This window comes from Hyperolius riggenbachi, chromosome 5 (genome assembly GCF_040937935.1).
Source record: "Hyperolius riggenbachi isolate aHypRig1 chromosome 5, aHypRig1.pri, whole genome shotgun sequence".
NCBI lineage: Eukaryota > Metazoa > Chordata > Amphibia > Anura > Hyperoliidae > Hyperolius > Hyperolius riggenbachi.
The window spans coordinates 113,967,403-114,039,491 of record NC_090650.1 but is presented as its reverse complement, the minus strand read 5'-3'; the positions used below and the strand labels follow the sequence as shown (position 1 = coordinate 114,039,491).

Below are 72,089 nucleotides of genomic sequence, written 5' to 3'. Positions count from 1 at the left end.
TTTCTAACATTGGCCGCTGCGCTGCGGCCACTTCGCACATTGGCCGGCCAGAACCCGAAGTGGCTGGCCAGAACGCGAAGTGGCCACACTTCGGGTTCTGACCGTAACATATATAAAAACATAAAATCTAATAAATATATGGTAGCTTTTTAGCCTGTGCATATACACATACATTTCATCCAAACAATACGTATACAAATATACAAAAGACTTGGCCAATTAACAAGGAGACATGTCTAAATGCCACTCCTATTTCCATCCCCCAGCTGCCTATGGGAGGAGTTCCTCTCCGCCAAGTGTTGCTCCCCATTAGTATATATTTTTTGCAGCCTTGTCTTTCATGTCCAGTTGTCCCCTTCGGCTGCAGCTGCCCAGCACTCAGGCCTTTGTGGCCTTTGCAGAAATTGGTTCCTGACTGTGTTTGCTGAGATAAAAGCTTTCTCCTCAGTGTTCCTTGTAACTCTAATCACAAGACTCACTGTAATTTTTTGCTGTGATATTTGCTTATCTTTATGGTTAGTATGAAATTTAGAGCACCGGGGAAGGGTGGGTGGTTTACATTTTTTAAATGTCTACATTTACTTATAATGATTTATTTGTATATTCATAAGAACTAAGTAATAAGCATAATTCATAAATTGTAAGAATGCTTTTATATATCACTGTCTGCTATTTATGTAAATGTCTGGTTGCTTTTTCCAAGGCAATCTGAGCTTTCAGAACATCCTTGACTATATAATCTATATATTATTCCATTTGGTTTACTGTGTGTAGGATGTACTGCGCAGCATACTATGCACTTCTTTCATTTAACTTAACTTAGAGGTTTACATTCCCCTGGTAATCATTCTTTGAAATGTCGCCATTTATTTGTGTTAAACACGAAGCACTGAAGTCCAAGAATACAGGTTGGTCTGTTAAAAAAGGCCATCTCTGCTCCCATCTGTAAAGTCTGTGTGGTGAAGAATATCTCTGTGGACATCAGCTCAGTTTGGAGTGGTGATGTCTAGCATATCGACCTGCTCAGCTCTTTACACTTCATATGACAACTCTAATGCCTCATACGCAGCACTTACCAGGACTTTTGCCCAGGAGGAATTGGGACTTGACCCCTCAGGCCAAGGCTGTACAGAGGCGTAGCTAGCCTCCAGTCTTGTGACATGTTCTGTTGCTATGAAGGGGTGGGGGGGGGGGGCAAAGGAGCAGTGCACGAGGAGCATTGCAAGGTGCATGAAGAGAACAATGCTCTCAGCCAAAACTGGGCTAATGCGCCGGTGAGGTCTGTGGCCGCTGCACACATGCTGGATTCAGACAGAGGTGATCATCATTGGCTGCCTTGGCCCAGTGTCATCTTGCATCTGTACATAGCTTTTGATAGGCTGATTTCAAATTGGATACTCTGGAACCTGACGCGTACAATAAACACGAGGAGCCTGTTTTTGCCATAGGTCTCCTGTGGCAGGATTAAAATCATCTCAAGTGTCTAGAGGAGACTGGGTGCTTCAACAATGAAATCTCCTTCACCTTTCCCTGCCAAAAATGTACCTATAGGTAATGAGAAAAACAAAAAGTCACACTTTTGAAGATAGCTGGAGAACTAGTGATAGAGAACACCTGGAGTGGATTTTTTTTTTTTTAATTTCTCAGATAGCAAAAGTTTGCAAGTGTCAACCTTGTTAGAAGGGTAACATCAGTTCACTTCAGTAAAACTGCTGTAAGTTACAGTGCTTTACAAATATGTACACTGTCCAACACAGGCACATTTCTTATCTGGCTGAGACCACACCCCCTGATATTTAGCCTCACCTCTCCTGACTGAGACCACACCCTCATTCTCCTCAGAATCAGGTGAAATATGAATTAAGGAGGAGCAGCTGGGGAGAGGTGTGACACCATTAACTGAAAGACTAGAGGGGATAAAGCTAATGAAAGTGTTACTAATGCCAGGGTGGAACAAAAAAGGAAGTCAGAGAGCAGATCAGTTAGACAGGAGTCTGAACCGACCACCCGGCATTTCGCCCCCAAATGCTTTTCTTCAAGCATGCAGAGATGCAGAGATGGCCACATCGGGACACGAAGGTGCAGTGTTTAGCGATCCTGAATCCTTATGTCAGGAACCGGCCCTGCAGATATGGTTCCCGACTGCGGGTTTGACCAGATCAAGCGGGGAGCAGCCTTATTCAAGCTAAAACAAGGCTGTGACCCCTCAGAACACTTCTCACTGCCACCACTAGCTGCCGCTAGACCCACTCCTCACTCTGATGTGAGGCTAACGTATGACAAACGCCCCCCACACACGCACAATTGCAATCTTACACTGTAGTGAAGCAAAACCACTAACAGTCGTTCCGAACGATACTGTTAGCCACTCCGAGACTTCCCACTCTGCTGTCGAGCGCGGAAGTGGCCCATACACATAATGCAATTACAATCTTATACGGTAGTGTTGCTCAATCATACAATCAGGCATGGACTTATACACAGTTACACTTCAGTCTCTTCTGGGCTATGAGTGTTAGCTTAGTACAGCAGAAGTCAAACTTATTAAATAACGATTTAATATTCCAGGAAAAAAAGGTGGAACAATGCAGAAAATAATATATACAAAAGATTTACAAAAACAAAGTAAAAAGTTACAAAATAAAAGTTACAAGGATACACAGCAAAACAAGTTGCAAAAATAAAAGGGAAATGAAAAACGTTACCAGCGTAGGTTAGAACGTGGTTGGCGGGAGAACGCCATTTCCGATTCGATCGGGATCATCCCTAGCTATGCGCTACCTCCAAGAGAAGATTATCTGTGACTGTCCTAGCTGCTGTTTTATAGTAAAATTTGTGCCCCAGGGCCACCCCAATGTCCAGGTCCAGAAATAATCCAATTTCCTGTTTAACGTGTGCAACTTCAAAGCGCTCCTGTTTTAGCTTGTGAAGTTTGGGGTAAAACTATAGTCTAGTACATACATCAAAAGATTGTGGAGTGAGGCTTCCTCCTGTCATATGTAAATTCCAAGGCTTTTCCTGTCCACTTTGAAATTGGCAGGCTCAATTAGTCAGATTGTATTTTGGCCAACAGGCAGCTGTTTACATGAATACAAAGATCAAAAGCCATGCAGACCAGCCTATTCTTCCTCAAGTGGCTGCTAATTAGCAGTTCCCTGCTACCCCAGGAACTTAATGTAAACGTAGGTTCATTGACATATGGACAATCACCTTAACAGCTTCCTTGAGCCAGGTGACAATACCTTCACAACCCAGCTGCCCTACTGGCCTCTTAAAGAGAACCCGAGGTGTGTTTAAAGAATGTTATCTGCATACAGAGGCTGGATCTGCCTATACAGCCCAGCCTCTGTTGCTATTCCAAACCCCACTAAGGTCCCCCTGCACTCTGCAATCCCTCATAAATCACAGCCATGCTGTGAGGCTGTGTTTACATCTGTAGTGTCAGTCTCAGCTGCTCCCCCGCCTCCTGCATAGCTCCGGTCCCTGCCCCCGTCCCTTCCCTCCAATCAGCAGGGAGGGAAGGGATGCAGGCGGGGACTGGAGTTCTGCAGAAGGCGGGGAGAGCAGCAGACTGACACTAGAGAGATAAACACAGCCAGCTCTGACAAGCTGTTTGTCAGCAGCGTGGCTGTGATTTATGAGGGATTGCAGAGTGCAGGGGGACCTTAGGGGGGTTTGGGATAGCAACAGAGGCTGGGCTGTATAGGCAGATCCAGCCTCTGTATGCAGATAATATTCTTCAAACCCACCTCGGGTTCTCTTTAACATGCATACGCATCTGAGGTAGTACCCAGTAGACAGAAAAATGAAAGAAATATGTTCCTGTATTATCCTTAACATCATAAATAGCTGCGATATCATGACACTGGACACAGCATGTTACTTCCAGAATCATCTGAAAGTACAAGGAAAATAAGGATCAGAATGTGATGTTCGCGGAAAACAATGGTTATTGATCCTACTGGCACTGTCCATCCATTTGAATGGACAATACTTAACCTTTCCTGGACTGACGCAGTACGAACCTAAGTCCAGCAGGTGGTGCTGCGGCCCTAAGTAGATGTCAACTCTACGTCGCATTGACAGCACGTCCCCGCTGTTACCGCCGATCTCGCCGCTCTGTCCCCGCCGCAATTCACTCGCCCTGCCGTCTCTATGACGGCAGAGCACTGTGAGCAGGTCAGGAGCCGTTTTCATCGGCTCCTGGCCCTGTCATTACTGTAAGCCAATCCCACTGGCTTACATAGATTGACAGGGTCAGGAGCCAATAAAAGCGGCTCCTGACTGGTGCACAGCGCTCTTCTGTCATAGAGACAGTGGCGAGAGGAACAGAATATCAGGAAGTGCAGATTTTTGCGGCGATTCATCGGGAAGCAGTGTTTTACTGTTCCAGCAGCCTCTGGTCCTTAAAGGGAACCAGAGAGGAAGCTAGGTAAAAAATAGAGAAAGCTTTTATACATACCTGGGGCTTCCTCCAGCCCCATAAACCTGGATCGCTCCCACGCCGCCGTCCTACGCTTCCTGTATCGCCGGTACCGGGTCCCGTCACTTCCGGCGGATGCGGCCAATTTTCCGCATTAACAGGGGCTCCCTCCATATCCTTACGCATGGCACGCATAAGGCTAAGGAGGGAGCCCCTGTGATGCGGAATATTGGTCGCTTCTGCCCGCCAACTGGCCAACTGGCGGAAGTGACGGGACCCAGTACCGGCGGACAGAGGAAGCGGAGGACGGCGGCGTGGGAGCGATCCAGGCTTATGGGGCTGGAGGAAGCCCCAGGTATGTATAAAACCTTTTCCTCCCAACGTCTCTGATTCCCTTTAAGGGGGCAGAGGCTGCTGGTACCAAAGTGGTTAAACAACAAGCACCACATCCGTTGTTTAGCACCCGTGTGAACCGGCCCTAAAAAAGCTTTGCTGCCTGAGTGAATAAGAGAAAATATGGAGGGAGAGCTGTGTGCTGAAGGGTTCAAAAGCAGTGAAAGAGTGGCATAGTGAAAGATGAGAGAGCCACGATCAGAGAAAGAAAGGATCAGATAATTTGTGATAAAAAACATAAGCTGATCAGAGACAGTTGTGAGAGAAAGGGAAAGAGTAGTGACGCAACTGTATAAAGGAACCAGAGGTAACGCAGCTAAATAAAGGGATGGTGAAAGGAATATTGCAAACTGCTGAGGTGTGACACTGACAGAGCACTGCATCCGTCATTAACAGACGAATCGAAGATTTGAGTTCTTTCATAAAGGACAAAAATCTATAACCAGGTGTTATAAAACTACAATGTACAAATAATGAAAAACAAGAAAAACAGTGCCAGCAACTTAAAATGTATTTATAAAGTGAATAAAAAAGACAAAAGGTCCAGTAATGCATTAAAAACAATGCATACAGGTCTCCAAATAATTTAGACATATTCGTGATATAAAAATGGCCCTTGGTCAATTCACCATTTCAGTCTTTTTATAGGTGATACTTTCAAGCATGATCATTATAATGCCTTTTAAGCAACCAGCAAGCAAGAATATACCCAGAATAATATTGACAGTACTTTTTTTTTACCTACGTTTTCAATTGCAGAGCAGTTACAAGTTATTTTACACAGAGGCCTATATGCAATTAACTTTTTCTCCTGAGTTTACTCCTAGGTGATATTTTTAAACTTGTCAATAAAATACCTTTTAAAGAGAACCCGAGGTGGGTTTGAAGAATATTATCTGCATACAGAGGCTGGATCTGCCTATACTGCCCAGCCTCTGTTGCTATCCCAAACCCCCCTAAGGTCCCCCTGCACTCTGCAATCCCTCATAAATCACAGCCACGCTGCTGACAAACAGCTTGTCAGAGCTGGCTGTGTTTATCTCTATAGTGTCAGTCTGCTGCTCTCCCCGTCTCCTGCAGAACTCCGGTCCCCGCCTGCATCCCTTCCCTCCCTGCTGATTGGAGGGAAGGGACGGGGGCAGGGACCGGAGCTATGCAGGAGGCGGGGGAGCAGCTGAGACTGACACTACAGATGTAAACACAGCCTCACAGCACGGCTGTGATTTATGAGGGATTGCAGAGTGCAGGGGGACCTTAGTGGGGTTTGGGATAGCAACAGAGGCTGGGCTGTATAGGCAGATCCAGCCTCTGTATGCAGATCACGTTCTTTAAACACACCTCGGGTTCTCTTTAAGCCACCAGAAATTAAGAAAATACTCAAAATAATTGTAATAGTACTTTTTTAATTTACTTTTTGGTTCTTTTTTAGTTGAAAAGTGCGGGAAAGTTATTTTAAGTAGAAGATGAAAAATTAGCTGCTAGGAGAAAACTCAGGTGAAAAAGTACATTTCATATGATCCAGAAGTTGAAAAAGAATTTCCTAGATGAAAACGTAGGAGAAAATGGGCCATATGCAATTCACTTTTCCTAGGAGATCATTTTCATTTTGTCTTTTGTCATTTTGTCGTAGTCCCTTACACACTCCAATGAGTTCTGGGTCACCATGAGCTTGCTGGTTAGTCTGTACCTCTCGGTTTACAAGCCCTACTCCATAGAGCCAAATTAATCCATGCCATGCACTGATGAGGATCAAACAATCCGAAACAGTCTGTATGCATGTTGGATTATTATGGCTCTGTACAATTTAACAAGCTGACACATCATTGCATTCCAGCGGTTCTGGAGGTGTGTTTAGCTTCTAAGGGTACAATGGTTAATTTGCATATATTCAGCAGTGGTGCTCTGGGAGACATCTCGAGCTCACTCCAACCTGAATTATCGCAAATTCTTTCTGTTTTAGGAAAGCAAATTTTTGTTTTTCTTAACATCTTAGTAAGGGGGCTTTTAGGACCATTGTAGTCCCTTACACACTCCAATGAGTTCTGGGTCACCATGAGCTTGCTGGTTAGTCTGTACCTCTCGGTTTACAAGCCCTACTCCATAGAGCCAAATTAATCCATGCCATGCACTGATGAGGATCAAACAATCCGAAACAGTCTGTATGCATGTTGGATTATTATGGCTCTGTACAATTTAACAAGCTGACACATCATTGCAATCCAGCGGTTCTGGAGGTGTGTTTAGCTTCTAAGGGTACAATGGTTAATTTGCATATATTCAGCAGTGGTGCTCTGGGAGACATCTCGAGCTCACTCCAACCTGAATTATCGCAAATTCTTTCTGTTTTAGGAAAGCAAATTTTTGTTTTTCATTTTGTCTTTAAACTACATTTTCAGCATTTTACAATTGAAAAAGTACTCAAAAGTTGTTGAAAAAGTACTATCAAATTTATTTTGAGCATTTCCTTGCTTGCTGGTGATGTAAAAGGGCCTGTTTCCACTACTCGCAGAATGGATGCAGAAAAACTGATTCCAATGAATGCCTATGGGAAAATCTGCATCAGAAAAATCGCGTTTAGTGGAAACAGGCCCATAGGCATTGATTGGCGTCAGTTTTTCTGCATCTATTCTGCACCCAATCTGCGTGTAGTGGAAACAGGCCCAAAGGCATTTTATGACAAGCTGTGAAAATATCACCTAGGAGAAACTCAGGAAAAAAAGTGAATTGCATGTGGGTCCATGACAAATAAATCAGCCTAAAACAGAGGTGATACCACCCTCAAGTTTTGCAAAAGTGTAGTAAAATCCAGGACTGCACCAACAAGAGGGTGTTTGACAACACACAAATATGGCTCACAAGGAGGCGGGTGTAAAAATCCCCCCCCCCCCCATACACTTAAGCACTGTGTTGTGATGTGATATCCCCAGTATTATGTAGTTCCCAGTACAGGTAGCCAGAGGACCCCTGCAGTAAAGGCAGCCAGGTGACCCCCACAGTGTAAATAGCTTGATGACCTCAGCATTATAGGCAGCCAGATGACCCTGTAGTGTAGGCAGTCAGAGCCGCCCATTATGCAGCCACATGATCCCTAGTGTAGGCAGTCAGAGCCACCCATTATGCAGCCACATGATCCCTAGTGTAGGTAGTCAGAGCCCCCCCATTATGCAGCCAGATTACCTTGTAGTGTAGGCAGCCAGCCCCTCCCCCCATTGTGCAGCCCCTCACTCCATAATATAGCTTTACTAGTGTCTAGTGGTTCTATCCTCCTTTCCTTTCCTCTGCCCCCTCCTGTCACTGTGCTCCCCTATATGCTGAGTTACGGGCGCAGCGGACATTTAAGCTACACGCTTACCTCCCCAGGCTCCAGAAGACGATAATGTCCACTCTGTCTCCTCTGCACTGCCGCTTGCACTACTTCCTAATTCAGTGCGATCGGCAGAGGAAGGGAGGTGAGCCGTGCCCCCATGCCCCCCACATTCTACAACCCTTTGGTCTGACCCCTCCCTTTGTGCCAATACTCATCCCTGCAGCACTGCACCCCAGGCATAGAAACAGGACTGAATATAGCTCCCATATAAAGTTCCACAATTCCAGAGAAAAATCATTCTGCTCTCAGTGCCTTGAATATTAAAACATAAAAACGATCCCTCCAGGACTCTGAGATCTTTGATGTCCTCTACTGCCTGGCTGGTAGAGTAGTCAGATCCTTCCCAGGAGCTTATATTTATTTATTTATTTATTTATTGTATTTATAAAGCGCCAACATATTACGCAGCGCTGAACATTAGTTAAGGTTACAGATAATATTTAGGGGTGACATACAGCAATATGACAATACTGTACAGGAATACAAGAAAAACCAGATCACACAGCACAGTATGAGTACAAGGTAATGCTTAGTCAGTCACTGGATGGGAGCATGAAGTTTAGGCAAGTTGAGTTCACTCAGATGCATAGCATGGCTGCACAGTAAGGGAGGTGTGTGATCAGGTAGGACACAAAAGGAGGAGGACCCTGCCGAAGGCTTACAATCTAGAGGGAGAAGTAGGGTTGTGAAAGGTAGGGGACCAGAGTTCAGCTGCGGGTTTAGAGCACTTGTGAGGGGTGGTAGGCCAGAGTGAAAAGGTGAGTTTTGAGGGCCTTCTTGAAGATGTTGAAGCAGGGGGCTTCCCTAATGGGTGGAGGTAGGAAGTTCCATAGTGTTGGAGCATCTCTTGAGAAGTCCTGGAGGTGTGCATGGTACTGGGTGATGCGGGGGGCAGTCAGGCGAAGTTCATTGGAGGAACGGAGTGAGCGGCTAGGTGTGTACCTCTGAGTAAGATAAAAAAAAATGTAGGTTGGACAGGTTTGGTGGACAGATTTATAGGTCAGACACAGTATCTTGAATCTGATTCTGGACTGGATAGGAAGCCGGTGGAGGGATTCACAGAGGGGAGCTGCCGTGGTGGAGTGATGGGAGGAGTGGATAATTCTGGCTCCTGCATTCATGATGGACTGCAGCAGGGCAATTTGGGTCATAGGGAGACCAGACAGAAGGGCATTGCAGTAGTCAAGGCAGAAAATTATGAGGGCATGGATGAGGAGTTTGGTGGTGGCAGAGGTCAGGAAAGGGTGGATCTTGCAGATGTTACGAAGGTGGAAGTTGCAGGAGGTTATGAGGTTATCAGGTTTTGGATGTGTTGGGTGGGGGTGTTGGTGTGTTGTACCAGGCCAAAAGAGTTGGCTATGGTGAGTAGCCGGGTCACGACAGAGTTGTTGGGTTCATCGATGGGAATATTGAAATCCCAGAGGATGATTGTGGGGAGGTCAGAGGAGAGGATGTGTGGGAGCCAGGAGGCAAGGTTGTCGAGAAATTGTGGTGTGGAGCTCGACGGAGGGCGGTATAAGACCGCAACAATGGCTGGGAGGTGATTGTAGAGGCGGATAGTGTGGGTCTCGAATGATGTGAATTGTAGTGAGGGAGGTGGAGTGAGGACACGGAAGGTGCAGGATGGGGAGAGGAGCAGACCCACCCCTCCCCCGGTCCTGTTGTCTGGTCTGGGGGTGTGACTGAGGTGAAGTTCACCATAGGAGAGGGCAGCCTCTGCGGCAAAGTCAGAGGGGGTGAGCCATGTCTCAGTGAGTGCGAGGATGGTGAGGGTTTTGGAGAGGAAGAGGTCGTGGACCGCTGTAAGTTTATTGCGGATGGATGAATGAATATGGAGTGTGGTACATTAGGAGGATGCATGTAGGAATGCAGTTTGTAGATGTTTCATTTCAGACAGGCAGAACATAAGAAAAAGTGCAGTAAACATGGTAAGTGTGTATAATTATAACGAGAGAATTTCCAACTACTAAACAGTTTATATGAGTATGCAGGTAGTGCAAGCAAACCTGTGTAAATAAAGAAGCAGATTCTACATGGCTGTGCAACATATATCCAGCAGTGGCATTTTTAGCAACAGCATTGGAGGCAGTTCTGGATGCAGAGTAGTAGTTTCCAGCAGAGTCCTGCGGCTGTTGAATTCCTGGGTGAATTCTTAGTAAATTCTTGGTAAGTTGTAAAGCACTTAGAAATTAAATGGCACAAAGCTTATATGGATGGTGTATTTATTGTACAGCCTACAAGACAAAAATCCATGTCCTGGGCCAAAAATAATGCACCACTCTATGGACTCCTTGTACTAGCTAATGGCCCATGCATCGTGCTCTAGCCAGCCCTTGTTCCAGGCCCAAACGGTTGTTTTGCCATGAGCTAGAATGATAGAAAGAGTTCAGCTACAGTTCATTTTCATCTCTCAACTGTTCTTCTTTGCTGAGAATTTTTATTATTGGCCATAACGTTGCTATCAAAGATTTTTCCTACACATCTCACTAATAATCTAAGCAGTCCCTAATCCACCTTGTTATTGATTTGGAGCTCTATCTATGCTCAGAGGTGACCAATTTTGTTTCAGCTTTTAAAAAAAGAGACACATATTTTAGTGAAATAATGTGCTGTTTGGTTCTACCATTTCACCCTTCCACAGCTCTTAAACACCTTTGGTGAAATGCATGTTGCATAACTTTACAATCAGTAATTAGTTTGAAGACATTCAACTGCATGTTATGCCAGACTGCAGTTTTGCTTTAACCTTTTAGCAGCCCTGTCCAAGTTGTCTCGCTACAGATAATTGTGGGCAGGGCAGAGGCATCCAGATGAACTCAGGCTGCCTAATGCAGCCCGATGCAGAATGGGCACAGGGAGCACTTCATATTTACCTGTTCTGGACCCTGAATATCCTCTTCCTCTCCTCTTCCTCCACCCACGTTGCTTCAATGCCAACATCCTGTTCTGGGTCCTGATCACATTATGACATGTAATCGAGACCCAGAGGATGCTGTCAGTGGGGTGATGGAAAAATGGGGCACTGCAGCACACAGTTTGCTAATGTGGCTGCTAAAGGGTATATATGATCTGGTAGCACAGGGATAGGGAGATTATAGACGTATTGCCTTAGGGAAACAAAACACAATTTATCTAAACGTAAAATATTTGTATTATTATTGAGATTACTAATCATTTTTCTCTGCTCCAAATGAGCGAAATCTAAAAAAAATATATAAATGAGAATCTGCATGTTCAGAAGGGTGATGATTCTGTGATTCACTTGGTAAGTTTTTAAATCAGGTTACAGTCATTGGAAAAATGTGGGCAATCTGTGGGATAATCTTGGATCACTATGGGATATTGTGGTTAGGAACATATGGTGCTTATACAATTCACGGCTTTTGAATTTCATAACTCCCCCCCCCCCCCCCCTAGTATTTTGTAGTTAAAAGGCAAAAGAAAATGTTTGGAAAGCATGAATACACTATTAAAGCCTAAGTTTAGCCTTCCATAACAGTAAATTGAATTAATTAGCAATTCTCAGTTGTCAGTTTTAGGCTTTTTGCATTTCTTGTCTGCACTTTTTGCAATAAATATGCAGTATGGACATGTCCTGCTTGGCAAAACCCAGTAACTCCTTATTGCCAGTGGTATTTCCCTCCCCACCATACAGCAAGTTACTTGTTTCAACCCTCCTCCTCTCACTGCAGCACTACAGTTCTTCCTTGATTAATGAGTAATTTAACCCATTTCACATCCTCCCAGTGTTTTTATAAAAGCCACGTGTGCCTCTCATCACAACATAATGCCGGTAAAAAGAACCCATTTCTCTGATGTTTCTATCTAAAATTTTTGAAAAACAAAATCAACACACTGGAGAAGGTTGTAGAGTAAATGTTTTTCTACACATTGGGCAGGAAAAAAAATAATTGATTATTGAGAATCTGCTCTATATACAGAGGTGGCCACAAATATTTTTTTTTAGTAGCAGCACAGAAGTGAGCAGGGTCAGCCTAGTGTTCACAGTAAAAGGCTAGTTTATGCCTCCTTCCCGCTCCTCCCTGACTACCTTAAAGTGGATCCGAGATGAACTTATTCTTTGCATAATTGTGTTCCTTTCCTATTGTTTATAGGGCATTCCTCAAGCCAAATACTTTTTTGTTTTTGTTTTAATACTCAAATTCCCTATAAACTAAACAAGCCATGCCCACAGCTTTTCAGAGAGCCTTGGCATTTTCAGACAGTAGCAAGGGCTCACGGTAGCTCAGTTTGGGCAGGAGGAGGGGGAGGTATTACTAGCCAGAGATTTCAGGGGCAGAGGGGAGGAGGGAGGAGGAGGGTGATTAGGTTTTTTTCACAGACTAAGTGATGAAGATGCAAATAAGCTTGCCTGTGAGTAATGTTTACAAACAACATGGCTGCTCTCATTGTATCACAGGAAGAAATAATCATAGTATATTGAAGCGGTTTGCAGCTAGATTTGCTGTGTAAACTATCTAAACTTCAGATAAGATATATAGACAAGTTCCTTGTTATAGTTAATTTTACATCTCGGATCCACTTTAAAGGGAAGGTTCAGGGAGGGTGGGTAAAAAATAAAAATCAATTTCCACTTACCTGGGGCTTCCTCCAGCCCGTGGCAGGCAGGAGGTGCCCTCGCCGCCGTTCCGCAGGCTCCCGGTGGTCTCCGGTGGCCGACCCGACCTGGCCAGGCCGGCTGCCAGGTCGGGCTCTTCTGCGCTCCAAGGCCCGGAACTTCTGCGTCCCACGCCTGCGCAGCACAGCCCGGCGGACGTCCGATGACGTCAGCGCGCCGGCGTGGGACGCAGAAGTTCCGGGCCTTGGAGCGCAGAAGAGCCCGACCTGGCAGCCGGCCTGGCCAGGTCGGGTCGGCCACCGGAGACCACCGGGAGGGCACCTCCTGCCTGCCACGGGCTGGAGGAAGCCCCAGGTAAGTGGAAATTGATTTTTATTTTTTACCCACCCTCCCTGAACCTTCCCTTTAAGTGGGTGGTGATGATACAGCCGAGAGGAGTTCAAATACTGAATATTTTACATTTAGATTTTCAGCTTAACCAGTCTGCATTTGACATTTATACAGGATATCAGGTTTGCTAATCCTGCCAATAAAGTACTGGTAATAAAACATGAATAATGAAAAAAAAAAAAAAAAGGTTAATGTGGAATGTACAGAACTTTGTGCATTGCAAATACATAAAAAACTACAAGCCTGAACCATGACTTTAAGCAATACAACAAAAAGAAATAATAAAACCTATAAAAATAGTAAATACAGTGGGATGCTAATCGTCATGATTTTCCTATATACCGGTAAATCGTTTGTTGTTACGATTAAAAAATGTCAGTTAAATATATCATATAGGAGACACACACTGTGATATTTGAGAAGTGAAATGAAGTTTATTGGATTTACAGAAAGTGCGCAATAATTGTTTAAATAAAATTAGGCAGGTGTATAAATTTGGACACTGTTGTCATTTTATTGATTCCAAAACCTTTAGAACTAATTATTGGAACTCAAATTGGCTTGCTAAGCTCAGTGACCCCTGACCAACATACACAGGTCAATCCAATTATGAGAAAGATAATTTAAGGGGGTCAATTGTAAGTTTTCCGCCTCTTTTAATTTTGCTTGAAGAGTTGTAACATGGGGTTCTCAAAACCAGGGGCGTCTCTTTACCGATTTTGTCACTCCAGGCGGGAAAACCTGAGGGCCCCCCGTGTGGTGCCCCCTGATGAAAATAATCATTACGCAGCAATGTTTCACCGTAAAACAATCGTAACGCAGCAATGTTTCAACATAAGATAAAAGTAATGCGGCAATCTTTCACCAGAAAATAATCATAACGCAGAAATGATTCACTTAAAATAATCGTAATGTGGCAATCTTTCACCAGAAAATAACCATAACGCAGAAATGATTCACCATAAAATAATTATAACGCAGCAATGATTCACCATAAAATAATTGTAATGTGGGCAGCGTTCACCAGAAAATAATTGTAATGTGGCCAGTGTTCACCAGAAAATAATCGTGATGTGGCCAGCGTCCACCAGAAAATAATCATATTGTGGCCAGCGTTCACCAGGAATTAATCGTAATGTGACCAGCGTTCACTAGAAAATAATCATAATGTGGCCAGCGTTCACCAGAAAATAATCATAATGTGGCCAGCGTTCACCAGAAAATAATCAATGTGGCCAGCATTCACCAGGAAATAATCATAATGTGGCCAGCTTTCACCAGAAAATAATTGTAATGTGTCCAGCGTTCAGAAAATAATCGTAATGTGGCCAGCGTTCACCAGAAAATAATCGTAATGTGGCCAGCATTCACTAGAAAAAAATCATAATGTGGCCAGCGTTCACCAGGCAATAATCGTAATGTGGCCATCGTTCACCAGAAAATAATCGTAATGTGGCCAGCGTTCACCAGGAAATAATTGTAATGTGGTCAGCGTTCACCAGAAAATAATTGTAATGTGGCCAGCGTTCACCAGAAAATAATCGTAATGTGGCCAGCGATCACCAGGAAATAATCGTAATGTGGCCAGCGTTCACCAGAAAATAATCCTAATGCGGGCAGCGTTTCACTAAAAATGTATAATTACCTGTAAAAAGAAAAGCATTTACTCACCTGCAGAAGACTCCTCTCCCTGGGCGCAGCTCCCCCGACCATCTTCCTGCAGCCAGCCTCCGAAAGTCCCACATTGACAGGCAGGGTAGGGCTACAGTGACCTGAAGACTAAGATTGTTCACCAACATGGTGTAGGAACATATTGAGGAAATGGAAGACCACAGGCTCAGTTCAAGTTAAGGCTCGAAGTGGCAGACCAAGAAAAATCCTGGATAAACAGAAGCGATGAATGGTGAGAACAGTCAGAGTCAACCCACAGACCAGCACCAAAGACCTACAACATCATTTTGCTGCAGATGGAGTCACTGTACATCGTTCAACCATTCAGCGCACTTTACACAAGGAGATGCTGTATGCTAGAGTGATGCAGAGGAAGCCTTTTCTCCGCCCACAGCACAAACAGAGCCGCTTGAGGTATGCTAAAGCACATTTGGACAAGCCAGCTTCATTTTGGAATATGGTGCTGTGGACTGATGAAACTAAAATTGAGTTATTTGGGTATAACAAGGGGCGTTATGCATGGAGGAAAAACAACACAGCATTCCAAGAAAAACACCTGCTACCGACAGTAAAATATGGTGGTGGTGCCATCATGCTGTGGGACTGTGTGGCTAGTGCAGGGACTGGGAATCTTGTCAAAGTTGAGGAACGCATGGATTCCACTCAGTATCAGCAGATTCTAGAGACCAATGCCCAAGAATCAGTGACAAAGCTGAAGCTGCGCCGGGGCTGGATCTTTCAACAAGACAACGACCCTAAACACTGCTCATAATCCACTAAGGCATTCATGCAGAGGAACAAGTACAATGTTCTAGAATGGCCATCTCAGTCCCCAGATCTGAATATAATTGAAAATCTGTGAGTTAAAGGGACCCTGAGCTCTAAAAATAAATGAAATTGGTACTTACCTGGGGTTTTCTCCAGCCCACCGTAGGTCAGGAAGTCCCCCGACGTCATCCTGGTTCCTCTCCAGGCCCCTTTGCCGCATACCGCACCGACGACACCCGGATGATGAAGAACGGAGACGTTCTTCATCATCACGTGGAAACACACAGGCAAAGAAAGCCTGGAAAGCCAACTCCTCCATAGGCGCCGCGCACTGACAGCCTGCAGTACCGCTACAGGACATCAAGTGACATCACGCGGTGGTGATGTGATGATGACTTGACATATGACGCAGGCAGTCTAGGAGGAGTCAAGGAAGGTGATCAAGCTGGTAATCTTCTTCCATTTGGCTGCAGTGTGCGTCACCAGCTCCCTAGCGGTTATGTCCTTCTACCTGCATCCCCTTCTTCTACTTACCTGTCTGCGCCCAGGGCAGTCGCTCTGCCCAAGAAATAGTTTTTACTTGCTATGCATACAGGTTTATCTTCTACTGCTCCTAATTATTGTGCAGACTTCCATAAGGGCCTGTTTCTACTACACGCAGATTGGATGCAGAAAAACGGACTCCAGTGAATGCCTATGGGCCTGTTTCCACTAAACGTGATTGTTCTGATGCAGATTTTCCCATAGGCATTCATTGGAGTCAGTTTTTTTCTGCATCCAATCTGCGTGTAGTGAAAACAGACCTTAATAGGTTGCAGTTTATAAATAAGAGATAACTTTTTTGGTCTGAGATCTGCACTAAGATCATAATGAATCAAGATATAGGCGTTCAGCTGGGTTCCAAAGTAAGGTGTGTTTCATGTGCAATATCGTATTTGCATTAAGCAATCACAATCCCTGCAGGCTGATAAACAAGACAGCTACAGGTTCATTGTGTCTGTGATCCTTTACAGTAACTTGCTTACTAACCTCAAGCATTGTAAGAGTGACATCTTGTGGTCATAAGTAATATTACAGACATTTTAAGCAGGGTGATAGATACCTCAGTGAATTTGTAAAATCAGAAGAAGACTGAGTACTGAACTTGATAGTTTTTTTTTTATTGCAGTTGCAAACTATTACAGCGTTAGCTTTGAAGATTCACTCTCTCCATCAGTTCTTCAGAAACTGATTTCTCATGTGGCTGTATGTAGAATCCTACAACCTGAAGTGCTGGATGGTGTAATGGTTAAGCGCTCTGCCTCTGACACAGGAGACCTGGGTTCGAATCTCAGCTCTGCCTGTTCAGTAAGCCAGCACCTATTCAGTAGGAGACCTTTGGCAAGTCTCAATAACACTGCTACTGCCTATAGAGCGCGCCCTAGTGGCTGCTGCTCTGGCACTTTGAGTCCACCAGGAGAGAAGCGCAATATAAATTTTGTTTGTCTAAATAAGCTGACTGTAGCTGAGTCAGTGCCAGGGGAGTAACTAGAAATCACTGGGCCCCATCCCATGCAAACCCAATAACCGAACCAATGTTATTCAATTGGCCAGTGCACACTTCAATGTGTTTTCCCCTTGCAGATAAAAATGACAACAGGGAAGCACTGCAGGCATTTTCTCTATTAATTATATTAGCTTCTGTGATAAAACGTGCATATTTTCACACATACAGACACACATTGGCCTTGATTCACTAAACCGTGATAACTCATAGCACAGCCGCACTAGTGTTTTCGCGCAATTGCAAATTATCGTGTGCAATGGCGAATTTTAATGCACAATTGGATGTGAAAATTTGCGATTGCGCACGAAACCCGCAAAAACGGTACCCCGGCCGAGCTATGAGTTATCACGGTTTAGTGAATCAAGCCCATGGTGTGCAGAAAACGCATACAGATAACTGACAGACGAGTATACTCCCAGCCTCAGCTTATTACACTTACTCAGTCCATCTCTGATGGGGCAGAAACTGGTTCTGCAGATTCCTCCAGCATCACTACAGTACAGAGCGCTTGGGGAGGGGGTGCAGAGGCTGGGGTAGATCACTGTACACAAGACCCTGCTGCACACTGAATAGGGACTGTCTACAAATCTTTATCTACACAACTTTGTATGATTCCTTATCAGTGGCTGAGCACATGCAGTCATTAGAACAATTGTGCAGAGAGCAGAAAGTAGTTTTTTTTTCTCTCTCCTTGCCCTTAGTTGTCAGTCTTTTAGTACATAGCCACCTGTTGCTTCTGGGCCCCCCTGCGGCTGTATCCCTTGCAGGGTCTATTGTTGTCCCTGGTCAGTGCACGGTTGGGGTTATAAAAGCAAAGACAACATGGAATACCAGCTCGCTATTTTTGTTTTCTAGTCATTTATGTGAAAACCAAAATGATAATTTGATCGTGAACAAAAAGCAGTAATAATAATCATCATCATCATAATAATAATAATAGTGTTCATTTATTATACAAACATTTTCATATGAGGCTCATGGACACATGTAAACTTTAATATGATTCCATAAAATGGTAATAAGTAAGGTAGCACTAGAGAGATGAATTGGTTTGGACCAGTACTTTATTATTATTATTATTATTTAGTATTTATATAGCGCCAACATCTTACACAGCACTATACAGGGTATATATTATGTTATCACTAACTGTCTCTCATAGGAGCTTACAATCTAGTCCCTACCATAGTCATATGTCTATGCATGTATCATGTAGTGTATATATCAGTCTCGGGCCAATATGTTTTTGGAATGTGGGAGGAAACCTGGGTGCCTGGAGGAAACCCATTTAGACATGGGGAGAACATACAAAGTCCTTGCAGATGTTGACTTGGCTGTAATTCGAAACCGGGGACCCAGCGCTGCAAGGCGAGAGCGCTAACCACTAAGCCACCATGCTGACCCCCCACATACAAGGTATTCATCTGTTGCTATTTATGTTAAAAAGAAGCTACACCAATTTTATTTCAAAATCTATTGCGCTAATTACCCCCTAGAATCCTAACTACACCAACCAGGTAAGGAGATCACAAGACCACCAGGGAAATCTATAAGGAAGAAGGTGGGACCGACAAAGAAAATTATATGCAGGAGGTGCTAGACTACCAGGAAATACAGTAAGTAGTGGCACAGTGGTCACTATATGGGGGGGGGGGGGGTCACAGCTCAGGGACCACTACAAGGGCACACAGCAGAAAAGCCACTATAGGGGGTACAGTATGAGATTTATTTACTACATGGGCTTTTTGTGACATTAGATGACCAGTGTTCTCTCTATGCCCACTCATCTAATCTCACCTCTCAGAGCCAATATAGTACAGCTATTGTTCCAACTTGGCAGTCAGATAATATTTTTCAAAACCAGGTGAACATATGAAAGAGTTCCACTACTGCTATTGCAGTGGCATAGCAATAGGGGGTACAGAGGTAGCTACTGCATCGGGCCCTTGGGCTAAAACACAGTATTAGCTCTTTATTGGTCCTGCGCTGATAATATTCACTTCTGTAGTTGATTTGAATAGTAGTGATCATTAAAGAGAACCCGAGGTGGGTTTGAAGAATATTATCTGCATACAGAGGCTGGATCTGCCTATACAGCCCAGCCTTTGTTGCTATCCCAAACCCCCCTAAGGTCCCCCTGCACTCTGCAATCCCTCATAAATCACAGCGACGCTGCTGACAAACAGCTTGTCAGAGCTGGCTGTGTTTATCTCTATAGTGTCAGTCTGTTGCTCTCCCTGCCTCCTGCAGAACTCCAGTCCCCGCCTGCATCCCTTCCCTCCCTGCTGATTGGAGGGAGAGCAGCTGAGACTGACACTACAGATGTAAACACAGCCTCACAGCATGGCTGTGATTTATGAGGGATTGCAAGGTGCAGGGGGACCTTAGTGGGGTTTGGGATAGCAACAGAGGCTGGGCTGTATAGGCAGATCCAGCCTCTGTATACACATAACATTCTTTAAACACACCTCGGGTTCTCTTTAACACACAGTTTCCCATCCCTTCTTGCACCTCTGACACTGTGGTTGTCCTTGATTGGTTTTTGTGCACCATATAGCATGCTTGGGGGGCCCCAATGTTAAACTTGCACTGGGGCCCACAGCTTCTTAGCTACGCCCCTGTGCTATTGTAAATAGCCATAATAAGACTGAACCCTTATAATAAAACCCCTTTGTCTCTGCGTCCGTGTGTGTACGTGTGTCCCTGCATTTGCGCTACTGCGCATGTGCCGCAGGGACACCCTTTGGATGGAGTAGGACAGCCAGGGGGCGGCCAGCTGGGTGGGTGGGTGCGCGCGCAACTGACTGGTGGGTGCGCGTGCTGGCCGTGGTGACGGACCTAGCCCGTTTAAGTCACTACTATTGTAATATTTGGTGGGTTTTGTTGACTTTGTTGAATGTTGCCATTGGTCAGTGAAAAGCCCAAGAAGGCATCAGCGGTCTGTGGGAGTTCTAAGTGTGATAATGGAGGCTAAAACCTATTCTAGTCTATATGAAATTTACAGGAGGTTGCAAAAGTATTCGGCCCCTTTGAAGTTTTCCACATTTTGTCGTATTACTGCCACAAACATGAATCAATTTTATTGGCATTCCACATGAAAGACCAACACAAAGTGGTGTACATATGAGAAGTGGAACGAAAATCATAAATGATTCCAAACATTTTTTTTTTACAAATAAATAACTGCAAAGTGGTGTGTGCATAATTATTCGGCCCCCTTTGATCTGAGTGCAGTCAGTTGCCTATAGACATTGCCTGATGAGTGCTAATGACTACAGTGGTGTGAAAAACTATTTGCCCCCTTCCTGATTTCTTATTCTTTTGCATGTTTGTCACACTTAAATGTTTCTGCTCATCAAAAACCGTTAACTATTAGTCAAAGATAACATAATTGAACACAAAATGCAGTTTTAAATGATGGTTTTTATTATTTAGTGAGAAAAAAAAAACTCCAAATCTACATGGCCCTGTGTGAAAAAGTGATTGCCCCCCCTTGTTAAAAAATAACTTAAAGGTGGTTTATTACACCTGAGTTCAATTTCTGTAGTCACCCCCAGGCCTGATTACTGCCACACCTGTTTCAATCAAGAAATCACTTAAATAGGAGCTATCTGACACAGAGAAGTAGTCCAAAAGCACCTCAAAAGCTAGACATCATGCCAAGATCCAAAGAAATTCAGGAACAGATGAGAACAAAAGTACTGTAATTGAAATCTATCAGTCTGGTAAAGGTTATAAAGCCATTTCTAAAGCTTTGGTACTCCAGCGAACCACAGTGAGAGCCATTATCCACAAATGGCAAAAACATGGAACAGTGATGAACCTTCTCAGGAGTGGCCGGCCGACCAATATTACCCCAAGAGCGCAGAGAAAACTCATCCGAGAGGCCACAAAAAACCCCAGGACAACCTCTAAAGAACTGCAGGGCTCACTTGCCGCAATTAAGGTCAGTGTTCACGACTCCACCATAAGAAAGAGACTGGGCAAAAACGGCCTGCATGGAAGATATCCAAGGCGCAAACCACTTTTAAGCAAAAAGAACATTAAGGCTCGTCTCAATTTTGCTAAAAAAAACATCTCAATGATTGCCAAGACTTTTGGGAAAATACCTTGTGGACCGACGAGACAAAAGTTGAACTTTTTGGAAGGTGCGTGTCCCGTTACATCTGGCGTAGAAGTAACACAGCATTTCAGCAGAAGAACATCATACCAACAGTAAAAAATGGTGGTGGTAGTGTGATGGTCTGGGGTTGTTTGGCTGCTTCAAGACCTGGAAGGCATGCAGTGATAGATGGAACCATGAATTCTACTGTCTGTCAAAAAATCCTGAAGGAGAATGTCCGGCTATCTGTTCGTCAACTCAAGCTGAAGCGATCTTGGGTGCTGCAGCAGGACAATGACCCAAAACACACCAGCCAATTTACCTCTGAATGGATGAAGAAAAACAAAATGAAGACTTTGGAGAGGCCTAGTCAAAGTCCTGACCTGAATCCTATTGAGATGTTGTGGCATGACCTTAAAAAGGCGGTTCATGCTATAAAACCCTCAAATAAAGCTGAATTACAACAATTCTGCAAAGATGAGTGGGCCAAAATTCCTCCAGAGCGCTGTAAAAGACTCGTTGCAAGTTATCGCAAATGCTTGATTGCAGTTATTGCTGCTAAGGGTGGCCCAACCAGTTATTAGGTTCAGGGGGCAATTTCTTTTTCACACAGGGCCATGTAGGTTTTGAGGTTTTTTTCTCACTAAATAATAAAAAACATCATTTAAAACTGCATTTTGTGTTCAATTATGTTATCTTTGACTAATAGTTAACGGTTTTTGATGAGCAGAAACATTTAAGTGTGACAAACATGCAAAAGAATAAGAAATCAGGAAGGGGGCAAATAGTTTTTCACACCACTGTAAATAGAGTGCACCTGTGTGTAATCTAATGTCAGTACAAATACAGCTGCTCTGTGAGGGCCTCAGAGGTTGTCTAAGAGAATATTGGGAGCAACAACACCGTGAAGTCCAAAGAACACACCAGACAGGTCAGGGATCAAGTTATTGAGAAATTTAAAGCAGGCTTAGACTACAAAAAGATTTCCAAAGCCTTGAACATCCCACGGAGCACTGTTCAAGCAATCATTCAGAAATGGAAGGAGTATGGCACAACTGTACACCTACCAAGACAAGGCCATCCACCTAAACTCACAGGCCGAACAAGGAGAGCACTGATCAGAAATGCAGTCAAGAGGCCCATAGTGACTCTGGACGAGCTGCAGAGATCTACAGCTCAGGTGGGAGACTCTGTCCATAAGACAACTATTATGCTGGATACACACTATGCGTTTCCGCGTGCGACGCGGCCGTCGATACGCGTCGATTCGATTATTTCCGAACATTTCCGAACGAATTTCGACGATTTTTAGGTCGAATGCCATGTAAAGTATGGCAAATCGACCTAATGATCCATCGAAGCTTGAATCGGACATGTCGGAAATAATCGAATCGACGCGTATCGACGGCCGCGTCGCACGCGGAAACGCATAGTGTGTATCCAGCATTAGTCATGCAGTGTACAAAGTTGGTCTTTATGGAAGAGTGGCAAGAAGAAAGGCATTGTTAACAGAAAGCATAAGAAGTCTCGTTTGCAGTTTGCCACAAGCCATGTGGGGGACACCGCAACCATGTGGAAGAAGGTGCTCTGGTCAGATGAGACCAAAATGGAACTTTTTGGCCAAAATGCAAAATGCTATGTGTGGCAGAAAACTAACACTGCACATCATTCTGAACACACCATCCCCACTGTCAAATATGGTGGTGGCAGCATCATGCTCGGGGGGTGCATCTCTTCAGCAGGGACAGGGAAGCTGGTCAGAGTTGATGGGAAGATGGATGGAGCCAAATACAGTGCAAACTTGGAAGAAAACCTCTTGGAGACTGCAAAAGACTTGAGACTGGGGCGGAGGTTCGCCTTCCAGCAGGACAATGACCCTAAACATAAAGCCAGGGCAACAATGGAATGGTTTAAAACAAAACATATCTATGTGTTAGAATGGCCCAGTCAAAGTCCAGATCTAAATCCAATCGAGAATCTGTGGCAAGATCTGAAAACTGCTGTTCACAAACGCTGTCCATCTAATCTGACTGAGCTGGAGCTGTTTTGCAAAGAAGAATGGGCAAGGATTTCAGTCTCTAGATGTGCAAAGCTGGTAGAGACATACCCTAAAAGACTGGCAGCTGTAATTGCAGCAAAAGGTGGTTCTACAAAGTATTGACTCAGGGGGCCGAATAATTACGCACACCCCACTTTGCAGTTATTTATTTGTAAAAAATGTTTGGAATGATGTATGAATTTCGATCTACTTCTCACATGTACACCACTTTGTATTGGTCTTTCACGTGGAATTCCAATAAAATTGATGCATGTTTGTGGCAGTAATGTGACAAAATGTGGAAAACTTCAAGGGGGCCGAATACTTTTGCAACCCACTGTAGATATGGTGCTTAAGACCTTCCAATCTACTTCTAAATGTTACAAAAGAAGAAATCCTGTCATTCAAAGAGCTTTGAATCCATCAATGTGGATCAGTGGCGGAGCCATGGGGGTGCTTTGGGTGCTGAAGCACCCCCTAAAATTCTCCAAGCACCCCTAAAGCACCCCCCAGTATGAACTGACTTTCAGCGTCTAATAGACGCCGTGTCAGTTCACCGGCAGCAGCGGCTCCGGCAGCGGCAGAGCAGGGCTACGGTATAATGGCATCCGAAGCCCTGCTCTGGAGACTTTGAGTCTGCAGTGCAGGGCTTCGGACGCCATTTTCCCGTAGCCCTGCTCTCAGCGTGGGAGTTTCAGTTGCTGGCTGGGCCTGGCAGAGGATCGTGGGAGCTGTGCGCCGGACGGAGGCCGGGACGGGAGTCCCTCAGCAGATGAGTAAATGTTTTTTTTGTTTTTTTTTATTAGCAGGTGTATTTTCTGGTCAAATCTGCCACATGATAGCATGTGTTTTCTGGTCAAATCTGCCACATGATTGCATGTGTTTTCTGGTCAAATCTGCCACACGATTGCACGTGTTTTCTGGTCAAATCTGCCACATGATTGCACATGTTTTCTGGTCAAACCTGCCACATGATTGCACGTGTTTTCTGGTCAAATTTGCCACATGATTGCACGTGTTTTCTGGCCAAATCTGCCACATGATTGCACGTGTTTTCTGGTCAAATCTGCCACATGATTGCACGTGTTTTCTGGCCAAATCTGCCACATGGTTGAACGTATTTTGTGGGCAAATCTGCTCACATTACTTGAATTTTCTTGAGAAAACCTGCACAATTATGTGAATTTTCTGGGGAAAAGGTCACCAAAACTTGGGCCCACTGTCTTTGCATTGCACTTTTAAAGGGAACCAGAGGTGAGAATAATATTAAGGCTGCCATATTTATCTCCTTTTAAGCAATACCAGTTGCCTGGCTGCCATGCTGGTCCTTTGCCTCTAATGTTTTCAACCATAGAACCTGAACAAGCATGCAGCAGGTCAGGGGTTTCTACCAATATTGTCAGAACTGACAAGATTAACTGCATGCTTGTTTCTGGTGTAAGTCAGTTCACTACTGCAGCCAAATAGATCAGCAGGGCTGCCAGGCAACTATTGTTTAAAAGGAAATAAATATGGCAGCCTCCATATCACTCTCACCTCGGGTTCAGTTTAAATTACAGTTAGCTCCGCCCTCATCCATAGAAGTCATTCCCTTTATAGCCTATGGTGGTGCCGGCTGCGCCCAAATCTTCCTGCACTGAAAAGGACTGCTCTGCCAGGAGGATATACAAAATGCAGAAACAGCCTAAACTGCTTTATCCTTACAAGTAAGAAACCTACAGGGGTCCTGAAGTTATTTTTATGAACAAAAAGTCCAAAGAGCTCTTTCAAGAGTAAGCAAGGAAAGCATTAGCCACAATAGCAGCAAGTACAAAAATGATACAGAAAAAAACCTGAACTGCTTCATTACCCAATGTCAGAAAACCTACCTCATGTGAGGCAATTAGGTTGTCTAGGGAAAGAGCAGCTGAGGGAGTGGTGAGCCCAGGATACTCTGCCATGCCACACCCAGAAACCAGAGAGGATGTACTTTAACTCAGAGGGTCCCGCGGCCCTAGACTGCGGTATATAGTATATAGTAGTCAGTCAGTCTGTTTGTCATAAGCACCAACTGCATGGCTGTAATATAGAAGGAGGAGTGGTGCTCAGACCCCCAATGGGTAGGGGTATTGGATGTTTTCTACTAAAATTATTAGGCATCATCCTTTCAAATGGGTTGCTTACTTACTTTAAGCCTTTAACCTAAGGAAGCTGTCTGCAAAGGGCAAAAATGCATTGTGCATAAAGTAATTCTTTGAAATAATAGCCTACAAAGAGGTAAGCCAACCCAGATTTAACCTTTTTTATACATTCCTTTTTCTCTTGCATGCCTAAAATGTACCAGAGGCATTTTTTTTTCAAAGATACCTAAGAAAAGGGAAGCGTCAGGATCCTGGCCCCGTTGCTGTGCGCGGACCCCCGTAACATATTCCACAAAAGCTTGCACTCCTCCTCATGTACGGGCATGACTGTACTGCGCCTGCACAGGCATGGCTGCACTTGCGCGCAGTAAGCTGAAACCACGGGCAGCTGCATCATGGTCAAGCGGACGGGACCTTCATGTGGTTCCCGTACAGTGGCAGTGGTGTGGAAAAGGATGCAGGAAGCCACTAAGGATCCAAAGACTTCTCTCTTCTTAGGTATCTGGGTTTTTTGTTAATTGTCACCTCGGGTTTGGGCACTTGTTAGTCTTATATGAGAACAACTGTTGGGCATTGCTGCATAATTCTGTATGCTATCATTTCATTGTAGTTGCTTTGTTGTCCAGCACATGTGTTGGGGTATTGATGGACTGACTTAAAGGAAAAGTGTAGCAATATCAAATAATTGTAACTACTGTTAACTGCAACCTGTGTCTGAGAAAGACAACAGTATTGTTAGCTCTGTTGACTCTAAGGCTTCTTGCACACAGGGACGTTACAGGCGCACGTTAGTGCAGCCTGTAACGCTCCCCCAACGCACAGCAATGTAACACAAGTGGGCTGTAAAGTGCTGCATGCTGTGCGTTCTACGCGGCTAAGCCGCGTTAGACTGTTTGCACATGCTCAGTCATGTTGGGGAGGAGGGAAGAGCGGCCGGGCACATAGCTAATTAATATTCACTGCGCTCAGTGACGTGCAGTGTTTACTTCCTGGAGCGGCCGCTCTGTGCGGCGATTGGTCGGGCGGGACCACGTGATGCCGCATGCGTCCAAGAGTACGCATCACGGCATCACGGACGCCAGAGTGAGCTGCACAATGCGGCTCACTCCGACGTCCACACCAGAGAGCACCAGGCGTTGCGTTAGGGGCACGTTATGTGCCCTATAACGTCCCCTAAACGCAACGACCTGGTGTGTAACTAGCCTAAAGGTGGCCAAACACCATACAATTAAAAGATCCAGTTTTACACCAATTCCATAAATACAATCGGTTGTCCCGAAAAATCAAACACTTTTTTGTTTTTGATCGAGAAATCCGATCTAATTGTTGAGATTGGACATGTTGGAAAAATCAGACCAATATTATCAAGAATTGTATAGTGTGCGCTGGATTGTGAAATTGTATTCAACCAGCAAAAAAAATGGTATGTAACTATTCAGTACATACCAAACTTTATTTATTCACTTTTTTTACTCTCCATTTTTACGATCTTTTATCCCGAACTTGCGGCAATCTCGAAAATATGTGTGTAGTACCTCGAAGATTCTGATCAAAAATTCTGATTTGATCTGAATTCTCAGATCTAATCAAAATAAAAAAAAATGTGTAGGGTATGTGGCCACCTTTATAGTCAACCACTGTCTCTGCCTGGTCAGGGTGCGCTGGTGTCAGGGCCGGCCCTAGACTTCATGCCACCTGAGGCAAATTTTGAAAAAATTATTGCGACCCCAACAACCCCCCCCCCCCCCCCCCCGCCACCGCCGAGCTGGAGAGGTAGCGGGCAGGACGGGGGTATTGGGCCTAGCGGCGGGGAGGGGGGTCGGACCCCTCGTCCCTCGCCTGGGTCCCCCGATCTGCGCTCCCCTCCAACCTTAAATAGATCAGAAGCAGCCGCTACTCGTAAGAGGCACAGGAAGGGAGGACTCACCTCTTCCTCGCTCGATCCAGCGTGCGCTCCACTGACGTCACTTCCTGCAACGCCGCGGCCGTCCACTTACAATACAGTGGGCGGCGTTGCAGGAAGTGACGTCAGTGGAGCGCACGCTGGATCGAGCGAGGAAGAGGTGAGTCCTCCCCGCCCGTACCTCTTACGAGTAGCGGCTGCTTCTGATCTATTTAAGGCTGGAGGGGAGCGCAGATCGGGGGACCCAGGCGAGGGAGGGGGGGTCCGGCCCCCCTCCCCGCCGCTAGGCCCAATACCCCCGTCCTGCCCGCTACCCCTCCAGCTCGGCGGCCGGCTCCCCGCACCCACCGACGGGCGGATGCCGCCCCTAGAAATGTGCCGCCTGAGGCAAAAGTTTCACCCCACCTCATGAGCGGGCCGGCCCTGGCTAGTGTAGCAACTTGCCCTGATCACTAACAGTTGCTGCTGCTACCAAATCATTTCAGGCTGCGCAGAAGTTCCTTGTGAATAATCTCTGCCTGCTGCCCCATACAGCTGCATAAGTAGCACCCAATCTTTTGATGCGACCTCGGCTACTGTCTGACAATTTGATACTTAAAAGTCATAGATTTTTTTTTTTATATATAGTAAATAATGTATATTTTGCATACAGGTAACATTGGACCTTTGTTGTACGTTAAAGGGGTTCTTCCGCGAATGAGGAAAAAAAATAAAAAGTGGTTTATGTATAAAAATGAATGGTTTCATTAATACAACATGTATTGTAAATAGTGACTTATGAAGGACTGGGAGGCTAATCCATTTGTTAGGGGTGGTGGTTTTTTTGCTCTCTTTTCACTAACATAACTCCTGCCTAAGTAGTTTTCAGTGGTATAACCCACTTCTAGCAGGAATTGCCATTATAGCCCTAATGGCTTAGCTCTGCTGAGCTGCTGAATATGTGTTTACTTTGTTGCTAGGAAACCAGAGGCCTTGCAGAGACTCGCTTGTGAAAAAGAGTCATAAGGTGCTGGGAGAATGAATCAGTCCCATCTACACCATATGATTCTTTGTCAGATTCGATTCAATTTGATTCATTGATTTGAGTCAATCTGACATGTCCGACTCCAATTCGATTCAAATTGAATCGAATCATGAATCGGACATGTCAGATTGAATCACATCAAATCAATGAATCAAATCAAATTGAATCGAATCTGACAAATAATCATATGGTGCAGATGGGACTGATCCATTCTCCCAGCACCTTATGATTCTTTTCACAAAGGAGTCTCCTCAAGGCCTCTGGTTGCCTAGCAACAATGTAAACACATTTTTAGCAGCTCAGCGGAGCTAAGCCGTTAGGGCTATAACTGCGATTCCTGCTAGAAGTGGGTTATACCACTGAAATCTACTTAGACAGGAGTTATGTTTGTGAAAAGAAAGTAAAAAAAAACACCCCTAACAAATGGATTAGCCTCCCAGCCGTCATCCGTCACTATTTACAATACATGTTATATTGATGAAACCATTCATTTTTGTAAAAAAACTTTTTACACTATTTTAGAAGGATGTTTAATAGTTTATGCATAAACCACTTTTTATTTTTTTCCTCATTCGCGAAAGAACCCCTTTAAAGAGAGTTGGAAGACAATTTAAATACCGTATATTCCAGCGTATAAGACGACCCCCCAACTTTTCCAGTTAAAATATAGAGTATGGGATATACTCGCTGTATAAGACTCTTCCAACGCACACAAATAAAGAAACAAAAAATCATATACTGGTGCTGTATGAACAGATACTGGTGCTGTACTGTATGTGGTACCCAGTATATATATAACAGTATATAGGCAATCTGACTGGTTGGATTGGTCAACTCTCCTTGTCTACCTGTTTATCAGAGTGGTATAGAAGAATAGATTGCGCTGTGCCCATAAAACACGCCTCTTTCACCCGTCTGGCCCGCCCTTGTATCCTTTTTACCACCTCCTGTGCCTCTCAGATCTCGCATATGTGCGCTTGCGCCACTTCACTGCAGTCCTCAGCAGCGAGATCTGAGAGTCGGTAACAGGATAGGGCGTATCACCCGGCATCGATGACGCCCGGCGTATAGGACGACCCTTGACTTTGATTTTCAAGGGTTAAAAAGTAGTCTTGTATGTCAGAATATACTGTACTTGTTTTTATCTGTTATTTATGTTAAAGGGAACCTAAACTGAGAGGGATATGGTTGTTTCCTTTTAACCACTTGCCGACCGCACAATCATAACGCGCGCCGGCAAAGTGGTAGCTGCAGGACCAGCGACGCAGATTTGCGTCGCCGGCTGCAGGCTATGTAATCAGGAAACAGCCGCTCGCGCGAGCGGCTGTTTCCTGTCATTTCATGGCGGGGGGCTCCGTGAATAGCCTTCGGGCTGCCGATTGCAGCTCGCAGGCTAAATGTAAACACAAGCGGAAATAATCTGCTTTGCTTACATTTTTACAACGCTGCTACAGTAGCAGCGTTGTAGTAGATCAGCGATCCCCGGCCAAACAGCGGCCGTGGGATCGCTGTCACATGACAGCGGGGAGCCTGTTAGAGGCTGCACAGGACAGATCCGTTCCTGTGCAGCCTCCGATCTCTCGGGCAGGGAGGGAGAAGAGGGAAAGGGGGAATCTTGCGGTGGAGGGGGCTTTGAGGTGCCCCTCCCCCGCCACCCACAGCATGCAGGAGCGATCAGACCCCCCAGCACATCATCCCCCTAGTGGGGAAAAAAGGGGGCGATCTGGTCACTCTGCCTGTCATTTGATCTGTGCTGGGGGCTGTAGAGCCCACCCAGCACAGATCTGAAAAAACAGCGCTGGCCCTTAAGGGGGGGTAAAGGCTAGGTCCTCAAGTGGTTAAACAATACCAGTTGCCTGGCAGTCCTGCTTATCTCTATGGCTGAAGTAGTGGCTGAATCACAGACCTGAAACAAGCATGCAGCTGATCCAGTCTGACTTCAGTCAGAGCACCCGATCTGCATGCTTGTTCAGGGGCTTTAGCTAAAAATATTATGGTGGCCATACATGGTACCATTTTTTCATACAATCTTACCATTTCTATGTAATATAAGGGAACTGCCTAAATTATCCTTTCAGTATATTCACTTAATTTACCCTTATACTACATAGAAATGGTAAGATTGTATGAAAAAATTGTACCATGTATGGCCACCATAAGAGATACAGGATCAGCAGGAGGGTCAGGGAACTGGTATTATTTTAAAAGGAGAAATCCATATCCTTCTCAGTTTAGGTTCCCTTTAAGGAATATGAGCAGTGCTAGGACGCCGCATTCCCGTAGCAGAACTAGGGCTTTATACCCCCCAAATCCCCGGGGCAAAAATTGGGGAGTGCTTCCTGGTTGAGGCCAAGCTTTGCGCAGTAGCTTTGCCTCTACTGGAGTCAATCTCTGCCGATCGCTGCCTCTCCCTATCTTCTTTCACTAAGAGGGGCGGGGAAAGGCAGAGATCCACATGGAGATTGACTCCAGTAGAGGCAGAGCTACAGCACAAAGCTCTGCCTCCCCGGGCAGCAAAATCTACGACCTGGAAAGTCGTGGAATTTTGCCCCAGGATTGAATAAATAAATATGCATGCTTTTTTTCACGTAACCAGAAATCCACTTTTGCTTCCAACGTCAGCCATGGCCAGTGGGGTTCTTCATGCAAGGCGCCATGGTTGGTCACTCTGTGAGCAATCTCCATGTGCCAGAAAGACAACACGTTTCAACACGCAGCAGGTGTCTTCATCAGGTCAAGTGATATAACAGGTATTGCTCCTGCATATTCATAAGAAGGACCAGTTCTGCTTATATTGCTTCTCTGCAGAACTCAAACATTTGGGGCCCGTTTCCACTAGAGCGAATCTGCATGCGTTTCCTGCATGCAGATTCGCATAGACAATACAAGTGGATGGGACTGTTTCCACCTGTCAGGATTTCTGAGCGTTTTTCTGTGCAGAAAAAATCTGCACGCCAGAGACATCAGAATTCGCATACCGCTATGCGATTCGCATACAATGTATTTGATAGGAAATTCGCATGCGGTTTTGGTATGCGAATTTTCATGTAAATTTGCATACGATTTTGCATAGAAACCATGCAAAAGAACACAGGCACTGCCATGGTTAAATTCGCATACAGTCATCCATGCGAAATTGTATGCAAATTCGCATGAAGATTCGCATACAACCGCATGCGAAATTCGCATCCGCATGCAAATTTGTTCTGCGGCAATTCCCACCGCACAAGTGGAAACGGGCCCTAAAAAGTGGATTGCTGGGGAATAATCATGGGGAACATGATGAACAGATTGCTAAACTACAAATATCTGAGCACTGGCTAGTTATATAAAAAGAAAAAGCACGATCACAAACTTTTTTGTGGAAAGTTGTTTATTTTAAAAAGTCTAACAACGTATACTGTGTACATACATTTCTGTGTAGCATGAATATACAGCTAATGGCTCACATGTCCAGGTCAACACATTTGCACCTTTTTTTTTTGTCCCAACCATGCTCTCCACACTTAGTGTAAGTGGTTCATACAGACAGATATCACCTGTTATTTGTATTATTGTAGGAGCAATTTGTCAGTCATCACAGACACATCAGTCAAAACCTTGCAGAAAAAAGTAATTTAAGTCATCTTACCATGTCTTAAAACTACCTATATTACGATTTAGAATGATACATTCAGCAACGTTGAAGAATTTAGAAAATTTTTAGTTGAGTAGAAAGAAGTTGTAGAAGATCCCAAGGAAAGAATATTCTTCTATGCAGACTAGGTTCACTTGACCCTACATTAAAGTTTACTGGGAATAGAGAAGTACACCTTAGGTTGCATCTTCGCAGGCAAAAATGGTCATCTTGCTATATTACAGTACATCATCTTCAGAAGGTTTTAGACAAAACATTACACGTATTCAAAACAAATGCAAATAGATGTCAAAGGGAACCATTATCCTATGGCATTTTTTTATTGTCCCCATGACAGAGAAAAGGTTAGACTACTGCTAGCCATTCCATCAATTTACTGTCCTGCAAGTGTTGATTTTGATTGGATTAAAGCTGACATCAGTTCAAAAATCAATGTAAATGCACCCAGTGCTAGCCTAATACCAATCAATGCAGCACAAAGCTATATAGACGTTGCTGCCTCATTACTCCTGCCCGATAAAATAAAATGCTTTCCCTGATCATTTTTTGATTCATAGTTCAAAATTAATCAAAGGACAGACATGTTTTTAATATATTTCCTTCAACTGAAGGTATAACCAATTAAAAACATGGCAGTGTATGGCAAGATTTATGGTCACAGTGTCTAGTTTGGTCTTAATTATAACCTGCCAACTGATGTATTTGTAATGTTTAATTACATGAAATCAGTAAATAAGTAAGTTCACATAAATGCATTGACTTATTGAAACATTTGCCAGCTACTATTGTCTCCTAGCCTCCAGGAAAGACATTGCTGCATCTGAGTCCTTTAACTGGCTGAAAGGCTGGAGGCTACTGACAGGATGGAGAAAAGATGCCGTAAAGAAAGTTCGAACTGTTGGATAACTAGAGATCTGAGCAACTGGTTATTGCTTCTAGCATTGACTGATGTTGGCAACTTTCCATAGACTATACATGGGATTCTTAACATACTGTATTTTAACATACACACAGCAAAGAACAACATAAAGAATGACATAGTTGAGGTGGATGACAGGTTAATGCCCAGAAATCTCACAAATCTTAATTTACTGGCAATTTAAATATCATTTTTTTAATCAGACAATAATTATAAAGTGAAGCTGAATCTCAGGTGTCACCGGAACGGTTTCCTCACACCTGCCAATGACCTCTGAAAGAATGGATGCCTTGCCCATAGCATGGAACATATGCTGAAATATTGCCTAGAAAAATAGCAGCAGCAGCAATGTCATTGGAAGATGTGGAAACCATCTCAGCTTTACATTACAAAACTTTAAAGAAAACCTGTTATCAGACATTTCTCTTGTTTGCTGTCAGCTAATTACAATGTAACTCCCACAACATCAGCAACATGTCTCAACTGTCTTCACAAATAATAAGGTAACAGGAACACAGATAACTAATATCGAATCATTTAGTATGTCTTACTCTTGGTTGTGTTTTATCACTTAAAGAGAACCCGAGGTGTATGAAAAAAAAATTAGATCCCTGAAAAAACATCCTCCTCCAGACCACCACCGCTGCCCAGGACCATCTGAAAGTTTGCACCCATGCTTTCCTTTATACACAAGCATAGCCATAGTGAACCTGAGCAAGTATGGTCGTGCCTGTGCTGTAGCATGGAGCCACTCATGGAGGAGTGGCTTCAGCTTGCTGCCCAGACATGACCATACTCGCACATGTGCAGTATAGCCATGCTCGTGCATGAAGAAGAGTGCATTCACGATAACATATTCAACAAGCTCTTGAGGGTCTGTGCACGGCAACAGTGGAAGAGCAAAGACACAGGGAGTCTCTGGACTATCCAGAGGCTTCCCTCTATCTAGGTAAGTATGTAACTTTTTTTTTTTTTATACGGGCCACCTCGGGTGCACTTTAAATGCCATTTCAAGGCAAAATGTAAAAAATTATAGAAGGGTTAGATTAGGAAGTACAACAATGGCCTATATGTATTAACTCATAGAACAGTGATTTTTCTTTGCAGCGTTGTCTAATGTAGCCTGCTCCCCTTCCCACAGCCTGAATATAAACTTCATAGCTTGCTTCTGTATTACTGCTGTTGCCTGGTGTAAACACTCAACATTATACCACTAGTTTTAGGCTCTGTAGATCTCGGATCATCCATCTCTGTGAGAAGAGCTTGACTCAGGCCTCGTTCACAACTCTTCAGCACAGATGGCCGTGCGATCGGAACGCAACGCGTATGATCGCAGGTCTTCTGCGCTGCTGATTCCATGCATGACAGTGTTGGGATCAGCTCTGCACTTGCAGGCAAAACGCAAGCAGCAGTACACAAGCGCTTCCTAGCGCATCGTACTGCTGCACAGCGCAGTAGATGTGAACGGTAGGAGGGCTGTCTATGCCCTTCTTGCGTTTCAGCACATCATACGCGCTTCCAAACGCGCACGGAGCAAGTATGATGTGAACGAGGCCTCAGACCCAGGCAGCAGGGAAGGAGGCTGGTCAAACACCACTACACTACAGACAATCATCATCCTGTGAGGCAAGACAGCCAGAGGAGTGTTAAACTCTGTGCTCTATTCCTGCTTTTATCTTTACACTTTGCCTTGAGATAGTCTTCAAACCAAATATAATGATAACATGTTCAGATTTCTAAATAATGTATCTTAACCAAGCAATGTGTTTATCAGCTTTAACATGCATGCAAATAAGCTGCTAAACAAAAGAGGTGATCTTGTCCCCCCAAGTACAATTTCCACAATGTACCATTTCCAGTGACTGATCTTGTACCAAGTTTCTAAGCTAACAAGCCACAAAACTAAGTACAGAAAAGTAAAAGGGGAACGAGTTAATCTTGAAAATGGTTGTCAAGATTTGACTTGCACTTGCGTCAAGAGATAATTTAGCTGATAATGGGAAAACTACAGCATGGCAGAGAAATCTTTTACACACGTGAAAGGCAATTGCTGAAAACTGTCTGAAGTTGTGGGCTTGCTCTTACCAGTGATTTAAGCAATATAAAAATATATGTATAAAAATGTAGACAATCCACACTCAAGTCTGAAACAGTTTATTTCTTCAAAATATAATAGTATTCCATTCTTGAGCCCTTAAGTTTAGTTTACTATGTACCCACAAACATCACATTTATACTTGCAACACAACATTCAATGATTACACTATTTATGTCTTTAAAGTACTGCAGCACAATTAATTACTATACACAGAATTAAAGTGTCTTAAAGAAGACCTAAACTACAAGTTTAGATACTCAGCATTTAATATGGCTAAGCTGGAGAGAATTAAAAAGAAGGCAGAGTGCTCAGATGAAACATACTTACCTGTTCACTGTCAGGTCACATGATTCTACCCCATGTTCTGAATTGCCACCGCTTTTCTCCTGTTTCATCTGCAAAGACTCCTGAGCTTCACTGAAGCTTTTGACGACATCAGTGCAGCAGCTGCAGCAATTCATAAAGTGGAGCAGCAATGGACCCCATGACGGTAGCATTAGGCAAGTATCAATGTCTAGAATTCTTGGACGAGTAAATGAAAATTGAAGGCTCTTTAAAATTATTTTTAATATTTTTTTCACGTAATGCTAAAAAAAAGGGAGCCAATCAGTTGAGTTTTATTCTTTTAAGTAAATAAGCTTTAATTTTATATAAAATACCTTTTAAATTCACTAGCCATATTAAATATTGAAAATCTAAGCTTGCAATTTTTATTTGTAATAAGAGTCATTATTTAAAATAAAAAATACACAATTCTTGCAAATAAGAGAAAGAACAGAGAGCTGTGCAGCACGACTGCTGTCATCTGGCCTTTTAAACAAGGAGAACAAGTGTGCTTTACCTGCACTGCAATAACTTTTGATTTAAGAGACAGAAGAAAGTAATCTAGCACCACTCTCAGGCATATAGAATATATACGCGTTGTGAGGAAGGAGAAGAGAAAGGAACAGAGGTATACAGAAGGCTGGGATCCAGAAGAGGTCCCTTGGAAATACATGTAATACAGTATAAAGACTGTAAAAGGGAGAAGAGGTAGAAGTGACAGAAGTAAACAGTAGTGGACATTCTGAGCCCTCCTATGTGCCAGGCCAATTAGGCTCGGCCATAAAGGCTGGTTATGTAGAGGGAGAACTTGAACAGTAAATTAAGTATGATGATATATGTAATGTAAGCAGCAGGTAACACATGTACTTCCCTAACAATACAAAACAGAAAAAAAATCATAATGTCTAAGCTGATCTGTCTTCTGAGGAACCATACTTCCCAAGACATCTCTATGATTGCTAATCAATGAAGTGCAGGGCTTTGATGCTTTACAGAGCTCCAGGAAGCATCATCATATGGATGGGGGTTTGGAGGTAAGTGCAATGCTGACAATTACTCTTACCTACATGGCTACCATTCTAAGATCTCCAAACTTGACATTCAGCTTCTGGTTATTGATCACTGCTTTGCAGAACACTCGGGAAATCCCCACAGAATTTGATAGGGCTCAAAAAATTCAACTTATGCTACAGAACTGCAGACAGAAACTGGAAATGTATTACAGAGTCCAGCTGAGTGGATGTCAAGGTGGAAGATCTTGGGGTGGCAGCTAATGGCCTGTGTACACTGTTGCGTTGCTGATTTTAGAAATGCATGCCGGTGCGCAGCAGTATGTTCTGACTATGCACGTTTGCATTCATTTTTGTGCGTGATTCAGTGTGGCTAAATGTAATCAGCATTGCAACACAGAGCAATACAGGTGCTGTGCGTATCTGTAAAATGCACGGCCACCTGCATTGTATTACAATGTGACACTTTACCGGGATATGTGTAACTCACAGCTTTACATTTACTATCACCCCATCCATGTGGTAACTTTCTGAAGTTTGCTTTTAATTATGGAGCAATATACAATGGCAATGTCTGTTGGGAACTGTCATGGAAAGCTCAGCAATGAGGGGATTCTGTCACAACATGCTCAGGTGTTTAGGGACATAAAGTGCACCTGTCACCTAACCAAAGAACCATTTTGTTACTGAATTGGATATACTGAGCCAAGTACGCTGCAAGTTCCGGGCAGAGCTGGAAGTTTGCTGCCTGATGTTGAGGTAATTCCGGTTTTCTTCCACTGGCTCCTAAAAGGCCACCAAAACACAAGTTTTCTTACATAGAGGGCTAAAAACATCCTGTACAACCTTTTGCTGTATTAAGTTCCCAGAGAAATGAATACTAAAGCCCAGTTCCCATCTTTTTTTTTTCCTCCCTACTAACTCCCTTGTCGTAGGGAATGGATGGAACCTCTGTCAGAATGATATTGCTGTTTGTGGCAAATTTCCTTCACTTTCATTGCTGGTAACCATCTCGTGTCCTCACCCAGGTGGGCACAAGTCTATCTTCTAGAAGAACTGACATAACAGTCATAGATAGAGACTCTAAACTCTCACTCTACAACCCCCCCCCCTTGACAACTTGTGTTACATCGGCACCCATTTTAGTCTTTGGAGAAGTATTTTCATGGAAATACAAGTCTATCAAGAAGTAGAATATTGCCTTGGTTTTCCTTTCTTACGTTTTGCCCGACTATGAACATTTTAGCTATTTGAAATTCAGCTCATTGTGTTCTGTATTTACAGGTCGTTTAAATAAATGAAGGTAACTTTTTTTTGTTTTTTTATGTCCTGCCTGCAAATTCTCCCGTACACAAGAATATATTTAATATTTGGCTTCTGTAGTACAAAATAAAGCATTTTCATATCGCTCCAGCAAAATTCTCAATAAAGCACAGATTATCAGCCACTGCACTCATTCTCTGACACAACGAGATCAATGAAAAACAAAAATACAGAATGCCAGAAACCAAACAAATCACCAGAGACAACGTTGGTAATTGGGGCCTTTTCAGAGAGATGTCTGTTTCTCAGTCAACCAGCAGGGGGCGCTTGTAAATGCTTTGGCTTCAGTACATCCATCTCAGTCCAGTTCTTTATATTTGCCACCATTGGTTGAAATCTTTCAGATCAGATGAGAATTCTACTCCAGCACTAAGGCATGACGCCTCATTGCAGGTTGTCTGACATAGTGCTGCCCCTAAATCCCTGGCCGCTGTATGCAATATTAATCTCACATCACCAGTTTAAAGCATGGTAAGTGTTGTCATATCAGGGAAAGCAGAATTTGTATGGCACGTCAATGAAGCATAATAAATCCCAGTAAAATAAGGCAATAAATAAATACTAAAACATGAATACATTGAGTTTGCTCCCAAACTGAAAGAACTGATCATATCAACATTACACCATTATATTTTTTTAAACAATTGTAAAGTTCAAAAAGTATTTTATAATATAAAAAAGTGTAGGTATCTTAAGATGGCGCAAACAGGGTTTGTGTAGTAAAGATTACTTATTTTCCTACTCGTGTAGACAGGTGCAGTCCAACAGGAGATCGATACATTTGCAAAATGAAGCAAAAAAGGAGTTCGCACCAGTCTTATTTTGTCACAATTAAAAAAAATCACATATTAATGACACACATTTTTTACAATAAATGTAGCCATAGGGTAGAGAATGCCTGAAGATGGCCTGGCAAGGTACACTGCCAAGACAGGATAGCCCTCTGAAACGGGTAATCTAATATCCCAAAGACTGCAAAGGAAATATGAAAGTGCAGCAGTAAGACCAATAGAAGTCCTATACATCAGAGCAGACAACCTAATGCACAGCTAAACTAACATCTATGCAATCACATAACAGAAGTGATGTCAAGGTAAAAGTGATTCTTTTGTCCATAACAACCAGTCATCTTCTGACTAGTTGTTATTGGAAAAACAAGCACTTTCCTCTTACATACTTCAGAGGTGAAAGTGTTGCTTTTGGATTATATAACCCCAACACTTACTAAATATTGTGTTATTTTTCACTTGCATTGGTCAGATACCTTTACAGAGAATCAGTTACAAATGGTCCAGTACAAGTATTTCCATATATTGCCCAATTATTAAAATAGTGCAGGTGTATGAGATCTAACAGCTGCTACTGTATTCTCATACTGGTACGGATTCCCAGGGGATGCAAATGACCCAGAAAACCTGCAGGTGTTTTTTTGTAAAATGCCCCAGATGAGTTTTATAAACTTTTTGCCACTTTAGATAACTTTTAAAACATCCAGCCCAGGTTTACTGGGTGTCTTATGATGTGTTCTCCAATGAAAACCCATTCAAGCTGAACAGGTTTTCGGAATGATTTTTTAGTATCTTATAGTCTTGAAAGAGCACTTTTATGACTGATTCTCTATTAAAAGGCCAGCCCCATTTCAAGCTAAGGGAACTGACTCTCTCTCCTGCTTCCACACCTAAAGTACGTGCCTGATCTGCGCCATCGGATAATATGGGGTCCTCGTATACGGGAGTTGTGTTTGAGGACCATCACCTTATAACTTGGAGTAAATATGCAGTTGACTGAAGAACATGAGGTCACCTCAGTTTTATCCCCCTCTTGATTTCATACTTGGACCCCAATCTTTTAAAGATTTCTTTAATATTTAAAAAAAAACATTGTCTGTAATCGTATTTAGAAAATAAGATGACAACAGCTCATTGCGGTGGCGTTTGCCTGGACATGCCATTGCTGTCACCTCCCAAACACTCTTTTTTTTTCATTTTTTGTTTTTTTCGAGCTGCCACTGGGCGGTTTGAATGTGACAAATTTCTGCAGCTTGACAAGGTTTCTTACATCTTAAAAAATAGAAACCATTAGTAATTTTACCAATAATTTTGTATATTTTATATATTCTAGAAATCTTTCATATATATATATATATATATATATATATATATATATATATATATATATATATATATATATATATATATATATTTGAATTGCTTCATCTTTCCTCACAGGTTAAAAATATTGCAAGGAAACTGATATATATTTATCTAATTTATCTATATACACCGGAATATATATATATGATATAACGCTCTAACTACATATATTTACAGTCCCTAAACACAGTAGAAGACGATATAATCGCATACACATAAATACAGGAACAAGAAAATATGAAATCACACTCACACGTTCAAAAAAATCTGTGTGACAGACAACAATCCAGATCTCGGCAGAGGCACGTGTCGATTCCATAAAACATATAGTAATAAACGCTTCTCTAAATCTAGCTGACTAGAGTCTATTTATCTACTGTATACAACTTGAGTAGCACATAACTGGGTGTAGATATCGTTTTGGAGAAGATAGCCATTCATGAGATCTAGAGATAAAATGTAACAGCGTTTGGAACGCCCAAATGATACTACCCTGTATTTAACACAGTCTCCCGGTGCTCAACAACAAAAGAAATGTATGCCCAATGAGTACGTCATGACAAGTTCCATCCACATTCTCTGACATTATTTCTAGGTATGGCTTGAGAATTGTACACATGAAGCTATCTGGGAATAATGCAGAAGTGTGCCTGTCATTTCACAACCTGAGGAAGCGTTATGAAGCCACCAAAATGCAGTTATGAAGTTAGTGTTATTCCCCATGTTAGTAATAAAGCTCTAAATAACAATATTATAAAGCGCACACAACTTGGAGTAGTCTGAATGAATAGGCCACCATTTTACTTTATACATTAGGGTTGCAGAAAGGGAACTTCTCAGAATATACAAGATGGTGCTACCACTGCAGGCACCTTTTGAAGATGCTTATGGAAGAGAAACAGTGGCTGAACTGTACATACAAGATTATCATGGTTATTTTTTCATAGAACTATCAGTGCGACAGGTGGAACAAAGCAAATGTTTTTGGACAACCATCCTTCCTCTAGATCAGCCACTGTTTCTCCTTCATGAGACTGGATCTACATGGGTGTGGGCTCCTACAACTACAATGGTTTTCTGTTTTATAGACATGCTCTTTTGAAGATGCAAGCTTCAGGGCTGTCCTCTCTATTCTTGCTTTAGCAATGCGCATTACGCTTCAAAAGATTGAGCACGGAACAGGAATACCATTATAATATATCCCTTTTTGAAATTCCTTGTGCTTCATGAAGCACAGTATAAAATATCTGTCTAGAGAGACACTTTTGTATAATTATTTAAACTGTACTTCTTTAATCAGTTACGTATTTAGTGACCAAGGACACCTATGCAGCCAATGAATAGTCACATGACCTACAAACTTGTTCTAGGTCAATGATGTTGCAGAAATGAAAATGACAAACAAAGAGCTTGCACCTTGAAAGGCAAATCAACCACCGTGTTTTTACCTTGACAAGTTCCCTTGGGTTTCTAGGCAGACTGATCACACTGCTTCCAATGTGTGCACCCAGGCAGTGTTCACTAGAGAGAGTTTTTTTTATGTAATTTGTACCTCGTGAACTATTTAGCTATAGCTTCAAGAATAACAATATAAGTCCACAAACTGGCAGGCAGTGCTGGTACACATTTTACATTTGTTTTCTAATAATCTTGTGCCAAGAAATAACCTTAGAAACACAACATACAGTAGACAATACACACATTAGTCTTTTATAGGCCTATTGGTGAATCTTGAAAGCCAGGAGCTCCTCTGAGTGCAAGTTATTGAGTGAACGCAGGTCCGCTAACTTCAGGAGGAGTCTGGTGAAAGTGGAGGCCTCGTTGGGATGGTTTTTCATGATTATAGTCCTCAGTGCACGGATCAGAGTCTCTTGCAAAGCCTCAACAGAGTTTACATTTTCAATGCCAGAACGATCTGTAAAAATGAACATCCGTTTATTGTAAAGCAGGAAATATAAGAGCAGAAAAGCAAGTCTAGTAGTAAATGCTTACTTTAATTGTAACCCTTTACTTGTTTGACTCTTACCATATAAAATGACAGTTAGGTTGTTTAAAAAAAATGTTTGGTGCACGTGACTTTGATGAAGTTGATGAACCATAGGAAATTTACAAAATGTCTACTGGACACCTTTCAGCACTACTCTCCTGCCCAACTGCTTCTATAAACCCCAAGGCACAAAACAAAATATTCTATCTGATAACTTAATACACTGTTTTGACTGATTTAGGTGTACTTAGATGCAATGGGTGTTGTAAAATAGCCACTTGATTTATATGTGTGTGTGTATATATATATATATATATATATATATATATATATATATATATGGGAGGCTCATAATGCAGTGAGTCATTGGGGAGAGTGCCATTGCTTACCTACGATGGGCTGCTTTTCTAGCTTCCGTCCATTTGGAATGTGCCATGAGGGTCTGCAATGCATGCTGGGAAATGTAGTCCATAGGTATAAGTACACCACTGTACTCATATCTATGGACTACATCTCCTGGCATGCATTGTGGCAAGCATTGTGGTGGCTGCAAGTGTGCTCCACTAAGGAATCTTTGAACTGCCAGTCGATGCGGATGCTCATGGCACACTCCACATGGGACAAGGGGCTAGAGGAGCAGCCCCGTAGGTAAACAATAGCGCTCCCACCCGATCCTTGCCCCCCCCCCTCCCTTCCAAAGACACACTGCATTACAAACCTCCCATATGGGGAGATTCATTGTAACACATTGCTCAGTGCACCACATCTCTCTGGCAGCTTATGGAACTGGATGCTCCAGGGTTACTGTTGTGTGACCTCAGTGAGCCTCGGTCTCTAGTGGCCAGTTCAGAAGTTGCCGGGTAGACACGTGGATGTGGGCTCGAGCAAGGATACGTAGATATGCATTCACAACACGATACCTACATAGACATATGACTATGGTAGGGATTATATTGTGAGGAGTTAAGTGACCAGACAATATACTCAGTACAGTGCTGCGGAAGATGCTGGGCTATGAAAGTACTAAATAATAATAATTAAGAATAATAATTCAGCAGCACACTCCAATGCATGTTCTATGCATAGGAGGGGCCCGCTCTTCGTATATCACCCGCAGAAAAGCTGCTGACCCATAAATCATACAACTCAACCCCACCCTGCACAAAACATGGGTGTCAAAAAATCACAGTGATATACCAGTGTTCTCCCCAGGCTAGTTTTGGTGAGCTCCCGGCTGTGATCGGCTCACCTCCTCCTATGCTGTAGCAGAGTTGCTCACAGAAGCACCAGCCGTGCATTCTCTCATCTCGCCCCACCCGGCTACTTTTTCATGCCATCCGGCTACTATTTCATACCACCCAGCTAGAAAAACATTCTGGGGAGAACACTGTTTACAATAAGCTTTTTAAACCATTAGTATGCACCAGTTTATGATTCACAACGAGAAGATGATAAACACCAACTTTGGCTAATCGCATTCTTGCCAAGGGCCTAAATCATGAAAATACAGCACCATTTTTGAAAACTGCATAGCCTAAATGATTAACCAGTTATCATTACCCAAGAAATATAAGAACATACACAACACCTCAAGTAAGCCCATCGTATCTGGTGTGGGTTGTCTTACAAAGACTTAAACCTAGATATTATACAGGTTGTTGAGCTGTTAAAGCAATTTATTTGCTCACCTGCAGCTAATGCCACTTTAACTTGGGCAAAACCATATTGACAATTAGGCAGCACATACATGAACATGCCTGTAGTAACAGCCAAAAACGTGGTGACACCCAGTAGCCATCCATTTTCATGGGGGACCTTTCAGGCAATCCTGGGGTGACATTCCTGTGATAGAAGGGGCAGATACAGCAACAAATTACTGCTGCAGGAGGAATTTTAATGTAAGAACCCCCCAGTCCTCAGGCATAAATGAAACCATGAGTTTTGTTTACATTCTAACATCCTAACAATACAACTCAATGCATACAAGTGTGAACATGTATACAATGCAGCTATGATAGCGAAACCTAAATATATACAGTATATCATTAAGTATAAACCAATCAAAGTATATACTGAGCCCCCCTCTATTTTTAAGTATATACTAGCCACCCCTCACCCCATTTTTAACTGAAGTAATAATTTGACATTGCTGAGTGCATTAAAAACTCTGGGGGCAAAGTCAGGCATGTGACTAGTTTCAAGTCTAGTCCTGGCCTCTATAACTCATCACTCTTTAAAGAAGATGCTCAAGCAGTTGAACCCTTTAAGTAGAGGTTGTAAGCACTTATGAATTATATAAACCAAGATGACTGGGAAGTACCGTATATACTCGAGTATAAGCCAACCCAAGTACAAGTCGAACAACTCCCCCCCCCCCCCCCCCAACTGGAAAAATGATTGACTCGTGTATAAGCCAGGGGTAGGAAATGCAGATACTGGACCTGAACTCTTGCACTGGACAGAATGAAAACATAGAGAAATGCACCACACCCTGTATGTATTTAGAGAGGTTAGCATGTCTAATTCCCCCTCATCTGTGTCTCTATCCTATGTCACCTGACTGCCATGGCAGATAAGCCCATGGAAGCATAGGGTGTTAACAATATATCTGCTTCCACAAAAGCTGGAAGTAGAAACAGTGCAGATTTATATCGGGATTTGTATTAGCTGTAACAAACAAATGTTTTTCTTTGTAGGTTATTATGCTGTTGCGTATCTTTTAGAGCAAAGAGGAAGTTCTGAGTTCAGGTCTGGTTTAAATTCATATACAGATTTGCGGGCTGTGTGCCACCATCTCGCCCGAGTAGAACAGCATGTATACAGTAGTTGCTATGGTAAGAAGCTTGTGGTGTGTAGTGTGGTGAGGCCTGGCTGCATTGCTCTCACCTGCTGGCTGCTGCCTGAGCCTTGGTTGGCATAAACAGTGCTTTTCCCTGTGCTTCTACTAGTCTCATTGCTATGCCGCCCTCTAGTGGCGTGTATGCGCCACTGCAGGAGTCATAGCAATGCGACTAGGAAGAACAGTAAGGGCCTGTTTCCACTAAGAGCGGTGCGATGCGGCTAAATAGCCGCATCGCACCGCGTGTATGCTGAAACACGGCAATGGAAGAGTTTCCACTGCGTAGCGGTACGGAGAGATCTGAGAATCTGCAGCATGCTGCAGATTCTCGCAGGGCCGCATCTGCCCGCAGCCGCATCCTTTTTCTTCAATTCACTTCCACATCGGGAGATGCGGAAGTGATGCCGGCGGCGACGGAAGTGATGCGATGCGGCTAGGTAGCCGCATTCGCATCACTTTAGTAGTAGAAAGCGGCCCTTACAGAGGACTCCTTGCCACGTGCTGAGTGTCCGGAGCTCGGAGCCACTAACAGCAGGGGAGAGCAGCGTGAGAGGGCAGAGGAAGAACGGAGACTGCGGGAGAAGCACAGTACATGCAGATCGAGGCCCGGGCAGCAGTCAGCAGGTGAGTGCAATGCGGTCAAGCCTCACCACGCAACACGCCGTGAGCTGCTCGCCATAGCAACTACTGTATACATGCTGTTCTACACTGGCGGGATGGCGGCACACAGCCCGTTCAAAAAAGCTCTGTTCTTCCTATGGCGGGTGGGGGTGCTCTTGGGGGCTTGCAATGTAGGTTAATTTTGGTTTCCCTTCAGTCTAGGACAGTTATTCAAATACATATAAATATATATATACACCAACAATCTTCACTCAGTGACGTGCAAAACAATTTGTAGCTTTTATTTAAAGTGCTATGGGTTTTTTTTAAGGGAGGTGTTGGTTGATTTTATGTCTCTTTTTATTAATATGAAATTAGCATAACAATCTATGCAAAACAAAAAGTTTCCCTTCTTAAAACAGGAGGTATTTACAAATATTCAGATTAAAGTGAGCATATGATGTCTCCCACAATGCATCACTGCTGAATATGCAAATCATCCTTTGTTGTCCCTGTAAGCTAAACACACCTTCAGAACCGTTGAGATGCAATGATGTGTCAGCTTGTTAATATTACAGAGCTACAATAATCCAACGTGCATACAGTCTGTTTCAGAACGCTTGATCCTCATCAGTGCATGGCATGGATTAATCTGGCTCTATGGGGTAGGACTTGAAGCACCCAGAGTTTCAGATTGCCCAGCAAGCTCGTGGTAAACCAGAACTCCGAGGAGTGTGTAAGGGGCTACAAAGGACCAAAAAGCCCTCTTACTAAAATGTTATACAAAACAAAAAGTTTGCCTATTTGATTTGTTTTGCATAACATTCTATTAAGATGACTTTTTGGTCACACCTAGGAGTTCTGGTTCCCCATGAACTTGCTGAGTAACCATAAAAATCTACAAACTGTTCATTTCTGTCTAAGTAGGCAAACTTACAGTTTTAACAGGGGATCAAATCATTATTTCCCCCACTGTAATTGAACATCATAAGAAATAAGCCAAATCCTCAGAAAAAAAGATGCTGCACCTCTACACTCTGGTTCATCCTTGGGAACAATATCTGCTGGAGAAAACATGTAAAGTATCTACAGTAAAAGGAGTCCTATATTGACATAACCTAAACGACGGCTCAGCAAGGAAGAAGCAACTGCTTCAAGGCTGACATAAAAAGCCACACTGCACTTTACAAGGACGAAGATCTTATTTTTTGGAGACATGTCCCCTGGTCTGATAAATCCAATGTCTAACTCTTTGGCAATAATGATAATTGTTACGTAGGAAAAAGTCTGATGTTTGCAAGACAAAGAGCATCATCCCTACCATCAAGCATAGGGGTGGCAGTTTGTGTGGGTGCTTTGCTTCGAAAAAGGACTGGTGTACTTCACAAAATGGACAGGCATCATGAGGATGGAAAATAATTATGTGGATATACTGTAGAAACATCTCAAGAGCTCAGTAAGGAATCTGAAGCTCAGTCACAAATGGGTCTTCCAAATGGAGAATGACCTGAAGCATACCTCCAAGGTTGAAGCAAAACTGCTTAGACGAAGGCATTGGAGTAGCACACTATATGACAAAACCTTCACCTCAACCTGACTGGAAATTTGTGGGCAGGAGTCCTGAAAACCTGTCCCAGTTACAGCAGTTGTGTCTGGAGGAATGGGCCAAACGACCAACAAATTATTGAAAGAAGCTTGTGGAAGCTGTTTGGCTCAAGTTAAAGAATTTAAAGTAAATCCTATCAAATATTCTCAAAGCATATGTAAACGTGTGACCAATTAGAATTATGATATAGCCAATGAAAAGAGGGAAAAAAATCTGTCTATAAACATTGCTGAAAAAAATACTTTTGCCTTCCAGAAATAGTTGTCTAGAAGGACTCATGAACTGACCCCAAAAATCTTAAACTAAACATGAGAATATGTCTATTATAAGGTCATGACACTTCCAGGTATACTGGTTTTACTGGGTTCCCCTCCATTGTACTGCTCTGCCCCCTGTCCATAGTTCCAAATTAAGCCAGTCAAATGGAAGACAAAGGAGCGGCACATGCTCTGTTCAATTTTGCGGTCCTTGTATGTTCGCATTACCACCTGGCTGTTTACAGCAGCCACAGACAGGAGCGCTCTGGGCATGAGCACATACATACAGGGAGTGAGGAGTGTGACAAAGTATGGGCCGCTCCTTTGGCTTCCATTCAGCTGGCTTCAGTTAGAGCCACAAATGGAGAGCAGAGTGGTGCAATGGAAGGGGCTCTGTAAGTATAAGGTCACCATAATAGACACGTTCTCGTGTTTAGTTTAGGATTTTTTAGGTTAGTTTGTTTGTATTAAAACTGCAGACGGCTTATAAAAAATGAACCTCAGGTGTATGAAAATTCCTGACTTCAACTGTAAGTTTGTAGGATTATTCATTATCCTTGTATGTACATTAAATCAACCAAGCACAGTTTTGATACTTTAAAGCTGTCCATTCTAGCAATCGAAAGCAGAGGATTTCACGCCTGTCCTCAGGTTTCACCAAGAGTGCATATGTTGCGATAATCTTCTACAGGAATGTCAAGTTCCTACAGGATCCCCATATGGCTGCAGATAGTTGGGATGGGAGATGAATTTCTGTTGCTCCTATTAGTGGCAGATGGAAGAAAGGTAACCGGATTTTCCTGTGTTCCAATGAAGAGATGCACACAACTTGCACTCTTGGTGACATTTAAGGACAGGTCTGAGAAACCGTGGTCTAAACTTTCAACATCTTATCAGCCGGTGATTTCAAGGTGTTACCAAAGGTTGAATGAATTGTGAAAGAGTAGAAGATTTCTGTCTCTCTTACCAGCAGAAACGAGGACAACTGCCGTGAACAAACTCATTTCTTCCTCACTGAGCTGCAGAGCTTTAAGCTTCTCACTGAATTCAAACACAGAGCTCAGCAGCCCTCCAGCTCCCATGGAACGCAGCTCATCCACACTGTACTTCTTCCCACTAAGAAAGGTGACAGTACGCTCCTTTGCATCAAACAGAGACGCAAACCGTACCATCAATACCTGGCAAAAGAAAAGGCGAGATGGTGTCATTGGTTGTTTTCAAATAAGAGTAACAAGAAGAGACTTCTGATTACTGTTACAGGAAAATAGCAGCATTAACTTTAATTTTTTGCCCTATTATGTTGTCAGATATACATACGACTAAATCCACCATTAAATTAATCAAAGTAAAGCCTGCATAGAGGGGGTTTATGCATCTGAAATAAGAATTAATCTGAGTTTATCATGTGTTCGGTGCTATAAAGAAAATAGTCAGCAGTTAAGATTTCCAAGAGCATCTTACAGTATATAATACAGTATATAACACAAAACAAATATTCACAAGTGGGCAAGTTCATCCTGTTGGGTAAAGACTACTAACAGGAAAGATATAAAAATACCTTTTAATCCAGTTTCACATTAATTAAAGGGAACCTGAAGTGAGAAGGATATGGAGGAGGCCATATTTATTTCCTTTTAATCAATACCAGTTGCCCAGCATGATGCTGATCTTACTGGCTTCAGTAGTGTCTGAATCACACACCCAAAAAAGCATGCAGCTAATCTTGGCAGATTTTTGTCAGAAACATCTCATCTGCATGCTAGTTCAGGATCTATGGCTAAAAGTATTAGCGGCAGCAGATCAGCAGGACAGCCAGGCAATGTATTTTGTTTAAAATTAAATAAATATAGCAGCCTTCATATCATTCTCACTTCAGGTTCCCTTTAAAGAATAAGTAAATGTATTAAACACCTGATTCTGACATTAAAGAGATATAAAACTTAAAATGTCATCTATACTCTAAAAGATTAAACACAGTATTATTTCAGCTTCCTTACTCAGCAGTTTAGCTAGAAATGTTATTTTATGGGCCACCAGCCCTGGATACTTAGGTGTAGACATGTGGGAGGGTTCTGTAAGCAATGTTTTTACGTTTTCCTCACCTGGCCTGTAAGGTTTTAGACAATGTTACATTAATATACCGAGTAGGTCTCTAGTGCTCATGGTGGACAGCTTACAAGGCCTCACTGAAGCACATGTCAGGCAAATAAAGCGTGCAGATTAAAAAATTACTGTTTTCACCAAGTTGATGAACACTGCATCGTCATATGGAATTCAATGGGAAATATCGTCATCTATTTTAGGAAGAAGAGCCTCTCATCCAACAGGATTGAAGGCATGAATCATTTTTCATATTCTAGCGCATTTGGTAGGACTATAACCCCTAACATTTCTTTAGTGTGGATGTTAGAAGGTGCATATGAACATGAACCTCTGTTACTCACATTCCATCACTAATGTATGAGCTATGTACAAGCAGGTCTGATGGAAAAGCTCAGACTTCCCATCCAGATCTTGCTAGTCGCTGAGGTTCTAAACCGGACACTAGTTAGTTCATCCCATATATAACTGCTTTTTTGTGCAGACAAATGACAATGTAACACCTTTAAGGGCTGGTTCACAGGAGCAACTACGGGTCATTTTCCAGCAGCTGCAGCGCTTTTCGGTTAAGCATTACCCATTCAAGTGATTGGCAGTGCTTGTTCCGTACTTTTACAGTTGTTTGTTTGAACGACACATTCTAATCCCAATTTTTCCCATCATGTCAGGAAAAAACAAAGGCCTTGTTTTGCCATGGTACCAGGAAAAAATATTGTTTTACAAAGCACCCTCTAGTGGTGGGATGTAATGGGATGTCCATTTCTCTGTGCTGTTCTCTGTGTCTCTAAAAGGCACATTAATAGCCTTTGAAATGCAGTATAAGGCTGCATGAACTATAGAAATGCTTCTCTACAAGTAAACAGGTTTATCGTGCTTGACAGCAATTTCAGCTGAATTAGTCTTCTTAGCCTATGCAAATTCAAACTTACCTGACATAAAACTGCTATATTATTCTTAGCAAAGGTTAATTTCTTATGGAACACTAGGTAAGCATGCCTAACAAGTCATATGCCGTCATGGAATCTCACCTCAAATGTTCCAGCCTTCAGTAAGTTGACCTGGTCATACTGTGAAAGGTCTTTAAATCCTGGAATGCGCTTTGCAAATTCCACTACTTCCTTCACTGCAGGGGTAAAACTAATGGAAAATTCTTCCCAAACTTGAGGTCCAGACTTGTTAGGGTCTATGTTGGGAGTCATGCTCATGGGACAAACCTGCAAAGCAAAAGCACCTTGTAAGTATGATGTATGGCACATTCCAACAAGACATTCATTCTCTTTTATAAAATGTGTGCAACAGAAACCATACATATTGCCCTGTTTTAATCGGTTGCACACCTGGACTCAAATATTACACTTGATTATTGGCTGTGAGCATACAGTATTACACAGTTCTTGATTCCAAGGGAAAAAAATTACATACTCCCCAAGGCACAAAAGCTGATGGGAAAAAACAATATGTACCCTCACTTGCTAGTTTTACATGGAAGAATTATCTGAGTTGTATATAAATCAAGAGGATCTTGCAATGTGCCTTAAAGTGTACCCCAGGTGGACTGTAGATGCCAAATGGGACACAGAGGCATACTCTCTGCACCCCCTCCCCCACCCCCCTGGATGTACTTCTGGGGTCGTGGCTATTTTGGATTTCTCTGGCAACCTGAGGAGGATACATGGGGACAAGGAGAGTGGCATAAAAGCGGGGCAGATTCATCTAGGAGGCGAGGTGGTGCAGTTAGTATGTTTTATTATATGTTACCACAGGTTCTCTTTAAAGTGTACCTGAGCTAACGCTCAGTTATAAAGTCACATAATTACCAAGGAAGTGGGAAGCCTCTGGATCCTGGTCCCCTGTTGTTGCTTGCAGACCCTCCAAAGATTACCGATAAGGGCTTGTTGGCAATCTGATCATGGTTGCGCTCTTGTTCAAGCAGGAGCAGAGCTGTACTACACATGCATGAATACGGCTGCGCCTGTGCAGTAACACAGAGTCACTCGTGCATGGGGTCTGTGCTACTGAGCAGGCACAGCAGCACTCTTGCCAGAAGTGGAACACGGTCTCGATCAGCTGGAGGGTTTTGGACAGCAGTGGAGAACCAGAGGACACTGTGGGAAGCCTCATTAGGATCCAGAGGCTTACCCCTCCTTAGATAAGTAAGTGTTTCTGAACCCAAGATTTAGCTCGGGTTCTTTTTAAAGTGGAAATACATTTTAAATGCACAATCTTCAATGTTACTTCATCTGCAAAACTCACGGCTTCTGGCATCCCTTACTCTCAGATCATATCATTAAAAACAAATGCAAGACACAGGATCTCCGATGATGAAGAGATGGAATATTTAGATGAGGTTCCACTTTCTTGTTTTGGTGATACGACCTGCTAGATAGGGATCTGGGGAGCAGTAGCTTTTGGAGAGCAGATTAAGCATAGTTAGGCTCAGGGCTGTGGAGTCAGTACAAAAATCATCCGGCTCATCAGGTTGTGAAACCACCGAAACCAGATACAAAAAATTGTTCCGACTCCTCGACTCTGACTCCAAAGCCCTTGCAGGGCTATGGAGTGGGTACAAAAATTATCTGATTCCAACTCCTACTCCTCAGTTTATGAAACCACCGATTGCGACTCCAGGTACCTAAAAATCCTCCTCGACTCCAACTCCACAGCCCTGGTTAGGCTAATGTTGTCCCTTGCAGAGGGGTACCTTCTCTGTCTATTACCTCTTCTCTCTCCATAGAACAAAGCAAGCTGCTGGGCAGTAGCTGAGCAGTGTGTCCGTAGAGCATTTCTTGCTTATTTTTTAGTATTTTACATGTTACATATTAAGCTATACACAAACTCAGTGAACATATTAGTGATCTGCTGGGTTGGCTGCTATTGCGGTCATTTCCCCCACACTCATCCTCCCTCTTCCCCTACACAACAATGAAGGCTCTACAGCCTCTCAACAATTATTCCCCAGGTTGTTCCTCAAAATATTCATTAACAATCACTTTGTGTGTCTTTACAGGCCTTAGGGACTATGGGGAATACAGCTCAAAGGAGTGAATAAGTTAATTATGGATGATCACTGAATGGTAGAGGCACTGTTGGGCACACATAAGTCATTTCAGGGACTGCAGTGAGGCATATATGTAGAGAGGTGGGAATGCTAGGCCTTCCAAATCACAAATTCAGAATTGGCTACCTGGTTTTACTCTGCTGTCTGTGACCAGTGTGTTCAAGCTTAACAACCTTGGGTTTAACTGAAGTGCACCTGTAAGTAGACACAGCAGGTTGATGGAATTTAAAGGAACTCACAGGTATAAAATGATATCTGTCTATGGGTCGGTTTACACAGCCAGCTGCCGGTAGCTCGTCTCGGCATGCTTCTGTTGGTTAGTCACCGCATCATGGTTTGGGCAACTAGGGGGACACAGAATGCTGCTAGAAGCTACAAGGAGTGTCTCCTAATACTCTATCAAATGTGGAGCTTGTGCAATCAATTGCAATGCCATTGAGGTGAAAGCTTCCATTCATCTCAAAGTGGGACACGGTGGACCCTGGCAGCTGTTCGTATTATCTTGTGCTAATAACAGGGAAGGTAAAATGTTCAACTGATTACCTGATGTAGACACAGCAGATAACCAAAGAAGATAAGATATGATGATTAGTTGAGTTGATTTTTTTCCTTGTCTGTGTTTTCAAATAAGCTCAGGCTTCATGTTCATGCCTTGTGTATGATTCATATATGGAGTGATAATGATTATATGACGAGTCATGTATAAAGAGTATGCAACAGAAATAGAGGCTGTATATGTCTATGAGTACCTAGTACAAAATATTTTTGTAAAGATTTGGTCATGTGGCCCTAAGCGCATTCCCTGGTCAAAAATAGGTTGTGTTTGGGGGGCTGCTACTGCTGCTTTGATTGCATCATGAAGCTGTTCTGACTACAAGAGGTGGGGCATGGACTGAACTATTTGAGAAAGTCTGTAGTCTTAGAAGTCTGTGGTGTTGCAAATGGTAGCTGAAGATGCTCTTCAAGAGAGACTACACGTGTGATTCATTTTACATCAGCTAATGGGGTAGGTTATACACAGGTGAAAACATTTGTGCTTGCTGTTTGGATTTAACCACTTCGGTACCAGCAGCCTCTGCCCCCTTAAGGACCATAGGCTGCTGGTACACTAAAACGCCGTATCCCGATGAATCGCCGCAATAATCCGTTGCTCCCGCCGGTCACGCCGCTCTGTCCCCGCCGCAGGCTGCTCTCTCTGCCGTCTCTATGACAGCAGAGCGCTGTGCGCCGGTCAGGAGCCGCTTTCATTGGCTCCTGACCCTGTCACTCAATGTAAGCCAATGGGATTGGCTTAGAGTAATGACAGGGCCAGGAGCAAATGAAAACGGCTCCTGCCCGGCTCACAGTGCTCTGCCGTCATAGAGGCGGCAGGGCAGCACTTTGCGGCAGGGAAAGAGCGGCAAGAACGGGCGGGGGCGCGCGGTGAATGGGACGTAGAGTTTACGTCCGGTCAGAACCGCAGCGCCACCCGCCCGACGTAGATTTATACTGCGGCGGTCCGGAAAAAGTTAAACAATTACAACACAATAACAATGAAAAACTTTTTACCAGGTGCATTCTCCTTCTTCTATTGCATGGAAATCCATTCATGTGGTCACCCTGAGATACATGAATCATGGGAGTTTTACTGCACTCTTTGTGGAAAAAGCCATTGGAAATGTTTGTGTTCTGTTCATTGGGGTGATAAGCAGCATGGGCATACGGACATCCCATGTTGTTCATGATTCTATGCTGTCCATTTGTAAAGTTCTGCCTTTCGGTAGGATGACAGTTAGAAGAGTAGACAGCATTATTGAAGTGGACATTGTTACTGTTGTTACTGTGTTGGATATTATTCATCTTTTCTCCCCTCTGGTGGCTTGCTTCACCTATACTTTCGGAAGGCTCCTGGTTGTACATGAAGGTCTCTCTGTGAGCTCTAGTTACTGTGCCAATTACATCTTCTTTACTAATATCTGAAGCTGGAGGCAGTGGATGAAGTGAAGAGGACGGAGTGGGATTCTTCGCAGGAAGTGGCTGGGCCTTGCTGTCCATGTTCTCTTTAACAGGATGGGGCACAGGTGGCAACAATGATGGTGAAGCTTGATAATCTGGAAGTGCTTCCTGAGGTCCTGAGCTACCAAACTGTCCATTCATCATAGTCTTCATAGCAGATTGCATTTCCAACAGCATTCTTTGCTTTTCACGCTTGGGGATACGACCAAAACGAACAGCTGCCAAAGAAGAACAAAGCGAGAGATGAGAAAACAGTGATAGGCAACATTACTTCTGCAGCATCACAGTGGCTGCGACCTACATGGGAGGCATGGCATAGACTGCCAGGGTTAAAAAGTGTGCGGAAGACTGCCTGACAGTCCATGTCTGCTGCTATTACTGCCAAAATCAGGTTAGTTTATTTATACCATTATTGTTTTGGTAATTTTTGTGGTTGCACTAACAATAAGCTGAATTCCAGGTTCCCTTTCAATATAAATATAGATCATGACAGAGAATGTCTGCAGGAACATCCAACAAAAAAATTCAAACAGATTAATACATAAAATAATTAGAATAGATCAACAGAATACTGTGTAAAGGCATAAAGATGGATCAACAGATTGGAGATCTGGAAACTGGAAACAAACTTATCACAGGTTCAAAAGCAGAGGACTCAGAGCAATTTAACTCTTAAGTGTCCTACACACACTTAACTAATGTTTTTTTAAAACTTTTACCGTGTTGGATGCCATTCATGCGGATAAACTCACAAAACTGTTGGGCATATATTATGCAGTTGGCCACGTGTGTACAATGTCATTTAAATGACATTGTTTTACTGAATGCGGACTTGTCGTGCAAACTTTCGTTGTTGGTCATTTGCAATATCGGTGTGCGGACAGTGGGGGCAGCTTAGCAGAGAAGGAAGGGGTGGGTACAATTCAAGACTTAGAATTCAGTCTCATTCCATGAACAACTGGACACAGGTTCACAGATGGACAATTAGAAGCAAATAGTTTCAATTTGCACGTTGATTTCATGCAGCTAGAAATTTGCTGAAAAATATTTCATGACTTTGCAAACCAAAATTATTTTTAACTTATTGGCCATTAGGTATTACTATACAAAATCACTTATGAGTTGTGAAAATATCTGTCTATAACTGATAGCTATTTATCTTTGGAACAGATATCTAAGTAAGGTGCTTCACATACCATCTCTAGACATGCCGACAGACAGACACTTCTTGAAGCGACATTGCTGGCATCGATTTCGGTTCATCCTCATGATAGAGCAGCTTTCATTCTTGAGGCACTTTTTGTACTGGATGTTTTGCTGTATGCTCCTTCTGAAAAAACCCTAAACACATAATGATTGTTAATATACTTGTGCACAGAACCATTCATTTGTATGAAGACAAAATTATAGAAAAAAAACTTTAATACTGAGCACAAGGGGGCTAATTTGCTATGGATCTACAAATGAATAGTTCTTAAGCATCAGGGGATACACAAGACATACACCATATTTTTGGGACCATGAGACTCACTTCCCCACCAGTGGGGAGAAAAGGTCATTGCGTCTTATGGACCGAATACAGAGAGTGCCGCTTCTGTGAATTACTCTGCATGGGGAAGCACAGTACAGGGAGTCCCCAACTTTGTGCTGGGTCTTTCAACTTGGTGGGCATTTTTAAGTCATGGACTTCTGAGGGAGCACAGGAGGGAAGGAGGATACAAAGGGAAAGAGGAGGACACAATGGGGGCATAAGGTACAAGGTAAACATAATAATTGGGCGGAGAAGATTCACAAGACGCCTCATGCACCATGGACGCACCAGGTTTAGAATATTTTTTTCTTTTCCCTTGTTTTTGTCCTCTAAACTAGTGTTCCCCAGCCCTGTCCTCAGGGCCCACCAATGGGGCATGTTTTGTAGAAATCCACAGAGGTAGGTAATTAGCTCTGGTGAGACACTAATTACTTCACCTGTGAATGTTTGTGGTTTTCTGCAAAACTTGCACTGTTGGTGGGCTTTGAGGACAGGGTTGGGGAACTCTGCTCTAAACCTAGGTGCATCTTATCGTCAGGGTCTTTTGGTCCAAATACAGTATATATTTTATACATCTCAATAATTTTATTTTTTTAAAGTTCATGGTCATGTTTTGAATGCACATTGTGTGCAATATACTGTATAATAATTTGTAATACACTATGTTTTGGTTGGGCTTTCTATGCTGACTTCCATTGTTAATGTCAGATACTGCTTTGGTAGACTGAATAGCACTATGTGAGTTGTCTAAACTCCTCCAACATCCAATTACTATTGAAAGGCGGTAGTCAGACAGGATGTAGGAGGTGGCATCAGCCGGTCTTTTCCTGTGAAAACTGAGCTGACCCCCAGGAGGGAGCAGAGGGAGGAGGTGTCTAGTGTCAGGTTATGGCTCTCTGCAATTATGGCTCTCTGCACGAAATTTCCACTCTTTTAGCTGACAACTCTATACTTCATGCATAGATTGCATAGATCTCCGAGTCATACGACTAACTTTTCTAAAGGGAATTTCTCTGTAACAGCTGCATCAAATAAACAAACGGTGTCATTAATGGCTACTGACATTTACTAATAATGAAAAATTAGGGAGGAAAATACATTTTACCTATTCAACTGTGTGTCTATGTGGGGAGGACTGTCTGATGGCCCCTTACTGTATTGACCCCACCCTGAGATGAGCCCTTTTGCCCTCAGTAATGCTTTGCAACAGGAAGGTTTTCTTGCTACCCTAAAGACCCGTACACACTCCTGGCTAAGGCGGCCAATAACGACCGCATGAGCAAATAGTCAGGCGTGTGTACAGCGATGTTGCCCTAGGGGATCCGGTCCTGATTCCTGACTGGTGACATAAAATCAAGAGGTGTGTATGCACCTTAATATTGAAAACCATAAAAGTTAGTATTGTTCAGATGTAAGAGTGTCACATTCACTGACCCCTCCCTCCCAACCACCCTGCATGGTTTATTAAAAGGTTAATGCTGGGGGGGGGGGGGATATTTGGTTTTATTATTGAAAAATGCCCTATTAATATTTATGTGAGCTTAGCTTGCAAGGATGTTTTATAAACATTTTTCCTGAAAAAATTAAAAGCAGCATTATCAGATTGACTGGAGGATAAAATCACAGAGTAAATTGGAATTATGAAATATTTTTTTTTCTTTTCTTAATTATGTGATCAGGATTTTTTTTCCTTATCGAGACATTGACGATTACAGCAGAAATTATATATCAGCTCCAAATCCTTGAAAATGAATGATTAACTGACTAAAAAGTGAACCCGATGGTGCAAATTTTACCTTGCATCCTTCACAGGCGTGGACTCCATAATGAAATCCAGATGCAACATCTCCACACACCTTACACAGCAGTATCATCCCGTTAAACTCTACAAGATAACGAAGCACAAAAGTCAGACATAGAATTGGATATCTTACGAAGGCATGCAGAAGCATCTACGAATAAAACAGACATCACCGACAATTGCCTTGCTTTGTTAGGGATTGTTTGTACTGTATGGGATGTGTGTGCTACAATGCACCGCACAAGCCCCATAGGCAATAACTTTTTCTCCTGAGTTTTCTCTTAGGTGATATATAGTTACATAGTTATTTGGGTTGAAAAAAGACAAACGTCCATCGAGTTCAACCACAACTCGACACATATTTTCACACCTTGTCAAAAAAAATGCCTTTTCCACTACCAGAAAACAAGAAAATAACCAGAATCATTTTGGCAGTCATTTTCTACCTACTTTTTGGTATTTTATTTTTTCAAATTGCAGAGTGCAGAAAACTTATTATAACCACTTGAAGACCGGAGGTTTATATCCCCCTAGTGACCAGGCAATTTTTTTTACAATTCAGCATTTCACAACTTTAACGGTTTATTGCTCAGACATACAACTTAGCGCCCAAATTAATTTTACCCCCTTTTCTTCTCACAAATAGGACTTTCTTTTGGTGGTATTTGATTGCTGCTGCGGTTTTATTTTTTTTCTACAAATAAAAAAAGACCTTATTTTATTAAAAATCAACATTTTTTTTTATTAACCCCCCCCCCCCCAAATTGGCCCCAGACTACGTTGCATACACTACATGACACATACATGGCTATGGCAGGGATTAGATTATGAGCCCTTCCATGGGACAGTTAAGTGACAAGGCTGTCCTCTGTATAGCGCTATGGGAGATTGCAGCGCTATATAAATATATTTTCATCTGTAAATGAAAACATCAGCCTGCCAGCTCCGGACTGGCAGGCTTATCACTACAGCCAGCTTTGTTTACTGACGAGAGCTTATGCTCGTGCGAGCTCCCATCTAATCTCGCACCTCGGGAGATCACACCGTATGGAGTGACTGAGGAACGAGAGACCCACTCTTCTCCTGCCATCCTGCGTTAGGCGGTTGGAGAGTGGTTAAACAGAAAATGAAAAAAACTCTCCTGGGAGAAAACTTAGCAGAAAAAATTGTATATTATTCAATTCATTTTTTCTCCTAGTAGACCATTTTTCATCTTCTGTTTAAAATAACGTTTCAGCATTCTACAATTGAAAAAGTACCAAAAAGTAGGTAAAAAAATACTGTCAAAATTATTCTGAGAATTTTCTTGCCATCTAGTGGTTTAAAAAGCATTTTATTAATAAATTGTGAAAATATCACCTAGGAGAAAACTAAGGAAGATAAGTGAATTGCATAGGTTTCACAGAAAGCAATGTCTTATGTCCTCACTAGTGCAGTGCATTGCAGTGATCAATATCAGAAAAAAAGGAGTGAAGCTATCAACCAAATCGGGGCTCTGTTGAAATACGATTTTTGCCCAATCATAAAATGTTATCAAGCGTTTCACATGATGGAGGACGCTGCCTCATCAGAGTTTCATCTAGTGTGTGTTCATATCTTATGGCAGGAAAACTACTGGTTTAGATAAGACGCTGGATTCATTTCAATATTGCCCCTTTTACATATTCTGGTTTATAAACCATCATTTCATTATTTTACAACAGCAAACCAAAAAGTACTATATACAGTAGCAACAAATCACTTACTAGAGGGGACACCTCCATGGCCTTTGGTTAGAATGGCTGCACTTGTGTAGGTTGTCTTTATGCACAGTGTGTCCACCTGCTGGTTCCTCTGAGATTCCTCCAGGCTGGAGAGGAGGCTTCCATTGGAAAGGTCACTTCTGCTGTTTCCATGGCTACTGCTGCCCCCACTGCTTCCCTCTGAAGCAGAACTGCTGGGGGATGATGGCAGAGAGGATGATGATGGGAAACTGCTATTGGAACTCTCACTGTGGCAGGAGGAAGGACTGGAGGCTGAGCTGGAGGAGCTGATGTATGCAATGACACCACCTAAACCAAACAGCACACACAATTGATGCATTAACAGAGTATGCAATCAAAACTGGTATGTTGTTCAAATAAATAAATAAAAATGATTGGCTCCTGACCACGTCTGAATAAAAGGAATCTCACTTCTTCTCAGTGACACCCATATCCAGGACAGGAAATAGGCAGAAATTTTGCAAAGGGAACACAGGCAGCAATCAGAAGTTACTCTGCTTAGGACTATATATATGTTCAAATCAGTTTAAATTTCAAGAGGAGTACAAGTTTTTTTCAAAGAATTACATTTACAGACAAAAATGTTAATGTTTGAAAAAGCCCTGATTCTGCTGAATTCAACAATACCAAATATGTACTGGTATCCCCCTTTTCCTGTTTTTGTAATAGGTGCGCCAGTAAGGGTAGCCAGATATAGGTGCAGCCAGTATAGGTAGCCTGGAATAGGTGTGCCAGTACAGGTAGCCAGATATAGGTGCAGCAAGTATATGTAGCCAGGAATAGGTGCCACCAATACAGGGAGACAGATATAGGTGCAGCCAGTATAGGTAGCCAGATATAGGTGCAGCAAGTATATGTAGCCAGGTATAGGTGCCACCATACAGGGAGACAGATATAGGTGCAGCCAGTATAGGTAGGCAGGTATAGGTGCCGCCAATACAGGTAGACAGGTATAGGTGCCTCCTCTCTGCTTCTCCTGATCTCTGTAGAGAAGTAGAAAGGAGAGAGAGGAGGCGGCTGCTGGCGTCGGACACGGGCACAAAGCCAGTGATCGGGTGAGTAATTACACTATGACTGCTGCTCCAGCCAGGCAGGGGGCCACAGGAAGGGGGCCCATGTGGAGGGAGGAACAATGTTGTCCCCCCTCTCTGCTGCTTCCTGGGGCCAAACTGCCAACTAACCTACGTAGTACATTGTTGGCAATTTGAGCACTTCCCTGCCAACACGTACCTAGTACATGCTTGGCAGGGAAAGGGTTAAAGGAGACCTGTACTGAATCTCTTCTGAAAATGTTTATTTCTTGATTGTCATTCAGATACAGCTTTTTCATTCAATACATACTTGAGTCACTGGCCTTGCACACATATAAAGATGTCTTCTGACTTAATTCCGACTTTAAAATCGGCATGCTTGTTCCAGCTCAGGGGCAGGATCAGCATGACAAGAAGCCAATAGCATTTCAAAGGAGTTAACTTCTGCAGCTTTGCTTTAAGGTTTGGAAGCCAATCCTTAAGGCCCGTACCCACTACGCAATATTTCCAATGACCGGCGATTTTTTGAGCAATGAGCAATCATTTCTGCAATCTTGTGATCTGGGTACAGGTGCAAGATCCTGTGAATGATGTTTTTAGCGATGCATGGCGACAACAATTTTTTTAAGATCCCTGATGGCTAAGTACTGCGATCGCTTGACTTCCCATTCATGCCCAACTATTCAGATTGTATAAAAATAATCAGGAAAATATTTCAAAAAGGAAGGGTGATTTATCCAAAGTGAAAAAAAAGGTAATTTACTAAAGGACATATTCAGTGAGGAGAAATGGGCACTAGTCTAGTTTAGGGGACCCAGCAGGAAACCTCATACAGAAATTCTGCTAACGTGATTGTATGGACAGCACCCTCTCGCTACGTTTCAGATGTGTTGTAGTAAACTATGACCACACTATTCAGCCAATCAAATCACTTTGTGTTGGAGAGGGTGCCGTGATTCGAGAACTGTTCCCTATAAGGTTTCCAGCTGTGTCTCCTTAACTAGAAAAGCGCCAAAAAATAATTAACATAAGAATGGGCAAGCTGAATATTTTGTAAGCTCTCCCATCAATTATTATGGGTCCTGTTTAATGCTTCTGCAGGATGTCTCCGACATGCCATGGTGGACCTGCAAGAGTAAGCAAGTCTACACAGTGAGAAGTATGGTAATTAGATTATGCACTGCTCATGTGACTACAATCTGTCATTTGTAGGAAGCTAGGCTGGCAATAAGCAAAAAAAGGAGAGTGGTATGATCCAGAGCTGGGCAGTGGGCACAGCATCAGAACAAACCCATTGGGTATGAGGAAAAAAACTATAGCAGGAGTGATCTTCTGGTGTTCCTTTGCAGGACATCTGACAAGGAAAAAGATGTCACAGCAGAGATGAATCACCAAGTAAAGCGATAGAATGAGGGATTATTTTATTTGTGAGAAATATGAGAAATTACCTTCAAGAGACAACACCTGAATGCATGTCTACTGAACAACACATTTCTCCTTGCTTGTGTAGAGCTAGTTGATGTAAATCTACCCTTAAAATGACATGCATAAGCACTGCCATTTACCTGTTGTCAGAAGCTGTTCAGATCTCAGGTTACATAATTTCCTAGAAGTGGTGACCCCCCCTCCCGGCGCTGAACGCACATGTTCAGCTCAGAACATCCTTGTGTTTCCTTTAAGATCAAAGCAGCTAAAACACGTGTTGGCTGAAGACTTAACACCTCCAGTACTTAAAAAAAACGCTTCTCATGCAAGAACACCAGACTTTGTGCCTGTTATCATTAGTGCTGCATTTATCTCATTACTTTCTCTGCACCTGATCCATAAACAGAAAGCCATTATTGAATGAAATAAGCAAGAGAAAGGGCAGCAGTAATTGCATCAGGCCAGCCTCCATCAGTCAAAAGGGTTCTGCATACCAAGAGCTATGCCTGCCCAGAGCTGTTGCTCAGTCTATATACTGTAGGTTTTCAGCCTCTTGAGCGATATGGATGTTTCCTTTTAAACAATATCAGTTTCTTGGCAGTCCTGCTGATCTCTTTAGTTGCAGTAGTGGATGAATCACACCTGAAACAAGCATGCAGCTAATCCAGTCTGACTTCAGTCAGAGCGCTCGATCTACATGCTTGTTCAGGGGCTGTGGCTAAAAGTATTAGAGACACAGGATCAGCAGGAGAGTCAAGCAACTGGTATTATTTTAAAAGGAAAAATCCATATCCTTCTCTGTTTAGGTTCCCTTTAAGTAAATGCCAGCCCACCAGGCACCAAACATTATGTTTACTGTATCTCCCGTGTAGCTTGTAGCTGGGTACTTGCACTTGCTTTTTTTTATTTTGCAGACAAGACTAGAACTACAGTACGGGTAGTTACAATATGCCCTTATCTCATAAGATCCAATAAAATATATATATATATATATATATATATATATATATATATATATATATATATATATACATACAGTATATAAAATCTTATATACAGTATGTAAGACCTATACCAGACAGTTTCCTATTTTGTATTCTAGATGTGTTATTAGGAACCCAGGGTAGGGGGATCGTCTGGCCGTGAATGCTTAAAGGATAGCAGATGCACAAGCATCTGGTATAAACTTAAAGGGATACTGTAGGGGGGTTGGGGGAAAATGAGTTGAACTTACCTGGGGCTTCTAATGGTCCCCCGCAGACATCCTGTGCCTGCGCAGCCACTCACCGATGCTCTGGCCCCACCTCCGGTTCACTTCTGGAATTTCAGACTTTAAAGTCTGAAAACCACTGTGCCTGCGTTGCTGTGTCCTCGCTCCCGCTGATGTCACCAGGAGCGTACTGTGCAGGCCCAGGATGGTCTGTGCATGCGCAGTACACTCCTGGTGACATCAGCAGGAGCGAGGACACGGCAACGCAGACGCAGTGGTTTTCAGACTTTAAAGTCTGAAATTCCAGCAGTGCACTGGAGGCGGGGCCAGAGCATCGGTGAGTGGCTTCGCGGGCACAGGATGTCTGCGGGGGACCATTAGAAGCCCCGGGTAAGTTCAACTCATTTTCCCCCAACCCCCCTACAGTATCCCTTTAAGCTGCACTAGGTAGGGAGGCACAATTAAATACTCACTGCGCATCCCATTCCCCTCCATCCCCCTCCGCTTTTCTCCAGTTCTTCCTGTTGTCCTTGGCCACTTCTGCAACTCCAAACCCAGACATACTGTGCCGCACATGCGTAGTCAGTGGCGGATCTAGAGGGGTGCAGGCATGGCTAGTGCCATGGGCGCCAGTGCACCATGGGCGCCATGTCTGCCCCCATGTTCCCCACCACCTCCGCATCAAGTGCCCGATTTCCGATGCTCGAGTCCTCCGGTCTCCCCCGCCTCCGCCCGCCGGCTCTCTGTCCCTGCTTTTAGAGTTTACATTAGCGGCAAGAGAAGAGACACGGAGTACGCACACCATCCACCCGTGCGTGAAATGCGGAAGTGACATCATCAGTCACTTCCTGCAATTGAAGCGCATCAGGTCGGAAGTGTGCGCCCTCTCTGTCTCGGATCATGCCGCTAATCTAAACTCTAACAGCAGGGACAGAGAGCCGGTGAGCAGAAGCGGGGGAGACCGGAGGAATCACCATAGTAACACAGCCACAGGGGGCCCACTGTGATTTGGAGGTGGCAGAGGGCCTCCTGGAGACCCGCGGCGGGTCCCCCCAATGTGCAGATCATCTGCAGTAATGATGGAAGCCTTCAGCTGGAGCCGAGTCAGTCAGAATGTCCAGCGTGCATGCAGGCTGCCATCCTTCCTCACCCAGCGTGCACGGAAGCTCTCCAGTCTCCAAGCTTGTCATTTGGCAGCCTCAGTGAAGACAGAGCTGCGGCTGTTAGATCTCTGCCTGCTCAGGTCAGTGTCCCAGCAGGAGAGCAGAGAAAGAAAAGCAGTAGCCCGGACAGCTTATCGGTGAATGTGCAGGGGTCATCTGGGGAAGAGAGAGAGAGGTGTGTGTGTGTGTGTACTGACTTCAGGGGTCATCTGGGGAAGTGTGTGTGTGTGTGTGTGTGTGTGTGTGTGTGTACTGACTGAAGGGGTCATCTGGGGAAGTGTGTGTGTGTGTGTGTGTGTGTGTGTGTGTGTGTGTACTGACTTCAGGGGTCATCTGGGGAAGTGTGTGTGTGTGTGTGTGTGTGTGTGTGTGTGTACTGACTGAAGGGGTCATCTGGGGAAGTGTGTGTGTGTGTGTGTGTGTGTGTGTGTGTGTGTGTACTGACTGCAGGGGTCATCTGGGGAAGAGAGAGAGAGTGGGTGTGTGTGTATGTACTGACTTCAGGGGTCATCTGGGGAAGTGTGTGTGTGTGTGTGTGTACTGACTTCAGGGGTCATCTGGGGAAGTGTGTGTGTGTGTGTGTGTACTGACTGAAGGGGTCATCTGGGGAAGTGTGTGTGTGTGTGTGTGTACTGACTGAAGGGGTCATCTGGGGAAGTGTGTGTGTGTGTGTGTGTGTGTGTGTGTGTACTGACTGCAGGGGTCATCTGGGGAAGTGTGTGTGTGTGTGTGTGTGTGTGTACTGACTGAAGGGGTCATCTGGGGAAGTGTGTGTGTGTGTGTGTGTGTGTGTGTGTGTGTGTGTGTGTGTGTGTGTGTGTGTGTGTGTGTGTGTGTGTGTGTACTGACTGCAGGGGTCATCTGGGGAAGTGTGTGTGTGTGTGTACTGACTGCAGGGGTCATCTGGGGAAGTGTGTGTGTGTGTGTGTGTGTGTACTGACTGAAGGGGTCATCTGGGGAAGTGTGTGTGTGTGTGTGTGTGTGTGTGTGTGTGTGTGTGTGTGTGTACTGACTGCAGGGGTCATCTGGGGAAGTGTGTGTGTGTGTGTGTGTGTGTGTACTGACTGCAGGGGTCATCTGGGGAAGTGTGTGTGTGTGTGTGTGTGTGTGTGTACTGACTGCAGGGGTCATCTGGGGAAGTGTGTGTGTCTGAGGGGGAGGTGGTAGTCTGGGAGACGCATTCTTTTGTAAAAGTGCAGTGTCTGAAGTCTGGGGTACACTGCATCATCACTGTTTTTAATATAAAAAAAAAAGGAAAACTGTGTTAAAAGTGATCTGTGCCAAATATTTGATTAGTATCTGGTTCAGGGTCCCCTGATCTTTATTCACCTTACAAGAAGTGATGGCCCAAAGTGGAGGTGTGTAACTACTTAATATTTAATTGGGAGGCAGTCACTACTTGAGTAATTATCTGGAGGCATGTGACTACTGGGGGGGGGGGGGGGGGCGCAATCTCAGTGTTTGCCACGGGCGCTATATTGCCTAGATACGCCTCTGTGCGTAGTATGTCTATTCTGCTCCCGTGTGGCAGCGCCGAGTGACGTCACAGGACAGGAGCGCGCTTGCTCCCCCATGTCTCCAACCAGGGTTCACGCCGGGACACAAGAGCTCCAGTCCTGTGATGTCACTACGCAGACGCAGAGGGGCAGAATGGACATACTGCGCATGCGCGGCGCAGTATGTCTGGGTTTGGTGTTGCCCAGGACAACTGGACAGACTAGAGAAGAGCAGTTGGGAACGAATGGGTGGCACGGTGAGCATTTAATTATGTCCCTCTACCCTGTGCAGCTTCAGTTTATAACAGCTTTCTCAAGTGAAATCCTTTACATATACCAATATCACTAACACTTTTTTTTAAAGCACTTTGACAATGAAATCCTATGGAAATAGTTTTTATTATTAGGGCTCATTCACATCATTTAGCGCAGATGGCTGTGCATTTAGAACATAACGCATGCGATAGCGCACCATCTGCGCTGCTGATCCTATTCACTACAGGGAATCGGTCAGCGCTGCGCTTCCCAAAAAATGCATGCAGTAGTGCGAGAGCGCATCACACTACTGGGCAGCGCATATGATAGGAACGGCAGAAATGCTGTCTGCCGTTCTTGCGTGTCGCTTCAGAAGGCGCTGGTTCTTAAGTGCAAACATCGTTAATTTTCAATCTCTGCCCTTCCAAGTATAGAAAGGCAAAAGCACTGAAAACTGATTCAAATGCATTTGAAAATACATTGGTGTGAAACAGCCCTAAAAAGCCTCGATTGTTATCAAATCACTGCATGTAACCAGTATATGACTGGCTTCACTGTACTCCTTATTCCAGTGTTCCTTTATCTAAAATGAATCAAATCCCCCAACATTGTGCTACAGCAATCAAGCAAGTCAAGCGCTGTGGGGAGAGTGACAGACAGCTGTCATTTGTCTAATCACATAGCACTTCCATGCAATAGAAACCTATACAGCGCACAGCGCTTAATAGCGCCTCTGTCACAAGGCGAGGCTCATGCGCCCGCGCCGCCTCATACACGTGTTCTCCACCACACATGCCGCACGTCCCCGCCCCACACCGCAGCTCTCAACCAATCAGCGTCCTCCTGCTGCTTTCCTGGAAGAAACAGAAAGAGGCGTGGACGTCGAGTCCTTCCTTGAGCGCTGATTGGCTGTAGAATCCGGGTCTACAGAACACGTGTAGCTCAAACTAGGTCAGAGAAAATCTTCCCCTCCGGGAGCCTCACGCGGAGAGCTGTTCAGGCGCCCTTCTGAATTATGTAATCACTACGTCACGCTGCGGAGCGGCCAATGAGAAGCGACGCTGGGCAGAACGTAAACAGTGTCTGCACATGGCTAGGGAGAGAAGTCCATGTGAGAATGCAGAGAAGTCCATGTGAGAATGCTGGATGACACAGGCAAACCCATTCTCTGTCCTAATAACACACCTTGCACAGGTTACTGTCAGCAGCCGTGTCGTCCCAAATTCTATGCCAGACGCAATGCCTGGCCACACCTTGAGGAACTACAACAACCAGCAAGCTAACAGTACAGCTTGAGAGAGCACATAATATATAAAAACCCATAACACGGGCAGCATGGTGGCGTAGTGGTTAGCTCTCTCGCCTTGCAGCGCTGGGTCCCGGGTTCGTATCCCAGCCAGGGCACTATCTGCAAAGAGTTTGTATGTTCTCTCCGTGTCTGCGTGGGTTTCCTCCGGGCACTCCGGTTTCCTCCCACAGCCCAAAAACATACAGATAAGTTAATTGGCACCCCTAAAAATTGGCCCTAGACTACAGTACTTACACTACATAATATAGACATATGACTATGGTAGGGATTAGATTGTGAGCTCCTCTGAGGGACAGTTAGTGCCATGACTATATATACTCTGTACAGCGCTGCGTAATATGTCGGCGCTATATAAATACTAAATAATAATAATAATAACATTTCATAACAGCAGCAATGGTTATAAAGTTAATTCATGTAAATTAGTGCAGCTACATGGGGCATCTAGAGTTCTTGCCTCAGTTAATAACTAAAGTCTAATTGCTATGGGCAAATAAGTCGATAAAAGAGCCCCTCGGATACCGGCTATTGACGAGGAAGTGAGTGCCTCTCAGTTACTGGCTATTGGTGATAAAGTGAGCGCCCCTTAATGCTGCTTACAGAGATACCAACACAGATGCTATCATCCACCCAACTGTCTATCATTCCCCCCAGGTGGAACACTCACCCGCATTAGTCTCCATTGTACAGATCAGTTGATGATAGTTTGGAGCTGTGCTGTACCAGGTGGGGTCTGCTGAGTGAGTGGGGGGCTCCTCTTTCCTTTTCTTCCTCCTTCTCTCCCTCCTGGTCCTCAGCTCTTCATACTGCCAACAGATCCATACTCAGGGAGCTTGCCTGGTGCCTCTTTCCTCCTGGGTGCTGTGGATGTACAATAAGCAGCCTTGGTGTCCATACAATCCAATGTCAGCAGTGGACAACTGTACCAAAAAAAAGCTATGGATTAGGTTAGTGTCCCTGCTGCCCTGCCTATCTATAACCTTCTCTCTCTGGCTCCTGTAAGTCTTGTAACTATGTTTTGCTGTTCTCTGTGACACAGCCTTCTCCAGGGGCGGATCTTTATGCTTGACATTACCCATTGCTAAGCATGCTTTTCTTCTGCCTGCAACTCCACCTCCAGCCAGGGGAGGCTGAGCTACAAGTGTCAGTGCTAATATGCATGGTTATCAAATCCCTGTACAAGTCATACAGTCTAGGGATAATCTGTCTGGTGAAACTCATGGTTGAATAATTAACCACTTCAGGACCACAGTCTTTTCGCCCCTTAAGGACCAGAGCCTTTTTTTCCATTTAGACCACTGCAGCTTTCACGGTTTATTGCTTGCTCATACAACCTACCACCTAAATGAATTTTACCTCCTTTTCTTGTCACTAATACAGCTTTCTTTTGGTGCTATTTGATTGCTCCTGCGATTTTTACTTTTTATTATATTCAGCAAAAAAGACATGAATTTTGGCAAAAAAATGATTTTTTTTAACTTTCTGTGCTGACATTTTTTAAATAAAGTAAAATTTCCTATACATTTGAGCGCGAAAGTTATTCTGCTACATGTCTTTGATAAAAAAAAAACCATTCAGTGTATATTTATTGGATTGGGTAAAAGTTATAGCGTTTACAAACTATGGTGCCAAAAGTGAATTTTCCCATTTTCAAGCATCTCTGACTTTTCTGCGCACCTGTCAGGTTTCATGAGGGGCTAAAATTCCAGGAAAGTACAAATACCCCCCAAATGACCCCATTTTGGAAAGAAGACATCCCAAAGTATTCAGTGAGAGGCATGGTGCGTTCATAGAAGATTTTATTTTTTGTCACAAGTTAGCAGAAAATGACACTTTCTGACAAAAAAAGAAAAAAAAAAAGTTTCCATTTCTTCTAACTTGCGACAAAAAAAAATGAAATCTGCCACGGACTCACTATGCTCCTCTCTGAATACCTTGAAGTGTCTACTTTCCAAAATGGGGTCATTTGTGGGGTGTGTTCACTGTCCTGGCATTTTGGGGGGTGCCTAATTGTAAGCACCCCTGTAAAGCCTAAAGATGCTCATTGGACTTTGGGCCCCTTAGCGCAGTTAGGCTTCAAAAAAGTGCCACACATGTGGTATTGCCGTACTCAGGAGAAGTAGTATAATGTGTTTTGGGGTGTATTTTTACACATACCCATGCTGGGTGGGAGAAATATCTCCGTAAATGACAATTTTTTATTTTTTTTTACACACAATTGTCTATTTATAGAGATATTTCTCCCACTCAGCATGGGTATGTGGAAAAATACACCCCAAAACACATTATACTACTTCTCCTGAGTACGGCGATACCACATGTGTGGCACTTTTTTGCACCCTAACTGCGCTAAGGGGCCCAAAGTCCAATGAGTACCTTTAGGATTTCACAGGTCATTTTGAGAAATTTGGTTTCAAGACTACTCCTCACGGTTTAGGGCCCCTAAAATGCCAGGACAGTATAGGAACCCCACAAATTACCCCATTTTAGAAATAAGACACCCCAAGGTATTCTGTTAGGAGTATGGTGAGTTCATAGAAGATTTTTTTTTTTTTGTCACAAGTTAGCAGAAATTGATTTTAATTTTTTTTTTCACAAAGTGTCATTTTCCGCTAACTTGTGACAAAAAATAAAATCTTCTATGAACTCACCGTACTCCTAACGGAATACCTTGGGGTGTCTTCTTTCTAAAATGGGGTCATTTGTGGGATTCCTATACTGCCCTGGCATTTTAGGGGCCCTAAACCGTGAGGAGTAGTCTTGAAACCAAATGTCGCAAAATGACCTGTGAAATCCTAAAGGTACTCATTGGACTTTGGGCCCCTTAGTGCAGTTAGGGTGCAAAAAAGTGCCACACATGTGGTATCGCCGTACTCGGGAGAAGTATTATAATGTGTTTTGGGGTGTATTTTTACACATACCCATGCTGGGTGGGAGAAATATCTCTGTAAATGACAATTATTTGATTTTTTTTTACACACAATTGTCCATTTACAGAGAGATTTCTCCCACCCAGCATGGGTATGTATAAAAATACACCCCAAAACACATTATACTACTTCTTCTGAGTACGGCGATACCACATGTGTGACACTTTTTTGCAGCCTAGGTGCGCTAAGGGGCCCAACGTCCTATTCACAGGTCATTTTGAGGCATTTGTTTTCTAGACTACTTCTCACGGTTTAGGGCCCCTAAAATGCCAGGGCAGTATAGGAACCCCACAAGTGACCCCATTTTAGAAAGAAGACACCCCAAGGTATTCCGTTAGGGGTATGGTGAGTTCGTAGAAGATTTTATTTTTTGTCACAAGTTAGTGAAAAATGACACTTTGTGAAAAAAACAATAAAAATCCAATTTCCGCTAACTTTTGACAAAAAATAAAATCTTCTATGAACTCATCATACACCTAACAGAATACCTTGGGGTGTCTTCTTTCTAAAATGGGGTCACTTGTGGGGTTCCTATACTGCCCTGGCATTTTAGGGGCCCTAAACCGCGAGGAGTAGTCTAGAAAACAAATGCCTCAAAATGACTGTTCAGGGGTATAAGCATCTGCAAATTTTGATGACGGGCGATCTATTGGTGTGGGTGGGTGATCAGATTGCCCGCAAGGGGCAGGTTAGGGGCTGATTGATGGGTGGCAGTGACAGGGGGTGATTGACGGGTGATTGACAGGTGATTGACAGGTGATCAGGGGGGATAGATGCATACAGTACACGGGGGGGGGGGGGGGTCTGGGGAGAATCTGAGGGGTGGGGGGGTGATCAGGAGGGAGTAGGGGGCAGATTAGGGACTAAAAAAAAAAATAGCGTTGACAGATAGTGACAGGGAGTGATTGATGGGTGATTAGGGGGGTGATTGGGTGCAAACAGTGGTCTGGGGGGTGGGCAGGGGGGGGGTCTGAGGGGTGCTGTGGGCGATCAGGGGGCAGGGGGGGGGGAATCAGTGTGCTTGGGTGCAGACTAGGGTGGCTGCAGCCTGCCCTGGTGGTCCCTCGGACACTGGGACCACCAGGGCAGGAGGCAGCCAGTATAATAGGCTTTGTATACATTACAAAGCCTATTATACACTTTCCGTGCGGCGATCGGGCAGCTAGTAACCCGCCGGCGCTTCCGAACGGCCGGCGGGTTACAGCGAGCGGTGGGCGGAGCCAGTCCCCGGCGGCTGATCGCGTCACAAATGACGCGATCGCCGCATAGCCACTCCCGCAGCCGCCCCCGCCGATGGGCGTATTGCGGTCGTTTGGGCCCGGACTTTGCCGCCGCCCTTCGGCTGGGGGCGGTCGTTAAGTGGTTAAAGATCCTGTAAAATAAAATTCTGTATTTATGTCTAGCATATATAGATGTGCTTGCATCTGCATTCATTCTCGCCAGTAACAGTATAGACATCCTAGAAATGTGTCCTCCTAATAGTGTTATTCAGTCATTTTGATATTTTAACAGATTGTCCTGGCAGTGCAAAATTATAGTTGAATTTATATATAAAACTTTCCATCCATCCATATGACTTGGCAACATTAGATATGAAACAAGGGGCGGTAAAGTTGGCATGCGCAGGGAGCGCACTTCAATTTTACCATTGCTGAAGCTGCAAACTTTATACTGTCCAATACCATAAAAACTCATATTATTGATCAAAAATGGGCACTAGTCATCTGTAAGGGACTCAGCAGGAAACCTCATAGGGAACAGTCCTCCAATCACAGTACCCTCTTACAGCACAAAGCACTGTGATTGGCAGAATAGTGTGGGCATAGTTTATTACAACCAATTGGAAACCTAGCAGTTTGTCCACCCAATCACGTTAGTGGAATTTTCCTATGAGGTTTTCCTGCTGGGTTCCCTAAAGTAGACTAGCAGCCAAATATGCTATGGT

At 43.5% G+C, this 72,089-nt stretch overlaps 1 protein-coding gene across 2 annotated transcripts; it reads right to left on the bottom strand.

Annotated features, from left to right (window-relative positions):
• Positions 1-39,849: 39,849 nt before the first annotated feature.
• NR1D2 (nuclear receptor subfamily 1 group D member 2) lies at positions 39,850-68,258 on the bottom strand. 2 transcript variants are annotated; one of them, XM_068236147.1, is made up of 8 exons: positions 67,882-68,258; positions 59,308-59,613; positions 57,558-57,646; positions 55,427-55,571; positions 53,784-54,448; positions 50,206-50,391; positions 48,045-48,255; positions 39,850-41,703 (listed from the first exon to the last, which is right to left on the bottom strand). In XM_068236147.1, the coding sequence occupies exons 1-8, from the start codon at positions 67,895-67,897 to the stop codon at positions 41,507-41,509; spliced, it is 1,815 nt and encodes a 604-aa protein (XP_068092248.1). In that variant the 5' UTR covers positions 67,898-68,258; the 3' UTR covers positions 39,850-41,506. The 2 variants fall into 2 exon arrangements, with proteins under 2 accessions (XP_068092248.1, XP_068092249.1); XM_068236148.1 differs by lacking the exons at positions 59,308-59,613; positions 67,882-68,258 and adding an exon at positions 58,592-58,658.
• Positions 68,259-72,089: the final 3,831 nt, after the last annotated feature.

What these genes read in the sequence shown, in the direction of transcription:
- NR1D2 (XM_068236147.1), bottom strand. An exon ending in ACGCCTGTGAAGGATGCAAG is followed by an intron (nt 55,572 to 57,557) that starts GTAAAATTTGCA and finishes TTATGTGTTTAG; the next exon opens with GGTTTTTTCAGAAGGAGCAT. An exon ending in TGAAGGCTGGAACATTTGAG is followed by an intron (nt 48,256 to 50,205) that starts GTGAGATTCCAT and finishes TTCTTTTGCCAG; the next exon opens with GTATTGATGGTACGGTTTGC.